The sequence below is a fragment of the Protopterus annectens genome, chromosome 1.part1 (assembly GCF_019279795.1).
Source record: "Protopterus annectens isolate FY-2018-M chromosome 1.part1, PAN1.0, whole genome shotgun sequence".
NCBI classification, from domain to species: domain Eukaryota; kingdom Metazoa; phylum Chordata; order Ceratodontiformes; family Protopteridae; genus Protopterus; species Protopterus annectens.
The window spans coordinates 93,537,783-93,609,871 of record NC_056726.1 but is presented as its reverse complement, the minus strand read 5'-3'; positions in this window follow the sequence as shown (position 1 = coordinate 93,609,871).

Sequence of the window (72,089 nt, the reverse complement as noted above, 5' to 3'; positions counted from 1 at the left end):
TATGTTTAGATGTACTGTTACAGGATAGCTCCTTCTCTGAAACAGTCATCATACCAGTCCCAGCTTCAGGTATGAGATCTATCTGGGTCTCCCCCAGGCTACAGGACCTGAATGCCTGTCTCCAAGCCTGACTGCATGTCACTGTATGCATACAAGGTACTGCACAATCAAAGTTATTCCCTATCAGGACATCTGCAGGAATATCTTCAAACACACTTAAATGCTTCCCAGTCAAGATGAACCCTAGCCAAAGGTATTTGGAATGGGGTCCCTCTCAAAGCTCTGACTGGAGTGGACTATCCAAGCAAGTACTGCTCTTCTCTAAACACTGCAGGCCTCATAATGGTTATACCAGAAGCTGTGTCTCTCTTAGCAGTAACCTGTTTATCATCTACTAAGATAGGATATAAATTCTGGTGATAATCTGGCACCCCTATTGTTTCCAAACAACTTACCACTGACAGTTTCTCATCACCACTTGCTGGCTCCCTCTCCTTTTGTTTCTCACCTTGCCTTCATGGATATTTGACTGCTATGTGCCCCCTATGGTTACATTTGAAACATCTAATCCCTAACCATGTACTTGGACTAGTAGTTTTCCCTATTACTAGTGTAATCTGTTGGAATGGTTTAGACTGGCCCCCCATGGGTTCCCTTATGTCCATGTGCAGCACTGGGTATCTCTTTCTTATGCATTGGTGCTCTGCTTGCTAGGTAGAGATCCCCTTTTCTCCCCAACTCCTTCACAGAGTTACACTCTCTGTCTGGTAACCAGATTCTCATGTCATCAGGCAAAGTACTGAGGGCTTGTTCCCTCACCAAACATTCTGCCAGTCCCTCAAAAGTGGTGACCTAACACCCACTCATCTATCTGCGAAAATAAGTACTTAAATCAGCAATATAATCATGTATACTTTCATCTGCCTTGTCTCTATGCTCATGAAGTTTTATTATAAGCTTCAGGAGTCAGTTTAAAATCAAAAAGACAGGTCTTAACTTTATCATAATTCAAACAATCTACATCAAACAATTTTGACATGGCCTGAGCAGCTTTACCATGGAGTCAAGAGCTGAATCCAGAGCTCATGGTCAATGCGAAGGCTGCCAGCCCAGCTAGATAGAATTTTGTAAATAATCTAATGTCATTTGTAAATATTAATATGATCTATATGCTTGTTTTACGAATGTAAGAAAACTGTGTTATGTGCTGAGCTTCAAAAATGTAACCACAGTGCACCCTGGTGGAAAACAGCAGAAATGTGTATAAACTATATGCCAATGCAAATGTATGTTTTCTTGGTAGAAATTGGGACATATGGAGTTAACTTGCAAACTCCGAGAAATAAGGAAATAATTTTATGACTGCGTGTTATCTCAGCTAGAAGACAGAATGTCTGCAGCTGGAAATTCTTTCTATTGTTTGAAACAGAGGTAATTACAGGTTTCCAAGGTAATTGTTTTATAACTTCCAGTTTCTGGCATGCTTCTAAGAGAAAATTGTCAGCTTTAATGACATAAGTATTTTTTCATAGAGACATGTTAAATTCTGTTGGTATCTGTTTAGCCCGGGAACTAGATGCAAGTGTCAAACAGTGATGTCATCTAGCTAACCCAGCAGTAATGTGCATTATCAATTTAAGAACTATCTCAGAGAGAAATAGAGTGTATTTTGTATTTATTTCTGAACCTGAACACATCATCTCACCAGCACTTTGCCTTGCTCTCTAAGTAAGACATTTAGGGCATAGTGTCTCTTAGAGATAAATAGGAATATAGCAAGATTAGTATAGATGTTTTCTATATTTATGTGAGACTGTTCTACTATGTTATTTTAAAGTATTTCCTGTGATTTCTGAACTCTCCTGCCACTGTGTTGAGTTAATAAGTATTGTCTTGTGCTTTTATTATTTATTATTAAATATTTAAACCTATTAATGGTGTCTGGTTTTGTTTAAGAGATATTTAAGCTCTTAGAGTACTTGCATGTATTTGGTGATACTGTACAGGCCACTCTAGAATAGCCTTAAAAGTTCTGGTCACACTTATCAATTGGATAACAGTAAAATTACACAGTAGAATTGGGCACCCTTTGGTAAGGGCCTTTATAGTAGCAGATAAGGGTGGTTGGTGGCAGTTGGTACTACCTTATAGTCTGGGGAGAAAGGGGGCATAACTAGTGAACCTATGCCAGCCTTCCACAGGAGTGTCTTTGTGTTTGTATATAAATCAAAAAAACAAAAACAATCCAGCACAAAGGAGAAAAGTGCCTAAATCAATTTATTTGTGGCAAATATAGAAACATAATACTGCAATAATGCTGCAAACCGGTTTTGGCTTCGGTATATAAATCAAATCTCACAGTGTGTGTATGTCAGCTACTTGGGCATGAACAAGAAGCACTGATTGGACAGAGAGGGTGCGGGAGGTTTTGGCTTGACCACTCAGCTGAGATATTAATCCTATAGCTGTGCCAGTGAGGAGTCTTATTGGGGATCTGTAGAGAAAGGGAGAAACCAGCCCCAGACTGACTGTGATCTCTGTGTACCCTTAAGGGAAATTGTACTTTACTGTGTGTACTGTTCATCCTCCCAATGTACACATCTCTCACTGGAGTTAGTGGTGAGGAATAAGGCTCCTTGATTAATGGGCTAGTGCATGGGCATCACATTCAGAATCATACTGTCTACATGCTGTCTCAAATAGATGAATAAAACTATCAAAGTAATCCCCATCCCTGTATTGAGGAAAAAGTTTACTGACTTTTACAGCTTCTGTGGTCCAGTCATTCCGTTCCCCATTAACTCCATGACCCTGTCAAAGGGTAAGAAGCTCCACTTCATGCTAGTGCTGTCTCTCATTTTCCTTGGCTTCTAAACATTTGACCTCTAGTTCATATTAATGCTGCTTCTCCCTTTCCTCAGCCTCCTGTTGCTGGGCTTCCAGGTGCAGTCTCTCTTCAATATCCAGATGTTTGGCCTCCAGTTCATATTGATGCTGCTTCTCCCTTTCCTCAGCTTCCAGGCACAGTCATTCTAACTCAAGATAGATTCGCAGATCTTCCAAAGGAAACTTGGACTGTCCTGTCTTGGCAGGCTGTACATCCCCGATACCAAACTGGATATCTTCCAAATGGCTGGTTTGAGCTGAAGCTGCAACTACAGCTGAAATCAATGCTTCCTTAGTCAGGTTGCCATGCACCAGTCATTTGGCTTCACACTACTTGGACAACTGGTTCTTTGTCAGCTTTCTATAGTCTTATGCTAACATCTTTGCCTGCTGTCCCTGACTAACTAGCTAAAAATAAATAAAACTGTGGTGAAGTGAGATTCTGCATGTTTACTTTGTGGCTGTCAAGAGTGCACACCTTAATGACAACTACCCACGGGCTACTGAAGTCCAATTAAAAATCCCACCACTGCTACCAAATAATGTGACATCACAACAATGCCCCACTGGACTGACAACAATAATGTGACATCCCTTACTTTCTTGGGTCAGTAACTAAGGAGCTTCAGTCCCCACTACTGACTCCTATATGAGACCATCACTTAAATAGGGGTAATAGGTCACAATTTTCTCCTAAGAGCACAACAGGAACACACTCTATAACCTGGGACTGGACTATAAACTTCTGTCCATCCCAAATATAACTCCTTATTACACACATCAGAGTAATACGTCTCAGTTTAAGACCTCTGATACACTCACACTTAAATAAATTAAATCTCACACATCCAAACACTTTTGGGAAAGTCTGACTCAAATTTCCAGCTGTGCCCCATTCACCAAAATAATACTGTAACACACTGCCACCAATCAGAGAGCCTACATGCCCTTTTAAAGGGATGTCCAATTAAGACAATTAGATATTAAAACAAATAGTAGTAAATGACCTAAAGCAGACAGGCTTTTGGAGTGGCCTGGGAAGTTATCAAAGCAGGTATAAGCACTTTCAAATCACTAAAGCCAACACTTGACCAGCCACAATGTAAGTTAATAAAAATACTTAATAATGAGCAAAATTATTAAAATTATAAAACAGTAATTTTCAAAAAACAAACAAAACAGTCACCAGGAAAATTAAATCAAAACTGAAGGATAGAAATGTGACATTTAGAAAACTCTGATTATTTATAATTTTCCCATCTGACTAAAGAACATTGCCCTATCTAAACTAAATTATTACAACAGAGCAAATGCAGGCTTACAATTCTTGGTGAGTTCTTTTGGGTATCAACTGCACAGTACAACTGTGAAAAACTCACAGCTGCAACTTGCAACTGTAACTGACTGTTAACTAACAACTGACTTCAGCAGGCTCTTTTATCAACTAGCTTAACTGTCACAGCTGTTGCATATTTTGAAAATCAACCGACAGCAGTTTACTAAAGTTCCTTCTTGTCTTTCAGCTTCTGACAGTAACACATAGCGACTGTCAACATTCCAGTGACATCATCTGAAAATCAGCTGATTCTGAGACAGTCTACATTTAGAATCATCTTCACAAATATGCACAGTTAGAAATGCAAAGAAACACTGTTTGCATCTCTAAAATATTCTGTACAAACAGACCATAAATGAACATGTAAGAACTTATTTACAATATCATAGCTAGTCATGCTGGCATACAATACACAAGTTAATCCAAAATCATGCACAACACTTCAGCTAGACATGATAACACTGATGACAGTGTCCAATCTTTTTGCAATGGGGTATGTTCTTGAAGACTGTGGGGTGCATGGGCTGTCAGAACAAAAGTTCTCATGAGGATTTCTAAGCCAAAGAAGCATATTAGCTAAGCCTGTACTGGTCCCATGTTTGCCATGTATGCTTGTGACTGAGTCAGCTTTAATTATTGATGAACAGAAGATTGTAGTAAAAATGTTAAAGATACAAGCAGAAAGACAGAAATCCGAAAAGTTAACTAAATTGTAGTCTATTATAAAATGCATATGGTTTAAATATGTTGACTGTGAAGTATTTGAGGAATATACACTGGACGGTATTCATTTTAATATGCAGGTAAGGAATTAATGTGCATTTTACCAGTCTTAGGAATCTTTTTCTAGTATATAAAGTAGTTAAGGGGAAAATGTACACACAGCATTTAGAAATAGAAAATATGATTCATCAGCTTGAATACACATATACATTTTAGTGTTACATGTAAAAGGTGGAAGAAAAGTGTGGTCCATTTTGATATTTTTGTAAGGCTGTAGAAGAAGAAAATATCCTTAAGTTACTGAATCTCATAGTGTTTCTGCTTTTAAGGGAGGCCATTAATGCATCTGCAGACCTGGCAAGTTGATTTTCAGGGTCTATATTAGAACACCGAACTCTCAAAATTTCGAGTGTTCTAATATCGAACGCTATGAATCAAAAATTTAAAACATCGAACATACAGAACAGAGAATTTTTTCCTAGGGAAAAAATTTGCTGTTCCGAAACGCATACACGCAACACAAGCACACCAAACAAACAGCAATCCACAAACATACACCTAAACTCTTACACCTAACCCTACACTAAACTATACATACACCACTAACTATCCACTTATCTTAACCCAAACCCTAACCCTAAGGTCTGTCACTATCACACAGTCACCTCACCTGCACCCTAACCTTAACTCATCTACCCCGCCCTAACCCTCACGTCCACACAATTGCACACTTACCTGACCCCCGCCCTAACCCTAACTCACCTAACCCGCCCTAACCCTCACATCCACACAATTGCAGATTTACCTGAACCTGATCCGTAACTTTCCACCACAGCACTGAAAATACCGAAGCAACAGAAATGGACAACCAAATTCTTTCCCTAGGAAAAAATTTGGTTTTCAGTTTCTTCAATATTTTTAGCATTCACTAAAAATTGGTCAATATTAGAACACTCAAAATTTTGAATGTTCATTGTTCTAATATAGACCCGATTTTCATGACAAGACGTAAATTCTGAAAGTTACAACTCTGGTGATGTAGAAGAGTTCCAAGATTGCAGTTTGAGAGTTTAAGCCCAGATAAATCAAGGTTTGATGAATTAAAAAATAGCCTCACTAGATCCAAGCTACCCTCTCTGAATTTCACAAACTGGAAAAACAAAACAAAAAAAAATACAAAGAAAAAAACTAGCTCAAAAAACAGAAAGCCAAACAGGGCAGCTAAAATCCCCACTGAAGTTGCAGAATGCTTATTCAAGCCAAAAAATCAATCCAGGAGTAGTCCAAGTGCAAAACAGGGCAGCTAAAATCCTCACTGAAGTAGCAGAATGCTTATTCAAGCCAAAAAAATCAATCCAGAAATAGTCCAAGTGCAAAACACAGCTTTATTAAATCCACATAAAACAGATAAGCGCTTTCATCCCAGAACACTAGAACTTCATCAGATACAATAAAATTGTAAAGTCCCCCTTATAAAGACATGTGGAAGGCACCATAATCATAAAATGAAAGAAGAGACACCCCCTTAAAGAAATAACATGAAAATGCAGTAAAACAGTTGTATGAAATAAATATGCTATATAAAATAGTTTGTTCACTTGTTTGTGTCTTTCGGCTTTTCCCGGTTAGGGGTCGCCACAGCGGAACTCCGGTCCGCTAATGATTGGCAGTAGAGTTTTATGTGCTGGCTTGCCGGGCCTAATGCACAACCTTCAACGAAGGAATGCCCATTCACGCATGTCACAACACAGAAGACGCTCTAACTGAGAATCAAACGGGCAACGTCTAACTGTGAGGCGACAACGCTAAAATGAAATATAAATATGTAAAAATGTATAAATTGCAGTATTAAAACATGTTTATCAAAAAAATAATAATTTTTAAAATATATAATACCATGTAATTTATTTGTCTAATGCTTTGAGTTTTAAAAGGGAACTGATTGAAATATTTTCATTTAATCCTGGCCAGTTACTTGCACCAAAGTGTAACTGCCAGTAAAGCTCTCTCTTTTCTAAGAGTATGGACCAGGCACCACCTCTAATGTCTGTCCTTATATTGTCTATTACAAAAAAATTAAACATATGTTCTTCATTGTCCAATATGTGTTTGCTCAAAGTATTGGTTAACTTTTTTGTTTTGCTCTCATAGAGGTGCTCATAAATGCATTTTTTTAGTTTCCTGTCAGTTTTGCCAATATAAAAACAGCAACATTGGTTACAAACAGCACAATAAATCACTCTTTCAGAGTTACAGTTACATCTATGATGAATTTTAAAATTAATACTGATGATGTTAAAAGTGTCCAATTCCTTAATGTATTTACAAAAGTGGCACATACCACATTTGTTCATATATCCAAGTTTGTGCTTAAGTCCACTTTGTTTTGTTTCAAATACATTTTTTAGGTTCCTTCTCTTTTTATTAACTATGGTTGGAATCATATCAATGAAGGGTCTAATAGCTTTTTCTTGACTTAGGATGGACCAATTCTTATTAAGTATTTGTTTTATTACAATGCTGTCAGAAGAAAAGTTAGTTATTAAGGAAGTCCTGTAGTCACTAATCCCTGAAGTAGAGGCTTGAATGATAGTGTCATTATTGATGTTAGGGCTCTGGTGTCCTAAATCTTCTCCTAGCAAAGGTAAATAGAAAGCCCTTTCTCTTTTATTAACAACTTCAAGTAAAATCTCCATGACAAAACTAACAGGATATCCTCTTTTCAGAAATATATACTTGAGTGTATCACATTCAGACAAAAAAATCTTCCATAATAAACACCATCCATACAGCATGCACAAATTGTCCCTTCACTATAGCCTTCTTCTGTTTCAGTAGATGTGAGAGTGCAGGACAGCAGGATAGTCTATCACAGCAGACATGAACATACAATTCCCTCACCCATTACATGCATGCTTATGAACAATTTGGAAGATAAATACTTCACCTATTGGCACATTTTTGGGATGAGGAGGGATGCAAGGGTACCTGCAAAACTCCTTGTGAACACAAGCCCAAACTGAGACTGAAATGGGTACAGTGAGATTTCTGCTTTACCCCTTTTAACAAATAAACATCTAGACTCTATATGGAAGGCATCACAGGCAAGAATTAAATCCAAAAATCAAGAGTTGCCAAGCAGCAATACTAACTACTGAGTAACTTTATTGTTGACACTTTTGAAAATCCTTTTGTCTGTTTCAGGAAGAAGATTACCAGTTTCAGAAGAGCATATTATAATAATATTGTTGAAATAATATGCATCATAATATGTGTAATACTAGAACTCAGTTGTTATCAAGATTACTGTGTGTGGTAATATGTACTTTTAAAAGCCATATTCATGTATGCTCTACCTGGATTTCAGCTGCACTAAACATATTAAAGTACATAATATTGCTTCAATTTATCCATACCTCTTGGCTGTTCCTTTTTTTTTTTCTGGAACATCCCTGATTTTGACTTAAATTCTAGCTCTGTCCCACTTAATCCATCCTAAAATGGGTGACATTTCCAGAAAAGATGTTGAATTACATTTAACAAAAAAATGACAATTATTAGTTATAGACTTATTTTACTTTAGAAAATGTATGTTTTGGGGGGCGTGGCTAGGATGCTGAACTGATAGCTGCACTTCATTTCAGCTCTCTTACCTCAATACAATTCCTGACAGGAATTTTACAAAATAATATTTAATTTGAAGAATTATTTATTACTAACTTATTTCTAATAACTTTGAGCAAATATAAGAAAAATGTTATTGTCAGAACTTGAATAATTCCTGTCAAATTAATTACTGGAAAATCAGCACCAATGTCAGCTTTACAGCATGAGTCATCTAAGGAATACAGCACAAGGCTCTTCTCTCAAAAAGACCTGCAATCTCTCATTACAAATATACAGGAACTTACAATAAAAATCGACAAGATGGACAATAAAATAGATACTTTTAAAGAAAAGTGCTCACAACAACTGGAACAGCTTCAAGAAATGTTTACACAGCAGAAAAGACAGATAAAACTTATTAACAGTCATTAAGTGACATTGACACTAGAGTCCAAAGAGAAGAACAATAAACTGAATTCTTACTTCAACAGAACACATATTTACTAGAAAAGCTTGATGATATGGAAAATCGAACAAGAAGAAATAATATTAGAATATATGGTCTACCAGAAAAATCTGAAGGGGACAATATGATAAACTTTCTTACCACCTGGATACCAGATGTAACAAAAATACCTGAAGCTCTTTCATATGGTATAGAACATGCGCATAGATCACTAGCAGCTTCTGGAAATACTTCTTCTCCAAGTAAGAACAAGCCGAGATCTATAATTGCGAGACTTTTTTCTACACAAGGTAAAGATCTTATATTAAGAAATGCTTGGGCAAATTCTCCCATCAAATACAATGATTCATTAATAAGATTTGACAATGATTATTCTACAAAGGTGGCTTCAAAAAGAAAATAATTTCTGCTAATAATAAACACCTTGAAGAAAAAGCAATTGAAAGTCCATCTTTTATTCCCAGCAAGACTGAGAGTTTTTCTATCAAATGGAATAAAAATCTTTGAAACAGTAGATTCAGCAATAAAATACCTTACCAACAATAACAGCCTAACACATGAAGAATCTATGGACTGGACAATAAGTACACTGAAAAGAAATGCTGAAGTAAATAATTGGAAAACTGTTGAGCAAAAGAAAAAAAAAACTAAAGGACAAATAATCTTACATATGTTATATTCTGTAAAAATCTAAATAATAATACTAACAACAAAAGAAAAGTTCTTACTGTCTTCAAGTTACACCGAAACAGGTACTGTTTTCAATTATACTTTAAATGTCAAAATTAGCATAACTATAAATACATTTATCTCAAATCACATCAATATACTAAGCATCATTTAAACATTACTCTGTTTTTCATTATTATCCATCTATTATTTTCATATTCTTAATCAGAGTAATCAACGCATAATAATGTTCTCAAATATTTATTTATTTATTTGTATATTTATTTATTTATTTATTTATTTATTTATTTTCTCTCTTTGTGTTTTGTTGTTTTTATTTTTCTCTTCTTTTTATAAAGTCTTCATTAACTTATAATACTTTAATCAGTATATGGTAATATTGCTTAATAAGTATAGTAATGGCTGCTATATAACTTATTATCAGTTACATCCCTAATGGCATTACTTTTTATAAGTTAAAAGTGTCCCTGTCTGGGTAAACGCTAATGCTGGGCGGAATTGTGTTGCTTTTGAAATGAAGTATTTCAGTTTAGATGTATTATAAGACTACTTTAAATAATCTTAAAAGATGTTCTGCCTTTGACCCATATGCACATAGTGATATAGTACAGTGAAAAAATATGTTTTAAGTGATATTTTGAGGCTATAAGTCAGGTGTGTTGTGGCTCAGGACATCCGGAGTTGAGAGATGCTTGTGACTAGCTTAGATATCCTGTTGTCTTTTCTTTTGTAGAGAAATAAGGCATAGCATGTTTAAAATGCAAAGTTTGATAGTTGTGAACACTTCTTCACAAACTATTGTGCTTGCGTGCACACTACATGAGTTTGTCACGAAGTAAGAGAAGGGAAAAGAAAAAAGAAAAAACACATACCTTTTCCCGCTTGGTTCTCGAGACAGTTTAACAGCCACAAACATCACTAGAAACTCGAGTTACTTATTGCTTGTTGCATTTACTTGTGTACACCATCCCCTGACTCTTTCTAATTGACGTCTAGACAGGAAATAAGCTAGGTTCACATTTAAAGATACAGGAACCTAAATTCCTTCTAAGGAAACATAAATAACATATGAGGTTCATCTAAATATACACAGATATATTTTTTGAAGCACTTTCAGCTTATGGCTTCTGATGTCTTCTAGCACCTTGATAGATAAGGACATATATCTGCTTGTCTTTCTGTCAGTTTAGTTTTCCAGACATTTTAGCTATTCCTTACTATGTTTTGTACAGCAGAGTTTAAAGAGCAGAAATTAATCATCAGCAAGTAGAATCACTGCTGTTTTACAAATTCTCTAAAGAAACTAGTAAATGTCAAGCAACGGGCAGGTTTATTTTAAGGAAATTTGCCATTTGCCACACTGGTGCTCCTACAAAATACTACTAATGTCCTGCTACCAAAATATGCCCTCAAGTGGACAAATGGGATGCAACAAGAATGTTAAATGTACATTTAGCAAATCAAGCATTTAAATAACAGTATAATATACTAGATAGAGAAAGTAAAAGCAATAATCATATAAACAACTATAATAAGTAAAATAATGATAGAGGAGTTAACCCAATGTGTCAATTATACAATATTTATATCTCATATAGGTTTGAACTTTGTCGAAGCATCTGTGTTCTACACACACATATTGTATTAAATCCAATTTGAGTAGAAGAGGGAGAGGCTTAGCCCACACCCTAATTTATTGCTAAGTTACCATGCATTGTGAACATACATTGTGGCAGGTACTCAGTGAGCTATCCATCCTTAGATGGCTCATGCTGTTCCCATTTACTCATCTGAATAATGACTGCGGCTGTACTCTTCTTATTATATTACCTGGCTGTGGCTTCACCCTTCTTATAATATTACCTGTCTTTTTGCATTATCAAGAATGACACAATACTAGTGTATGTGGGTATATCATGTTACTGTTAGTGTAAACAAAAATGCTTGACAATGCAACCGTAATTCTCAAACCTTTCTGCAGACAAATGTATAGCATTGTCTAGCAGTTGAGAGCCTGATTGTTCCTGATCGGCAGACCTGTATTTTCATGTTCCAATATGACTACATGAAAAGACACCAATATTAGTCTGCAAGTTTAGTAAACAGTAAATTCAACAGGGATTATTTCAAGGGGACACTTATATTATAATTAAAGCACTTGACATTTGATAAGTATATCCTCTCAATGATGCGTTCTATCTAGTCATTAACTGTAAAACAACTTTTTCTGAGAAACATTGTTGTAATGCCAGTTAATTATTTGAATTAAATATTTCTATATACAGTCATAAAGCAATTACCCGGATAAATAATACTCTTGCAGTGCATGGATTACCATAGCTATCCTCTGATGTTAGAGGAAAAACAAGCTTCTTAATCACCTTTCTGATGTAATAAGGGTATTACCCCATAGTTTAAATACATTTTGTCTATTTACTGCAAAGTGGGTTAGGAATTTTAACCTGTAACATTTTCATACATAATAGTTTAAATCTTAGCAGCTTCCATTATTTTGATATGTTCTCCAGTATACTTTTTAAATACTATAATGAGAAGCTCCGGATGTTTAATTCTAAACTTTTATTCAATCATAAGATTAAATTATTAAATTAAATTATATCTCCAGCACTTATTGTCAGTAGATAAACTCACTGTTTAAGTGTCAGTCTAAGCTGTAAGAGTTAATATGTGATATACATAGTTGTTTGCTTTGAAAATGTGGTCAAGTGCACTGTAGTTTTACCTCTGTACTATGTCTTTTTGATTATACAAAGTCCCTCTGAAAGTTGATAAAAGTGTTAACAACAAAACAATCAATCAAGTAACAACATTATAAGTAATCTCTTGTATAAGGGAGATGTCTAAATTTTGATTTTATTGTCTCCAGCCATGGGGATTGTCTTTGAAAAGCTGAAAAATGCAATCAGAGGAACATATTTAATGTCTACTAAAGACATATTAATATACTTGTACATTGTATTGCATTTCAGTTTATGTTAAACATGAAATATGATGTGGTTTCAGAACTATTCATGTTTATATTCCAATATGACTTTGCAAATACGAATTTAAACACTGGTTTCAGACTTGAGTAGTCTAAAACATTTACACAACAATGGTATTGTTTTATACAGTAATGTCAGTAAATAGTTTTCAACAGATGTCTGCAACATACAGTTATAGATTTTAACATGATGTTTATTAATACCCTAAACTATTTTGAAATGATACTACCATAATCTAAATATTTGTACCTTTTTGAAACCTGATTAGAAATAAGTATTATTGAATTACAATAAGATAAGAGTAAAGAATATATATATATATATATTTTAGCTGATTAGATTATTTTAATATATTATTAAATTATCTTTATTTAAAAACTAAGAGGATAAGAGAAACGGATCCAAATATTATTTGTGAGGGTAGAAAGTTTGTTTGGTTAGATTCACTAACCAAACAAAGAGGTATATTACTTCATGGCAATAAGGAATGGTTTTTAAGGTTAAGAATTACAAGTTTGGAAGTTCTTTGTTTTTTTTTTATTCTATTACTTTTGTGTCACTCAGAAACATGCAAAAATCATACAAGAAAAACTTTTTGAATTCTGTATCCAGGATGGAACTAAGAATAAACAATATTTACATATATTCACACATAAAACAAACTCAAAACTAGGAAATGAAATGTTTATCCATAAATGTTAATGGTCTAAATAATAGTAATAAAAGGAGAAACCTATTCAAGTACATAAACTTACATAAACCTCAAATAGTCTTCTTACAAGAGACACACTTATTAGAGATATAAACAACTTAAATATTAATAATTACACAGTACTAATAAACTCTCAATACAAAAAAAAAAAGAGGAGTAGCTATACTACTTCGCAGCACATCTATAACACCTAAAATAATTACTACTCATCAAGATACATCAGGTATGTTTTTTCTAGCTTCCATAGAATTAAATAAGACTATCTATACATTAGTAAATCTATATTGGATCCCAGGACTAGGATAAAAAACAGTTAAACAGCACTTTGAAGAGATAATTCATTTAACTAAGGGTAGCCTGATATTGGCAGGAGACTTCAACTCTATAATGAATGAAAAAGATACATATTCAAAATCTAAAAGAAGAAAACAACCTATCTCTAAAGCAGTATCAAAATTTATAGATACATTGTATTTGAAAGATATTAATGAATTTGCAGAACGAGACTCACTAATCTTCACATTTTATTCTCATAGATATAAAACTAACTCTAGAATTGGTAGAATATATGTTGCCAATGACCTAATAACAAAAATTGACAAAGTCAGAATTATAAATTGTCCCTTATCTGATAATAATGCCATAGTCTTTGAGATAGAGCTTACACCATTTTATTCAAATCCAATTACTAGGATACCTTCCTATATCACAAAATTGACAGATTTCAAATAATTTTATGAAGAAACAATCAAAACTTTCTAGAAATAAATTACACAGAAGATATTTCAGAAATATATGTCTGGGATTCATTGAAAGCAGTTACATATGGGAAAATATTATCCTGGTACATAAATAAAAGAAAGCTATGGAATAAAGATATGCTGGACTTACAAAACAAAACAGATCAAATGAAACTGAAAATACAAAAAGGCAATACTACTCAAGTTCAAGAACTTACACAAATCAATAAGAAGTGTACAGAATTGTTACATCATAAGATTATGATTAACTTAGAAAAGATAAAAATAAACTCATACTCTACTAATTCAGCACACCCGAGACACTTAACTTATAGAACAAAAAAATAATTAAATCTAAGTGAATAAAAGAAATATTTATTCCTAATACTAACAAAAGAGTTACAGAACTAAATGATATTTTAGAAGCATTCAGACTCCAGTTTAACATTGAAAATTCCATAAACACTCAAGATACACCTACTAAGGATATAAAAAATACTTAGAAAATAATATTCATATTAAATTAACACAAGAACAAATAGACATTATAAGCAAACCAATCAATATGACAGAATTAAAATCACAAATTAAAAAGCTCAAGACAAATAAAGCACCTGGCCCAGACAATATACTACCAGAAATGTATAAATTAATACCCAATCAAGCCATATTCTTATTATTAAAAGTATATGATATAGCCAAGAAAGATTTGAATATACCACACACTTGGAAATATTCATTGATATCCCTAATTACAAACCAGATAAAGATGAGAAGCAGTGTTCCTCATATAGGCCAATATCATTACTCAATATAGACTATAAGATGTTTATGGCTATATACACAGATAGGATCAAACACTTTCTTCCTTTCTTAATTCACAAAGATCAAACAAGTTTTATTAAAGGAAGAAATACTTCAGATAATATTAAAAGAATACTAACATTAATATATTATAGCAAACATAAAGTCCTAGATTTAAATATAATCTCATTAGATATTAATAAAGCTTTTGATTCGGTTAACTGGAACTTTCTTTCACTAGTTTTAAAAGAATATAACTTTCCTTCTAATTTTAATAATCTTATCCAAATACTATATGAAAAATATACTGCATATGTTAAACTAGGATCGCATAGATCAGGCCCTATAACAATCAAAAAGGGAACTAAACAAGGTTGCCCTTTATCACCATTGTTATTTGCATTACTCATAGAACCCTTTGCAAATTAAATCAGATCAAACAATATCATAAAGGGCATTTGCATTAATAAAATGTTAAACCTTAAAAACCAACTCTTTGCTGATGACATACTATTAACTCTCTTATATGCAAATGAGTCTTTGAATGCTCTATTTAACTCCATGAATAAATTTCAAAATATTTCAGGCTTAAAATTTAATGAAAACAAAACTAAAATTCTGCCCTGTAATTGTAAAAAAAAAAAATAATATAAACAAAAGATTTTCCAAATATATAGTAACAGAAAGTAAATTATTATATCTGGGAATAAATCTACTCAATGAAGTAACAGATTCCTAATATTTAACTATAATAAAATACTAGACAAAATAGAACAAACAATTGGTTACTGGAATAAATATATCTTTTCAACAGCAGACAGATTATATATTATTAAAATAATCATATTTCCAAAAATATTATACTTAATACAAAATTTTTCATTGCCACCTCCCAAATATATTATTCAAAGATACAATAAACTAATTTTAAATTTTCTATGGTTTCCAAATAAACCCTGTATAGTCTTAAATAAACATTTACCAGATTGGGAAGATGATGGAATTAATTTACTGGATATTGATTTATATATTACTACAGCTGTTATTAAAAACATAACACTATGGTTAAATAATTCATACACACCTATATGGAAACAAGCCCATGAGCAGATTTACATAGAAATCAATTATAATCGCATACAAGACAACTTAACAGTAATATCATCACCCCTTATATGGATGTTAAAAGATTATTTTTTAGGGAAAAGGAATAATATTAATAAATTGCCATCAAACTATATAAGCTATACACTTTCAGTGTTCAAAACATATATAAACAAAATACCAAATATTCATTCTTGGATTTTTCTTATTTTCCCTATAGCTTTTACACCAAATATTCTAGAAACATTCCAAATATCTAAAATAAGTAAACTTAAAGAAGAAACATTACTCTTTTGGCATCAACTTATAGAGAAAGGGAAAATTCTAAGAAATGAACAGATAATTTATAACTATAATATAAATAAAGACAATTGGTTGCTTTTACAAAATCTAAGGCATTTTCTTATAAATAAAATAGAACAAATGCAACCTTCAGTTAGACATGAAGCTCCAAAACTCATTGAATACCTTATTCTTATCACCAAACAGCCTTATCAGGGTACAGGTTATTTGTCTAATGTCTATAAAATTGTTAAAAAAACAAAAAACTATCATGAAAAATCATACTGGGATTATTATACTTTAATAAACAACCATCCTCCAATTGAAGAACAAAAAAGTAATATTCTAAAATCTTCCAAATTTTCTACATTATCAAAATACTGGCAATTATTCACTTGGAGATATCTACACAGAAGTTTCTATACACCACATAGGTTAGCCAAAATGTATTCTATTGAAGATCAATGTTGGAGATGCCATACCAAGATAAAAGCAGATTGGCAGCATGTTTTTTATGAATGTATATGTCTCAACATGTACTGGAAATCCATTAACTATTTTTTCAGAATGTTTATAATGATAATTTTCAATTAACGAAGTCTTTAATTTTATTCAACTCTCCTATTCCAAACTGTGTACCAAAAAAAGACACTAAAATCCTATGGTCACTATTGGCAATTTCACGTAAAATCATAACTATACACTGGAAAAATGAGGCTTCTTCTACGTTCAAGGAATTTGAGAATTTAACAACAACAGTTGCGCACATGGAAATATTAACAGTGAAGAACAGAACTAAAAGATCTACTTCTTACTATTACTCTTGCATGAAAGTACTGGAAATACTCGAAAAGATCGAAGAAGATATATCATCTTATATTTCTAACTTTATATAATATAGAATTTCAATGTTATTTGCATAGACACCAATATAAATAGTTATATAATGGTTTGAAGTTAGTAATGTTTTAGAATTGTAAATATGTTTTTTATCTTTATTTCATGTAATGTTTCTTAAGACATCTTATTTGAAATAATAAAAAAATTTAGTAAAAAAAAAAAAAAAGAAAATGTATGTTAATTTACATTCTCTTATTCTGTCAATATCTGAAGCTAATATTAATTTTTTAAAAGTGCTCCTGATTGTCCCAGATTATTTCTGAATTTTTGTCCCTGATTCTTTTGAGATTTCTCTCTGATTTATTGAGAGCTATGTATGAATCAGGGTTGGTTTTTATTGTTATGCTTTGCCATTTTCATGAGTATTGTTCACTGATATGTGCACTTCAGCAGTTTTTGCTGGTCTATATAACTGTAACACTTGCATAATATTGTTTGCATAACTCAGCAAATGCATTTAGTATAATTTTTTTAGTATATATATATATATATATATATATATATATATATATATATATACACACACACACACACACACACACACACACACACACACACACACACACACACACACACACACACATATATCTATCACTCTATGGGTCCACTATGTAATCTCAAAATACTGAGATGCCAAATTTCAGTATTTCGAAATTACATAGCCGAAAATACTACCAAAATACTAAACCCCGAAACCCCATAACAGCGAAATTGAAAATCCCGAATGTACACTGCACATACAGCCACACATGCATACAGCTTCCCTCACAATCAAATATATAATCCTACAGTACAGATAAGCAGGGGGAAAGCCTCCCTGCACCCCCCATGTGGAGGGCTGCACCCCCCACACCCTCCTACTTAATTATTCTAACTTTGAGATTGCACAGACACACAAAGGAAACTCACAGCAGAGCCTAGATGGCAAACAGATAAGCAGCATTTTTAGAGCTCCACAAACCAGTACTAGAAAACAGGAAAAAATTATTTTCATTAACCAGAAATAGAAAAAAAAAATATTAAGAAACTTAAGAACTACAACTCTACCAAATTTCAAGAAATATTATTGAGTTTTTCCTGTCAAAATATTCTGGAGAACAACACAGCTGTTTGGTAATGGCCAGTTTAAAGAATTCCCACTCAGAAACCACTCCGAAGAAGCAGATACAACTGATGTATTCCACATTACATGAACTGTCATTGAAAATGGATAGATTCACTGATAATTTAGAAAGTCTCAAGGAAAACTGCCAAAAGCAAACAGATGTACTAAAAAAAATACTGCAGCAACAACAAAGCAAATTACTTGATATGGAGACATCACTAAATGACATAGATGGAAGACTCAAAGAAGAGGAAAATCAGACAGAATTCTTACTTCACCAAAATAACTGGCTACTTAACAAAGTGGATGATTTAGAGAATAGGGAGAGGAGAACTAATATAAGAATATTTGGCCTTCCAGAAAAAACTGAGGGAGAAGACATCATCACCTTTTTGAATTCCTGGCTTCTTGAAGTGCTTGATTTAAAATAGGGATTATCAAATGGAATAGAAAGAGCTCACAAAGCCATAGGACAATCTATACCCTCTTCATCAAATGCACCACCAAGATCAATTGTGGTAAAGTTCCTGCCCTTCTTGGATAAAGAGCACATTTTAAAAACAGCCTGGAGAAAAAGTCCCATAACATATAAACAGAGTCAGATCAGATTTGACAATGATTATTCTGCAAAAGTGTTAGAAACAAGGAAAAAAAACTTGGCCATTAGTGAAATTTCTCAAACAAAATAAAATAAAAGTGTAGATGGTATATCCTGCTAGAATCAGGATTTTCTATTCAAATGACTTGAGAACCTTTAACAACATTGAAGATGCCTCTACCTTCATCAAGAATAATAATAATATTATCACAATTCCTGAAGAAATGGACTTGACTGTTTCCACCAACTTGAAAAGATCTCCAGAAAAATATTTGGTCTGATGTAAGGAAAAAGAAACAAAGAACTGATTCTAAAACTACACAGTATTCCAAATCTCTCAAACAATCAACAAAGATATAGACTTCTGGACTTTACCTCAAAATGTATGTATTTTATCTATTATATTGCTTATTATACTCTGAGACATTTATACTTTTTCTTAAACTTATACTTTATGCAACATACTCATCACAAGTCTAATGGTTGTGTCTGATAATGTTAAATGGTTTTATAACTTAAGAGTGACTTCTAAAAATATAGTTAGATCTCATTCATGGGCAGTGAGGAAAATCAGATTCAAATGTTATCTTTCATTTTAGTATAATTAGTTATATGTAAAGGAAGAACAGCGACAACATATACACAAATGTTTTTTCTCATTTCCCTTTTATTAATGGTATATTTAGTTCACCTCATTGTTGCATAATAGGAATTGAAAATTTTTAATCATAGTTTCTGTGGCTTACTGACTTCACTGCACTTCAAATTCCCATTTTAAAAGTAACATAGATATCCATATATTTAAATGTGGAAAAAAACAGTTAGAGTCACTATAAACAGAGTTTGTTACTGGGTTCTGACAATGCTGTTATTTGAAACATTCTTGTGCGCTAGTTAGAGCTTCCCTTTTCTGCTAGGAAAGATTTAAGGTGGAAATAGTCAGTTAAGGAATCCCCTGCTTGTCTGTTGTTAAGGTAGCGCTTCTAATGTGATATCAGTTGCACAAGCAGTATATTTTAAACTCATTTAACATGGTCTTTGGATTATTAAAATATACAAATCCTGACTTCTTTTAAATAAATAAAAAGAATAGGTGTGAAATCAGTGACAGAGTTGCTGTTTTTCATGTAGGTAACACAAAAAAGAAGAATTTACAGTAACATTGACTAACATCCAATTGTAAAAGAAGTAGAAGCATTACAGACTACATTGTTACACTTGAAGTAAACACAGTCCTTTCTTATTTCTGAATTATTCCTACCTGGGCTATAAGATACACTATGCTATGCTATGGTGATCCAGTAAAATGACATGTCTGATAGTTTTGTAAGCATCTGTTACAGCGTTGCAAGTGTAAATAGGAAAATAAGTGTGTGAAATGCACACATCAGGTCCAGTTGTGGCATACTTCTGTGCACATAATAAGTAAAATTAAGACAGGTTTAGACATATTATACTGAATACTTCATTATCCTGGTAACAGACATCATCTAATTTCAGAAGCCACAAAGGGACTTATTATCTTGTACTTATAACTCCTGCTTATTTGAATATAATGTGCACATTGCTTTATTAGATATAGTAAACCCTGTACTGTGCAGTGCTGTTATTTTCCTCTGCTCACACTGCCTAGATATGTTCAATTGGATTGATTAAGTAGTAACCAAATAAATAGTGAATACAGTAGATAGTAAATTACTGATTACTCTCCTCACCCTTTAGTGCTTTCTAATCTTTGGTAAGTGGGGTTCAACTTTCAGTAAAGTGGCAAAGATGCTGGTACTTAGCCAAAATTCATACACCAACATGCAAGTAGTTGATTAACTGCACTACTAAATTGTGTGGGCATGTGTACTTATTTTCTATGATGAACAGTTGATTTATTCCCAGCAAAACTTTAAGCCATGGTTCTATAACTCATAAAATTGGCATCTCAGACAGTCTTGCAAGTGCCTATTGATGTATTGTGGGAGTTGCCTTGATGACGGGGAAGTAATGGGAAACCTATATTAAAATTGCACATAAATTAGCATTCATTCTACCAAGAATTGTTTGAATTACACATTTACAGACAGAGGTTCCTAAGAAACGCAAATCCTAAATGATATTCTGTATGCTACACATCTGGTTAAGGCAGGGATTTATAACATAAACTACCATTGATCCTTCAGACATTAGTTGTATAGCTGACTATTATGCAGCTCATATTTTTACTGAATATTGACAACTGTTTAAATAATAAGGTTATCAGTTTCTTAGTGAGATGGTTGGTAAAATGAGTTCACCTTGGAATTTCATCTTTATTTCTTTAAAGTAAAGGGCCCATGAGAAAATGTCTTCATGGTCTCCTTTTGCTACTGCTTCAAGTAGTAAAATAAGGCAGATTTTTAAACTGTAATTCTTGATGAGAAATTCAAGTAGAACACTAATTAAATAGATATGAGATAGAGAGATTTTTTAAGGCACTGTCCAGCTTAATAGGTTTTGTAATTTTAAGAGTGACATTACTTTTAACAATTTAATAACAAAGAAGGGAGTCTGCCTACTCTTGTATCTTGCTGCATGACACAGTCTTTGATAAACACTCCATTATAAAGGTTCTAAGGAACTGTGGCTGTGCAGAACAGCTTCAGTAATGATCTGTCTTGACTAGCATTTTGTTCAATATTCTGTGATGATATTCTCATAATATGAATTGATATTATAACTATGCATTAATATTAAGAAGTTTATAAATTGCTCACCCACATGGCCACTTATCAGGGCAAATTGCTTCTGTTTCATCATCAGTGAGTGATCACTATGGTCTAATGTTGTCTTTCTTCATTTTTTAATCTGTCACAACTACATTCATGGGTAGACATAAAACAAACTGAATCTGCTTATGCTTTCATTTGTCTCTAATTAAAAGCATGTGAGGGGATACATAGAGATTTATGACATGCATTGTTCACTCAAACATATTTCCATTATCATCTCCAGTGAACACAACTCTAAGGGTTCATTCTATGGACTACATAGTTTTTGTAGTATGATTCAAGTGTTCTGAATAGACTTGTCCGTATTTATCTTTACTTATTGATACATTTCTAAATCTACTTCACTCAGTTATAATATATTTTTAGTATGTAGGAGAGTATTTATCTGACATAATTATTAGTATATTGGTCATATCAGAATATTGGAGACTATTAATATGTATATATACTACTGTCAGGCTAAAGATAACTAATGTTAAGCAACATTTACTGTGTTATAAATAAGATTTTACTTTATGAATGTTTAAGTAGTGCATGATAGGATGATTATATTCTGAAAAAGAAGTCTAATCTAATATAAAATTAAATTATATTACCAAATCAGTACTCATTTCCATACATTATGTTAATTCATTATTAATAGTTATATAGGGAAAATAATAACTAATATTGTTAAATCTCCAAGATAAGAGAAAAGGTGTACTGGAACTTGAAAGGGGTTAGTTTTTTTTTTTTTCATGAGGGAAGTTATGGGAGGCAATCTGTTAGATTTCTTCTCATCTAGCAGATTGGAAGTTTATTTCACTTCATGTACATTAGAGGGTTTACAAAAATATTTATATACTTGTTGTTACACAAGTAATTTTGGCATTTTTCTTTTTTCTTTTTTTATTGGCCTGAACTAAACTCTATTTTAAGTTATTTGACCAAAATTAAAATATTGACTACAATGAGAATTATTAACACAGTAGTTACACATTTTACATTTGGTATGGTATTACAAAATATAATGCAAAACAAATATGATATAAAGCTAAATACTAAGAATGGACTTGACTATTTTATCCTTAAACACTAACGGTTTAAACAATCCAAGGAAATTATTTAATTTATTAAGATATATGTAATTAAATAAAGTACAAGTAGTATTTCTTCAAGAGACTCACTTCAAAACAAATGATACCTTTAGCTGGAATCCTAATGAATATATGATCTTATCTCACTCTTCATATAAGAAAAAGACTAGGAGAACTTTAATTTTGTAGAAAAAAATGTTACTATGCCTCAAATCATTTACAAACATGTAGATAAAGAAGGACTCCTAGCCATAGTAATAGTAAAATATAACAATAGACTCTGGACATTAGTAAATATATATTGGTTTCCAGGCATTGGGGTTGGGACAATAAGAAAACACATGGATCTAATAACTAGAGTATATAATGAAAATTTGATTTTGGGAGGTGACTTTAATTGTATATTGGATACATCAGAGACCACAAGCAAAATAAATGTATGTGTAACTTCTATAGAGAAGCTACTTAAGAAATGGGAAGAAAGTTTAAATCTAATTGATGCATTTAGTTATAAGGAGAACAATTCATTGTTATTTTTACACCAAGACCACAGATTTGGGGCACATACAAGAATTGATAAAATATTCATATCTCATGAGCTAAATTCAAAAATAATAAAATTTTCCATAATCCCTTGTCCCTTTTCAGACCCTAATTAATTAATTCTCAAATATATACAGATTATAAGAAATTCATTTTTATGTCAAGAATTCCAGCTTACATTACAAAATTAAAACAATGTAAACCTTGGTTATATTCAGAAGTACAATTCTTTTTAGATAAAAACTACACTACTGAAATAAATGTAATTAATCTTTGGGATACCTTTAAAGCCTATCTAAATGGAAAAATTCTTTCATGGTATAAAAATAAGCTAAAAGAGTGGGAATCAGAATTATGTAACATCCAAAAACACATTACAGATCTCACTATTAATTCATCTACGTACCCACAAAATAATCATAAAAAAGCATTGGAAGACTTAAACAAAAGATATAATTGAATCCTAACTCACAAAACTAATATAGCTGTAGAAAGGTTAAAACTTAGTTCTTATGCAGTATCACCCAAACATATGCATAATTTAGCAATACGATTAAAAAAAATCAATTTAATAATATTACAAGTATTATACATGAAGCAAGAAAAAAAAAAGGTTTCAGATATAAATGATATACTAGATGCATTTAAACATTATTTCTTTGACCATTATAATGATACTTCACATATAACTAATACATCAAACTTAGACCTGAAATTTGTAAAGGTAAAGGCGATACCAGAAAAGTTAAAGTTAGACATTCAAAAACAAATATCTCTAAAAGAAATTACTCAAAAAATCAATGAAAGTAAAAGTAATAAAACATCGGGAATTGATGAAATAATTAATGAATTGTATAAGATATTTCCATCTTCAGTAATATCGTTTCACAAAACTTTGAATGAAATTCTAGCACAAAACACAACTCCAATTTCATGGAGATACTCCTTAATTATACCCATTATAAAAGAAAACAAAGACCCTTTACAGTGTAAATCTTATAGGCCAATATCTTTACTTAGCAATGATTATAAAATCTTCATGTCAATATTAGTTAGTAGAACTAAGGAATCATTGACACACATAATAAATGAGGATCAAACAGGATTAATTTATAAAAGACACGCACATGACAATATACAAAGAATTCTAACACTCATAGATTTTCTAAACAGAAACAACCAAGAAGCTCTAATAATAGCTTTGGATATAGAAAAAGCCTTTGATTTGTTGAGCTGGGATTTTCTTTTTAAGGCTTTAGAATTGTTTTAATTTTCTACTAATTTTATTACGTTAATAAAGAATATTTATAAAAACAACTTGGCTTATGTAAAACTTGGGACATTTATCTCGAAGGGTATTGAAATAACCAAAGATACAAAGCAAAGATGTCTGATGTCTCCCATCCTTTTTGCCTTAGGAAATTAATTATTTGCCTCATTAGTACACCACAACTCTAATATATCAAGCATAGATGCATATGGTCAACTCAATTCAAATATTATGTTATTTGCTGATGATGTTTTACTCACGTTATCTGTCTTGGAGAAATCAGTACAAAAACTAGATGAAATAGTGGAAAGTTTTTATCATATTGCCGGCCTTAGATTTAACAAGGGAAAATCTAATTATATACATTTGAATAAAAAGAGAGAATTTACCTTAACTACAAATTGTGTGATAAGAAAATAAGTTCCCATAATAAAATATTTAGGAATGACACTATGTGATAATTTGGAATCTATGTTAGCCACAACTTATAGCAACATAATTAATAAAATAAAAATGTTAATAGTAAGATGGAATACAATGTTCTTGAGATTTTAAGACAGATTACAAATAATAAAAATGACAATACTTCCAAAAATGAATTACATTGCACAAGCTATTCCTATAGTATCTAACAACAAAATCTTGAAATAAATAAATAAAATTCTATTAAACTTTCTTTGGTATCCAAAAAGAAATAGAATAGCCTATACACATCATATTAGATCTTGGGAAATGGGTGGAATTAAACTTCCATATCTAGAATCATACATAAAAGCTTCCATATTAAGAACTACCATTAATTGGCTAGATCCTAATTATTTTTCAACATGGAAAACATTGCACACTATTATTTTTCTAAATGAAAAAAAAAATTAAAAAATGTATATTAAGTGAACAAAATAATAGGATGTGGCACATATTGGCTGTTAATATTCAATATAATATAACAAAACCAACCAATTTAAATTATATAATTAATATTTATAATTTATTCAGAAGATTTATATATACTAACACGGATATTAAGATTTGGCTAGACTTGATAAAACCCTTTAGCTCTACAAAGAATTTCTTCAATAAAATTTATAATGCTATTTTAACTAGATGAGAGGGGGAAAACTTCACTTGGCAACATTGTATAGAGAATCAAGTAGTATTAGACATTCAACAAATTCAGAATAAATTTGACATTCCATCAGCAGATTGGTTGATACTACAAAGCATGTTATTATATGTTAAGGATCTTAATAGTAAAATTATTAATTCTCCTTATAAAACTAGTCCAAATATAAGTCTAATATCTAAAGTTATTTACAATTATAATTGGACGAATCTAATTTAAAATTATACAAAATATTGATAACATATAAAACTAACTCTAATGCAAGATATTGGAATTTCATAGCAAAAGGATGTCACACTAATCTATCAATTGAGAGTAAAACAAATATTTTATGTTCTGTTAACATTTAATTTACAAGTATGGAAAATATTTACATGAAAATATATTCACAGGGCATTTATTACACCTGATAAACTAGCCAAATTCAATTCACTTGATAAATCTATTTGTTGGAGATGTTCTTTAAATTGTAAAGCTGATTGGTCTCATATATTTCTGATTGTATTAATATAAAAAAAATCTGGAAAGAAATTACTATTTTTCTCCAAGTTATATTCACAGATACCTTTATTTTAACCAAATTGTTAGTCCTCTTAAATGTTAATGATACTATTGGAATGAATAAAAAAGATCTATACCTACTTTGGTCCATACTAGCTGTGGCAAGGAAATGTATAACTAGAAAGTGGAAGTCTTCACAAGATCCTACTCTGGAAGAATTCTTGAGATTGATGGAAGAAACAGAGACATTAGAAATCAAGGTGAAGGAATCGAGAATTTTACCTAAAACATGGACAAACAATCCTTGGGAAAAAAATTTAACTCTTATTGAGACATTAAAATGAACCCAAAATAATGAATGTGCAACTTTATACTTTATTAATTGAATATTATACATTTTTGTTACTAATTTCATATATTTTATGAATTTTTCCCTCCTTTGTTCAGGTCAATTGTACATAGTGTATATAAAGGTTTATAGTACTTGTTATTGATGATTGTATTGTTAAACATTATATTATTTGGAAAATAAAAAAAATATTTGAAAAAAAAAAAACAAAAGGAAACTCCCACCCACACATTTTACAGTCCTTCACATACACACATCACAGTTGCAAGACACACTGACACACACTAAAGCCCCTAACCAACACACTTACACATACATATTTACCTAAACTTCCACCCATCCATTCACACACCGCACCACCAGAAGAGCTAATTCAACATATCCAAGCTTTGGGATTTTGAATTTTGCGCTTCTGCAAGTTTTGGCATTTAGTGTTTTCATCTATGTAATTTCGAAATACTGAAATGTGGGATTTCAGTATTTCGGGATTACATAGTGGACCCCTCTATATATATATATATATATATATATATATATATATATATATATATATGTATGTATGTGTGTGTGTGTGTGTGTGTGTGTGTGTGTGTGTGTGTGTGTGTGTGTATAAGTATATACAGGGATTTTAGCTGGGCTAAATGTTATATATGTATTATTATGTATTATTATGTTATTCTGTCTCAATGACTGTTCTATTATGCATACTAAGGTGGAAATTAAGCAGCTGCCTGTGTAAACACATTAATCACTATTTTATTTTTATGTCTCAGTAAGAGTGTTTCTTAAAACATGCTAAGGTAGGCATTATACAAAAATGTATTGTTTGTGAATATAAATAACTAAGTGTAGTGACTATGTTACATTATATATGTCATGAGTATGGCTGTAAGGGAATCCATGCAAACAGCATGTAAGCAGCCATATAAATATACTTCAAAAAAGAGAAGCCAAAGGATCGACGCACCTTGAATCAAGTAACTGAATAAAACCAAAATGGAGCAAATACAATGAAAACACGTCGGTTTATTTAAGCCACACAGATACAGCTTTTCATCAGCGACTCCTCACCAACTTCTTCAGAAAATTTAAAATACCTCACCACTGACGTGGTGTGTTTAAATACTACACATAAAATCACATGATGTCAACACTGTCTCCTACAAATAAGAAGTGGGATTCGAATTAAGCTAATGAAACAAGAAATCAGCCTCGTTCCACTAATACAAGAAATTCGCAATGAAAACAAAACTACCAAACAAGCAATCACTGCCTTATGTGTTATAAAGGCTTAAACGACTTTATATAACTCCCTACCAGTTTAGCTCCATATTTCCAAAGCATAATAATAACAAAATATTCTACTATAGAATAAAAATACAATGAAATAAAAACAAAAACAAAGCTACATTTCTAAAGTAACTTTGGTTGAATACAAAGGCAAAGACCAACTACCATACCAAATGTAATAAATGCATAGCTTCCTTTAACCAATTACTAAAATGAGGTGTACTGAACAGCATAATAAAAGTTCCAATGAAAGGTTCTACCTATCGAGGCTTTTCAATTTCAAGACACTGGTAATGGACAACATACTGTTTAAACATGGGTAATGGTAAGCTTCCACTTTCAGCTGCCACAACAATTCCTTAAGTCCCAACATTAATGAATCGGGCCCCCCCCCCATTATCTAATACTACCTGATTGATTGCTGTAAAGTTAAATTCATGATCAGGACACTCCTTAACATGCCTAGCCAGAGCATTGTCCATTTTCTCCTTCATATAGGCGCTCTTGTAACCTCCGGTCAATATATTTTGATTGATACCATAATTACTTGATTCAAGGTGCATCAATCCTTTGGCTTCTCTTTTTTGAAGTTTGTTTGCTTTTCAACGAGTTGCAGAGCCATATAAATATTACATGTGCAGCATTAGCAATTGTAATAATTGAGTGTCAATAGTTGTATTACCTTTTTACATCTAATTTCATAGATTCATAGGTTCATAGGTTGGTACTAGGCTATCCGCCTTAGGGCCTATACAAGCTTAGCCATAATTCCCTGGATATTTCTTCCCACACTGTTTACTTCCCTGGACCCCTGTCTAGCAGGGCAACTGACGTGATCCCCGGGGTAAATTTTTTTCTCCCATCCAATCATCAAGGTTCCTTTTGAAGAGGGCCAAAGAGGCATTCTGCTTGACAAGTATGGGCAGCCTATTTCAGAGTCTGGGGAGTCTCTGGGTCAGGATCCTATCCCTCCAGCATGTTTTTTTTTTCTTGTGATGACAAGATTTAGATCCCTGGAGTGTGTGGCTCTGAGGGATTGGGATTTCTTTAAGTGTAGCATGTCCAACAGCTCTGGGTTTGACATGGCCTTGTATGTTAAGCAGAGATCGCCTTGGAGTTGACAATATGCGACAGAGTATAGATGGAGTTTTTTAAGGCAGTCAGCATAGGGCATCTGCTTTAAGCCTGTGATTCTTTTAGTGAGGTATTTCTGTGGCCTTTCCAGTTGTTGCAGATGTCTTGAGAGGTACATACCAAGTGGGGCATTGAATTCTATAATGGGTCTAATAAGGGATGAGTACAGTGGGACAATGACCTCCTTTTTTCTGGATGAAAAGCCCTTAGTGATGAGGTGTGCCACATAGAAGGATTTCCTGACTGTTGTGGCGATGTGGTTATTGAAGGTGAGACCACTGTCCACCTGTGTCCCTAAGTCTCTTCTCACACTTTCAGTGTTTAGTGTACTGCCACCTATGTGGTAATTCACGGGTATATGTTTTTTTGCAAAGGGGATAACTATGCATTTCTTGGCATTGAGCTTGAGCCCATGGCTCTGGCACCAAGCATCTGTTGCTGTAAGACCCTTTTGTAGAGTAGCTACATCATTTGGGGATTCAATAATGGCTCCCAGTTTGCAGTAATCTGTGACCTTTGTTAGCCAGAGTCCCTTAGTGTTTGCCTTTACTTCAGAGAAGTAGATGCCAAACAAGAGAGGTCCCAGGACTGAACCCTGAGGTACTCCACTTGTCTGGAGCTGGATTTGGAGTCAGCTACTTTTACAGTGTGGGTTCTGTCAGTAAGCCAGTTGGCAACCCTTCAAGTGACGTAGGGATTAATGCCCAGCTTAGTAAGTTTATCTATGATTCTAGAGTGGGGTATGGTGTCAAAGGCCTTGGTGAGGTCCAGATAGGCTGTGTGGACTGCCTTACCCTCGTCCACGTCTCTAGAGACTGATTTGAAGAAGTCAGTAAGGTTCAGGATACAAGATTGGCCCTTCATGAACCCAAACTGGGTGGGGTCCAGTGTTTTAAGGTTGTCAATGTCTTTGTTTATAAGTTCCATGATAATACGTTCCATGGCCTTGCAGATCAGGCTGATGGGGTGGTAGTTCCCAGGATCCAAGGTGGATCCCCTCTTGTGGTGTGGGATAACTGTAGTGGTGCACCACTCAGTGGGCACAAAGCCTGAGGTGAGAGTATGATTAAACATGACACTTAGGTGAGGTGCCAGTTCATTTTGTAGTTCATGTAGTACACAGCCCGGGAGGTCATCTGGTCCCATGGATGCTGTATTCTTAGCTTTGGAGAGTGCGTTTTTTATTTGTGTGGCCTTTATTACTGGAATTTGGCAATCTTCCAGTATTGAGATGGGCCATTTAAGGGGTGAGAGGGGGTGAAGTTGGCACTGAATTGATCTGCCAGGATATTGGCAATATCCTTGGGATCAGTATATTTAATGCCATTCTGTTGTAGCTCAGAGCAGATCTGAGCATTGCCATTTATATTCTTGACATAGTTATAGAATGCCTTATGGTTGTCTTTGGAATCTTTGGCAATTTTATTTTAGTAACTAGCTTTGGAGGATTTTATGAGGGATCTCAGCTTCTTACTGAGGCTGGTAAGGGAGTTTTTTGCATCCTGGGATTTTCCTCTTTTCTGCAACAGTTTTTTTCCTTTTGTTGTAAAGTTTGTTTATGGCAGGGGACCACAAGATTGGCTTCCTTTTTTTCGAGGAGTGCATCTTGGTTCTATTTGGGATGGCACGATTCATTCATGAGTGGATGCGCTCATACAGTGCCTTAGTGTAAGACTCAGCAGTTGAACTTTCAGTTCCTGTCTGCATGGGTCTCATGAAGTTTGTAACTTCTGACTTGAGTAGCATGAAGTTGGCCTTGAAGAAGTTTTTTATGGAGGTTTCCTTACTGGGGGCTGGGGTGGGATGTGGATGTTAAGGGTGATTAGCTTATGGTCTGACCTGACCAATGAGGGGATGACCATAGGTGTGGAGCATCGATTTCCATGTTGGTAATGACCAGGTCTAGGATATTGGATCCCCTGGTGGACTATGGGTTAGTTGATCCAGGGCATTGGAATTTATGAATTCCAAGAACCGTTGGGGGAAGGTGTTGATGCATGAGTAGTTTTCCCAGTTAATGGCAGGGTAGTTGAAATCACCCAGTATTAGGGTGTTTGGTTGTGTATTAATATTTTCCAGTAGGTTTAGAAAGGTGTAGTGAGAATCTTGGGGCATGGTGGGGATCTGTAGCAAGCTACAATTTGGATTGCAGTCTTACCTAGTGTTAGTTGCACCTGGAGAATTTCAGATGAATTGTGTTGGGCAACTAACCTGGTGGTGTGAATATCCTTGGTGAATATGGACACTCCTCCACTTTTAGTGTTTCGATCCTGGTTTGGTAGCCGTAAAAGTGTGGTAAGAGTTGTAGCCTGGTACTGCAGGGATGCTCTCTGGAGCCTTGAACCAGGTCTCAGTTACTGCACAGATATCAATGTTCTCCATTTTTAGGAGTGCCTCGAGAGAGTGCATTTTGAGGTTTAGACTTCTAGCATTGAGTAGCATTACCTTCAGATTTTGCGTGCTTGTATCCGTTACGGTGATGGTTTTGTCCTTTGAACTTTGCCTAAAAAAGGCACTATAGGGGTGGCAAGAGCCTTAGCCAGTAACCTGAATCCCAGGGGCAAAAGGTGCAGACCATCTCTGGCAAAGCATTGTGGTCTGTCAATCATGTCATCCCAGGCAGACAGATACTGGATCCCCTTTGAATGACACCAGAAGCTTAGCCAATCGTTGAAGTCAATCATTTTGTCCTTATATTGTGGTATCATTCTGGGTGAAGGCAGGATGCTACTCAGGGCTAAGGTCATACCTGCCTGAGCCACATGATCTGAGAGCTCTTCCATGTCTCTTTTCATGTAGTCCAGGGAGGTACGTCTCAATTCATTCATTCCAACATAGACAATGGCAGAGTTGTATTTATACTTGTTGTGGAGTGACTTGAGTGCATGAGTTATGTGACAGATCCTGGAACCCGACAGGCAGCTCACTTCTACTTTCTCCTTGTTCAGCCTGGTGAGTGGGACATCAGCCTGCCTGACTATAGAGTCACTTATGACTAAAGTGTTAGATACGTTGTCTTGCCTTAGGGGTTGATGATGGGTGGCACATTGGTGTTGTGAGCTATGTGACACTTTGGTTGTGATTTGTGTTTGTTTGCGTTTCAGCTTCGGAGGTCCTTGTTGCTTGGGCAGGTTACAGTTAAGGGCCTCCGCATATGTGGATTTATTGTTGCTATGTGTGGGTGTTGGTGGTGTGAGTTTAGAAGGGCTATGTGTTTCTTGCGGTGTAGTGTGGGTGTTAACCTTCACCTCTTGACTTTTTAGCATTGCTTCCAGTTTGACTATGTAGGTGCATCTCTCACAGGTTGTAGTGTTGGGTGGTAGGAGGAGAGGGCTGTCTGTGTACATGAGGCAATTGCTGCATTGCCCCAGTATGCCCAGATTCACCAGGTGGACAGGAGAAATCAATGGAAGCTGACCCTTGGACATGCCTGGTTTGATGCTTTTTTTTTTTTTTTTAAGTACTGTGATTTGATGCATATTAAGTACTGTTTGTTTAGGTATTTGATATACAGTTGTAGTCAACTATAGAGATGATTCATATATGTATTGCAAAAGGAATTGTGCATTTGTGACATACACATGATGATGACTACTCACCTGTTTGTCCTGTCTTGGACTAAAGTAATGAACACTGAAAACCTTTTTCAGTTTTATTAATCTGTTAACTCAGGAAGCCTGTGTGACACAAGCTTGTCTTAACTTTAGACCTGGAGCTCTGTCTGGTTAATAGACTTGTGCAGTCACACAGCAGGCATATGGAGAAGGGTTTCATGATGCATCTATGTATCCATACATGCATGCACACACACACACACACACACACACACACACACACACACACACACACACACACACACACACACACACACACACACGCATACATACATGCACACAGGCACACATACACAAACACACAGACACACACACATGCATACAGACACACACACGTGCATACACACACACACATACATGCATACAGACACACACACACGTACACATGCATACGTACACACACACACACATACGTACACATGCATACATACACTCACACAGGCACACACATGTACATATGCATACATACACATGCACACACACACACGCTCGCTCACACACACACACACACACACACACACACACACACACACACACACACACACACACACATGCATACATACATGCACACACACACACACACACACACACACACACACACACACACACACACACACACACACACACACACACACACAAACATGCATGCATGCACATATGACCAATTCTTAAGGCACTGTTGTGGTCATACAACTCCAAAGGTAGACCTCTACATAACTCTACTAAAGGCAAAAGATAGCAGATGTATATTCAACAGCACAAATAATATAGTACTGGAATGAGAATAGATTCAATTAAAAAATCCAAAATAATGGTTTGGTGGTATGGTGGCATTTATACTCCCTAAAACTCTAATTTCAAAATCAATACAAGCATTGCAAAAGTTTTAAATAAAGGATGTAGTTGCATTTCTGTAAAAAAAAAAATTGGGTTGCGTGATATTGCTACCATATGTTATTAATCATTATTTATAAGTGAGCAACTCACACATCTCTGGTGCCTGACCCATGTTGTTACAGTTTGTAAGTGAATGTAACAGAAAATATTGCTGGACTAAATTCATTTATCAAGGCATATAACACAAACGATCTACAAAATGAAGTTGATCAAAACAAGCAGCAGACCAAGAAGATGCAAATACCTCAGGGTATGGTGGTTACAAGGATATAGTGGCACCTGCAACATGGAATGTTAAGGGATCTACAAAATGAAGTTGATCAAAACAAGCAGCAGACCAAGAAGATGCAAATATCTCAGGGTATGGTGGTTACAAGGATATAGTGGCACCTGCAACATGGAATGTTAAGGAATTAAGTAACAAACACAAAACAAGGTAATTGTAGAAGTGTCTATATCACCAAATTGAAAATTCATGTAATCGAACGGCATTTCACATTGAACTTCCATTCATCAAGGTGTTTACAGTGAGATCACGGTACAGTGAAGATCAGAAAATTTTCCCTTTCCTCACTGTATTGCGATCTCGGAGTTGGTATATATAAATAGCAGGGGGTGTGGGGGGCACAGGCTTCCACAAGAGTGACTTTGATAAATGGCATTTTTGATGTAAATGTCATTTGATTACCAGTCTTTTCAATTTCATAATATAGACCCATTGTGGAAGACCTTAAGGATCAGGTGTTCAAAACTGACTTTCTACAAGAGAGAAAAGTAAAGTTGACATTACGAACTTGGCTAGGCAGTGGATGTTGGAGTATTATTTTGGTAAGCTCTGCTATTTTTACAAAGAGGGAGACTGACATTTTAATTCATAATACTTTAAAACTTGTGGTGCTGCAAATTGCAAAGGATAAGATAGGTACAGAGGTCTTTGCTAGGGTTAGGCCACCAACCACCACAGTTACTCTAGCCAATCTCTGTGGCTCCAGTAATAACGATGTAACAATGGAAGGAATTCAGTGTTGATACTGGCTTGGTTTGGAGGCAGTGGGACCTTATTGACATAAGGCGATTACATTACTGCTATGGATATATATATATATCAAGCTAGGAATCCAGTAGAATGCAATAGATAAGCAAGATGACTAAGGACATTTTTGTGACTTTGACTGGGATTTGATAACTTGCTGGAATGAATTTCACTCAGATACGCAAGACTAGACTTTTGTGGTGCCAGAAAAGGCATAGCCTTTAGAGTTTTTTTTTTTGTATACAGTGATAGCTTCTGCAATTATACATATAGATATGTGAGATCATGCTATGCTATAACTGGTATGAGGTAGAACACAAATAGGACACCATCCCCATCCATGTTGGAGTTTGGGACAGTTATGGCTCAAAACAGGGATGTCAGATATAATAAGATAGTGAGTTAGCAAATACTAGTAATAAAGGGTGTATGTGATAGGTGAGCACAGTTCAGGTTGGGCCTGAAGAACTGGTGTGCCTCTCTTTCTTAGGGCTGGTTGGTTATTCTTACACTGAACTACTTTTGTCGTATTGTAGGTAGGTAAATTCTCTGTTAGAGACAGAAACATTGAAGAAAAAAATGCTCATAACCTTATATATTATGAACCAAAAAAGTCTCTTAAATACAGACATATACAAGACAAGAGCACTAGGTACAGAAAGAGCTAATGTAGTAAAAGTATTACATCTTCTAAACTGTTATCAAGACTTTGCAGGAGAGAGACCAAGAAGTAACTATTATGGATTTAAAGGACTTGCAAGGCCATATAGTTATGGATCACAGAAGAATTAACAAATTAAAGAATATCAAATGTAATTTGCACAAGGGGAGAAAGATAGGAAAGTAAATTACAGTACCTGGCTATTGGTAGTCTAATATTGAACAAAGTACAACGATTAGATAGGCTGGCAGCAGATTTTTTACAAGAGACATAAGAAGGCACTAACAGACCATGTGTACCAGCTGTTTGGGTACTGAGAGAGCATGCCATACTTCCAATATTAGTCCACTGTGGCTAAGCAGTTATACTTATGAAACCAGGTAAAATTTCAACTTACAAGGACAGCCATAGACCTATTTTTTTTCAGAGAGATTAAAAAAAAGTTTTTGCTGAATTTCTGGCCTGTAGATCAGATAAATAGAGACAAAGGTTATACCAATTAATCATCAAGGAATTAGAAAAAACAGAACTAGAGCTGTGCATCTGATACAAGTATGACTTAGTATCCAAAGCAACGAACATCAAGGGAGTAGTTGCTTACAGGCATTATTATCAGATTTCAGAAAGCTTTAGATTCTTTTGAATTGTAGTACCTCTGGTGTTTGTTGAACAAGATCGGATTAGAGTTCAGGTTTATTACTAAAAACAAGATTTTGTATAATAATCCAAGAGCTGGCTTGTATAACTACCAATGGAAAAATGTCAAAGGAATTTCCTCTTACCAAAGGTACTAAGGAAGGTTTTTTTTATAAACTTCTATGGGATGGACATTTGCAATACAGAATATTAGTATCCAATATCCAAAGGGAAAACAAATTCTTCTATTGGTTTGCTGAGCATTGATTTTGGCATGTTTCAGCCAACCACTATGGAATCTGGAATCAGTTTTAAAAACCTGCTTCTACCTTTTCTCCAAGAGTAGGACTATACTTAAATTATTCTAAAATGACTTTCCTTCCAATGACACAGAGACCATTACTGATGCTAAAAAATGGATTAGACACATTGAAGGGTATGGTTAAGAGGTGTACTTATATGGGTATTGGTATATACTTAGATATGTAGGAGATTCTAAAGCTTAATATTAAGCTGGTTAAAGAAAAATATATTAATGGAGTTTTTTTTCCTTCTGTTAATTAATAAGCTTAAAGTGTTAATGCTTCCCAAGGTCTTATTTATAATGAGACATCTTCTACATATTGTTTATATAATTACAGTAAAAAACTTCAAGCATTCATCTCAGATTTCCTATGGCAAGGGGAATCATCTTAAGATGAATAGGAAAAAGCTACTTATTCCAGTGTCCAAAGGGAGACTGAGGCTACCAAACTTCTTTCATTGCAATGTGTCCTACATAGCTTGACAATGCACTAGAGCCCATCAACAAGTCACACCTAGTTGGTTTTCAACAGAGATGTCAATAAATACTGCAATTAATACTTGTACTTTGAGATCTTTTTCACTATGGCAGGGGATCTTTAGAATTATGTCTAGAATGATTTTCCTTGAAGATGACACATAGTCAACTTGGGAAGCAAGCTTTTGTTACTACTGCAAGATTATGAGTGAGTCTAAACCTAACTATAGAGGCAAATGGCATAGTCTGGCATAAATGGATTTTAAAGTGTATATGTTTCATCAAGGGCATTTGGGATGAATATAGTTCCAGATTGTCTTCTTTAAGAACTGCAAAACAGGCAGTAAAACTTAGTGGATGTAAGAGGGTGTCAATATTTTCATTTGCAGCCATGCCTATCTTACCACAGTGTAATGAGTATGATAGGGAGGTTACATTATATTTGGGGCATGGTAGTTGCAAAAATGGATATGATCTACTCACAAGTAATGGCTCAAGTGCCAGATCAGACTGACAATATTAACAATTTATGAAGCAAATAGTTACTGGGGATTTTGGTGGAGAAAGAGTTGAAACTGATTAAGCAGATGCAGTGTCACATAAACACTTACAACAGTTTACTTATTTAATGGTTATACATGTGTGGCATTTGGACCCCAATAAATTACATGCTATGAAGAACAAGGCTGGGAGTTCATACTGGTGATGTGGACTGGGATTGCAAACTTCTTGGATGTCATTTGGTTCTATACCTAAACAAGGCAAATTTGAGGAGAGATCAGTGATAATACTGAATAGACCACAAACAGTCCCCTTTTAAATGATTTGTATGTTCTTTTCTGGAAACTAGAAGCTCAGCAAGCTCCTGCCTGGTGCCCTGCAGAGTTCTACAGCAGCAGAGAGACAAAAGAGAGACTTTGGAGTGATTAAGTGTAATTTTTCTGCATTTTCTTGCTGCCTTTAGCTAATTCTGCCTAAAACACTGTTTTTCTAGAGTTTCTGTTATTTAAAAAGCTTGTTTCAGCTACATATTGTACTTATTTTACTGCCTGCACTTTATCAAAGTCGTTTTTGTGTTTAAATTACCTGTTTAACTGTTGTAGGCAACACATTCATGTGATAGCCATTTATGTGCATTTAAAGTGCTTTTTTATTGTATCTCCTTTATTTTCTGAAAAAAAACAAACAAAAAAATATATACTTGTTTTCCCACCTTTCTAAGCTAGTATAGTCCAGTTTTCAGGTTAGTGCTGAATTCAGGGCTGTGTTACAAGTTTCTGTGTTTGCCCATACCTTACTTGGATAGAAGGAAGTTTCTCTGTTCACTGTGAGAGAGGGGAGCTTTGAGCAGCCTATCTGTCCCTGGAGGAGTGGTTTCACCCCAGAAATTAGTAGTTTATTGGCCATTTTGGGCTAATTTCTATATCTTTCATTTTCCTGCTATAAAACACGCATTTGCAAGATTTTGCACGCCGGTCAGCGCTGGTTAGCTAGGGTATAACTATTCCCGGCTCCACAAAGTCTACTCTTCAATTTTTCCCTTGGAATTACACAAGCTTTCAACTTAAGCACTCAAACCATTCACTTCTCATCCCAAAACTTGCTGAAAACACATAGCAAGCACTAATAAACCTTAGCACTAGATCCTGCTATACTGTAGAGAAGGACAAGGCTTTATATTTGACCTTACCAGCCAATCAGTAAAACAGTTCACTGTACCTATCCAGGCATGTCCAAAGGGCAGTTTCAGGTGTACTCTCCAGTCCAACTTTGAGGCAATGTTACAACTGCTTCATGTATACAAACAACCCCCTCCTCCTACCATCAAACACTAATACATGCGAGAGATGTAGTTATACAGCCAAACTAGAGGCTAAGCTCTCTTAACCCAAGACTGGACCAGGAAGTCAAGAGGAGAAGGGAATTACTTGCAACACACCACCAGTCTCACATAGACTTATGAAACCAGCACCGGCAAAATACACACATAAATACATGGAAACATACTTGGAGGCTCTAAATAAAAATCTGCAAAAGCAACAGAGACCTCCAAAGCAGACATCCAAGCAACCTCCACCCCCCAACACAAAGCATGAAACACATACTTCACAAAACCAGTGTGCCACACAATCACAGCCCTTAAGGCAAAATAACATACCCAACACACTAGTAATAGGTGAATCTATAGTCAGGCACACTGACGTCCCACTCACTAGGCTGAACAAGGAGAAGGTTACTGTCAGCTGCCTGTTGGGTGCTAGGATCCGCCACATAACACAAGCATTCAGGTCACTCCGGAGCAAGTACAAATATGACTCTGTCATGGTCCATGTTGGTGTGAATGACCTGAGCCATACCTCCCTGGACTACATGAAAAGAGACATGCAGGAGCTCTATGATCACATAGCCCAGGCCGGTATGACCCTGACCCTGAGTAGCATCCTGCCCTCACCAAGAATGATACCATGGTATAGAGAACAAATGATCAGTTTCAACAATTGGCTAAGCTTCTGGTGTCATTCAAAGGGGATCCAGTGTCTGTCAGCCTGGGATGACATGCACGACAAGCCACTCTGCTTTGCTAGAGATGGCTTGCACCTGTCACCCTTAGGCTTTTGAATACTGGCCAGGGCTCTTGCCATCCAATAGTACCTTTTTTAGGCAAGGCTTAAAAGACAAACCCACCACCATAAATAGCACAAGTAACAAAAAACTGAGGGTAATGCTACTCAATGCCAGAAGTCTAAACCTCAAAATACATGCACTCGAAGCACTCCTCAGTATGGAGAAAATCAATATATGTGCAGTAACAGAAACCTGGTTTAAGGCTCCAGAGAGGACACCAGCACTACCAGGCTACAACTCATACCATACATTTCGGCCATAAAACTTTGACCAAAATACAAAAGGTGGGGGAATATCCATATTCATCAAGGATACCCACACCTCCAGGTTAGTGCACAGCACGATGCTTCAGAGATCATCCACGTGCAACTAACAACAGACAAAACTGCTATTCAAATTATAGCTTGCTAAAGATCACCCACCATGTCCCAGGACCCCCACTCCACATTCCTGGAAACACTGGGAAACATAAAGGTCCTACCAAACACCCTGATATTGGGTGATTTCAATTACCCAAACATTAACTGGGAGAACTACTCAAGAACAAACTCCCTTGCCCAGAATTTCCTAGAATTTATAAACTCAAATGCCCTGGATCAACTAGTCAACACCATCACCAGAGGTGACAACATATTGGACCTGGTCATCACCAACATGGGCAACCGGTGTTCCACACCGGAGGTCAACCCCTCACTGGTTAGATCTTACCATAAACTAATCACTCTGGATATCCACATTCCGCCACCACCCCCGGTCAAAGAATGCACTGTGAAAAACTTTTCAAAAGCAAACTTCACATTACTTAAGACCGAGGTGCGACGTTTCAAAGCCCCCATGCTAAAGGATAACGCTGTCCAAGCTGCAAAATCATTTACTAATGCACTGTATGGGCACCTACAAGAATGCATGGATCTTGCTATCCCAAACAAAACCAAGACTCACTCCTCCAAGAAAAGGAAACCAGTCTGGTGGACCCCTGCCATAAACAAGCTATACAATAGAAGGAGGAAACTAGTACAGGAAAGAGTAAAATCCCAAGAAGGAAAGACATCCCTGATCAGTATCAGCAAGAAACTACGTTCCCTCATAAAATCATCCAAGGCTAGCTTCAAAAGAAAAATTGCCATGGACTCCAAAGATAACCACAAGGCATTCTTTAGCTATGTCAAGAATCTAAGTGGCAATTCTCAGATCTGCTCAGAGTTAGTGCAGAATGGCACAAAATATACTGAACCGACTGATATAGCCAACATCCTGGCAGACAGGTTCAGTGCAGACTTCACCCTCCCTCTCACCCCCAAAAGGGCCTATAACTATACCAGAAGAATGTAGTGCCCCTGAAATCACAGACACTTAGGTTAAAACAGCCCCCTCCAAAGCCAAAAACAAAGCATCAATGGGACCGGATGGTGCCCCAGGCTGCATCCTATATGAGATCAAAGATGAACTAACCCCTCACCTAAACACACTGTTTAAACTCAGTTTCTCCACAGGCTATGCACCCACAGAGTGGTGCACAGCAATGGTTATTCCACTCCACAAAGGTGGAGCCACAACGGACCCCAGGAACTATAGCCCTATAAGCCTGGCTAGCTTGGTCTGTGAAGCTATGGAGTGCATCATCATGGATCTCATTAACAGAGACATAAGAAACCTCCAAACACTGGACCCTACCCAGTCCAGCTTTGTTAAGGGCAGATCATGCCTCCTAAACATGGTGGACTTCTTTCAGACAGTCACCAAGGCTATACACGAGGGAAAGGTGGTCCATACAGCCTACCTAGACCTCGCAAAGGTCTTCAACACCATTCCCCACTCAAGTATTATAGACAAGTTCACCAGCCTGAACATAAACCCCTACATAACGAGATGGGCTGCCAACTGGCTAACTGACAGAACCCACATGGTAAGAGTAGCAAGAGCTAGGTCTGACTCTAAACTGGTTACAAGTGGCATTCCCCAGGGCCCCTCCTGTTTGGCATATACTTCTCAGGTTTCCTTAATGTGGTGGGGTTGGGATGTGGATATCTAGGGTGATTAGCTTATGGTCAGATCTGACCAACAAGGAGTTGACTTCAGGTGTGGAACACCGTCACTCATGTTGGTAACGACTAGGTCTAGGATATTGTTGCCCCTAGTGGGGGATGTGGATAAGTTGATCCAGGGCATTGAAATTTATGAATTCCTGAAAGTGTTGCACGAAAGAGTTGGTACATGAGTAGTTTTCTAGTTAATGGTGGGGTAGTAGAAATCACCCATTATTAGGGTATTTTGTTGAACCCAAATATTTTCCAGTATATCAAGAAAAGAGGAGTGGGAATCCTGGCGCATGGCGGGGGATCTGTAGCAAGCTACAGTTTGGATTGCGGTTTTGCCCAGAGTTAGTTGCATTTGGATAACCTGGGATGCATTATGCTGAGCAACTAGCCTGGAGGTGTGGATATCCTTAATGAATATGGACACAACTCCACCTTTGGTGTTCTGGTCCAGGTTAGGTGGCCAAAAAGTGTGGTATGAGTTATAGCCTGGTAATGCAGGGGTGCTCTCTGGAGCCTTTAACCAGGTCTCAGTCACTGCACAGATATTGATGTTCTCCATTTTAAGAAGTGCCTTGAGGGAGTGTATTTTGAGATTTAGACTTCTAGCATTGAGTAGCATTACCCTCAGTTTTTGCTTGCCTGTTCCTGTTACGTTGGTGAATTTGTCATTTGAACCTTGCCTAATAAAGGCACTATAGGGGTAACTGGAGCCTTAGCCAGTATCTGGAATCCCAGGGGTGAGAGGTGCAGGCAATCTCTGGCAAAGCATTGTGGTCTGCGATCATGTCGTCCCACGCAGACAGACACTGGATCCCCTTAGAATGACACTATAAGCTTAGCCAATTGTTGAAGTCAATCATTTTGTCCTTGTACTGCGGTATCATTCTGGGTGATGGCAGGATGCTACTCAAGGCTAGAGTCATACCTGCCTGGGCTACAAGATCAGAGAGCTCTTCCATGTCTCTTTTCATGTAGTCCAGGTAGGTACATCTCAGGTCATTCACACCAACATAGACAATGACAGAGTCATATTTGTACTTGTGGAGTGACCTGAGTGTGTGGGTTATGTGGCAGATCTGGGCACCTGACAGGCAGCTGACAGTAACCTTCTCCTTGTTTAGCCTGGTGAGTGGGACATCATTGTGCCTGACTATAGAGTCACCTTTGACTAGTGTGTTAGGTATGTTGTTTTGCCTTATGGGTTGTGGTTGAGTGGCACACTGAGTCTGTGGGCTATGTGTCATTTGGGTTGTGTTGGGGGGGGGTAGAGGTTGCTTGTGTTTCTGCTTTGCAGGTCTCTGTTGCTTGAGAAGATTATTATTGAGAGCCTCCGCAAATGTTTTTGTGTTTCTATGTGTGGATTTTGGTGGTGTAGGTTTAGTGGGACTATGTGATAAGTGTGGTGTGGTGTAAGTGTTTACCTTCTCCTCTTGACTGTCAAGTTCAGTCTTGGTTGGCGAGAGCTTTATCTCCAGTTTGTTGCATTTATACATGATGATGCAGTGTTAGTAATAGTCATGTTTAAAAAATAATTAAGCAAGTAAGGGAAGGACAGAAAGATATTTAAATTCATATCCAAATCCATACAGAAACCATGACAAAACAGCAAAGCTGCAGAATGTGCATATGATATATAAAAACATAGTAATAGTAATAAAAAAAGAGGTAGCCAGAGATGGAGTAGCATGTCCAGCAGGGCAGTTACCTTCTTATAGGAAAGCTCTGCAGTAGTATAACTGGCAAATGAAGAACAAAAGTCACAAATATAAAACTAAAACCATGGTAGTGTCCATGCAACTCCTAATAATATTAAAAGATTTAAGCAAGGGTGCAGTCTAAAAATAAAAAATGCATGTTGTAGCCATACGATGTCCAAAGGTGAAATCAATAGACACATGTTAAGCAATGACGGCATAAAGACTTTTACCAAAAAGATATAAGTAGAAATACTAAAGCTCACAATGTATTGTGGCAAGATGTCTAAAGAAATGTAGTCATAGAAACCTAGGCACCAGTAGTATATAGATTCTACAACACAGCCATTGAAACAGATAAACCATCATTACAGTGATAATTTGCATGACTCTATCTGCAACCCTGTCTACACCAGTAATCAACTTCACTCTGGTCAGATCTGATCACAAGCTAATCACTATGGATATCCATATTGGACCCTCACCCCCCCCCAAAGGAAACCACTGTAAAAAACTTCTCCAAAGCCAATTTTGGGCTTCTAAAAACAGAGGTGGCTAACTTCACGACACCCATGCAAATGGAAAATAGGTGCATGACTGCTGAATAATACACCAATGCACTGTACGCTGTCCTCCAAAAACAGGAAGCCAGTTTGGTGGTCCCCCGCCATTAACAAACTTTACAACAGAATGAAAAACTGTTGCAGAAAAGGGTGAAGTCCCTCCTTTGTTAGCCTCAGCAAAAAAACTGAGATCCATCATCAAATCTTCTAAAAATAGCTATGAAAACAAAATTGCTGCAGATTCTAAAGACAACCACAGGGCATTCTATAGCTATGTCAAGAATCTACATGGCAATACTCAGATCTGGTCTGAGTTACAGCACAATGGCAATACATATACAGAACCAACTGATATTGCCAGCATACTGGCTGACAGGTTCAGTGCCAACTTTGCCCTCTTTTCACCCCTAAAGGGCCTATCACAATACCTGAGAAATGCCAAGTCCCTATTATCATGACTACACAGGTAAAAAACGCACTGTCCAAAGCAGGGTTGCCAGATTTCCGACTGGCCAGGTAGGGACAAAGTGAAGACTAAAAAAAAAAAAAAGTCTTTCACAGCAAGTGAAGGCTAAAAAAGAAAAGGTCTTCCATGATAGGTCTTTAATGCGGAACATCAGAGTTCCGCATTAAACAAAAGTAGCTTTTTTTTTTTTAATAAACACTGAGCTACTTCTATTTAATGCGGAACATTGCAGTTCTACATTAAACAGAAGTAGCTCTGTTTTGCAATTTTTTTGATTGGCCCGTATACCGATATACGGGCCAATCAAAAATCGCTAAACACGGAGCTACTTCTGTTTAATGTGGAACATCGCAGTTCCGCATTAAACACAAGAAGTTCTGTGTTTAGCAATTTTTGATTGGCCCGTATGCCGGTATATGGGCCAGTGAAAAAAAAAAACAAAGCAAGAGGCTGCCCGGGATTTAAACCGCATTGTGGGACTCGGGATCAGGCTGCTGATCTCGGGACAGTCCCACCCAAATAGGGATGTCTGGCAACCCTGGTCCAAAGCCAAGAATACAGCTTCCATGGGACCTGATAATATCCCTGACTGTGTTCTACATGAATTACAAAGTGAATTTGCACCACACCTGAGTACCCTGTTCAATCACAGCCTCATTTCAGGCTTTGCTCCTACTGAATGGCGCACTGTTACGGTCATCCCACTACACATAGGGGGAGCAACTACAGACCCTGGGAAGTACCGCCCCATTACCCTGACAAGTTTGATATGTAAGGCTATGGAGCGCATCATTATGGACCTTATAAATAAGGACATAGGGAATATCCAAACTCTGGACCTCATGCAATATGGGTTTGTGAAAGGTAGATCATGCCTGCTCAGCCTGATAGACTTGTTTGAGTCTGTCACCAGAGCTGTGGATGAAAGAAAGGTAGTTCACACAGCCTACTTAGATCTTGCCAAGGCCTTTGACACCATCCCTTACTCAGGAATCATAGATAGACTCACTAAACTAGGCATAAACCCATATGTAATAAGATGGGTTGCCAACTGGCTCACTGATAGAATCCACATTGTGAAAATAGCAGACTTCAAGTCTGATTACCAACCAGTTACAAGTGGTGTCCCACAGGAATTAGTCCTAGATCCTCTCCTGTTTGGCATCTGCTTCTCTGAAGTTCAAACCAACACAAAGGGACTCCGGCTGACCAAGTTCACAGATGATTGCAAACTGGGAGCCATTATTGATTCCCCAGCTGATGCAGACATTCTACAAAAAGGCCTCACTGACACCAATGACTGGTACCAGAACCATGGTTAAGTTCAATGCCAAAAAGTGCATTGTCATTCCCTTTGGGAAAAATTTGGTACCCATGAACTACCACATAGGCAGTAGTCCACTAAACATTAAAGGTGTGATAAGAGACCTGGGAACACAGGTTGACATCAACCTCTCCTTTGATAACCACATTGCCACTGTGATCAGAAAGTCATTCTATGTGGCACATCTCATTACAAAAGGTTTATCATCCAGGAGGAAAGAGGTCATAATGCCTCTCTACTCATCCCTCATTAGACCTATTATAGAATACAATGCCCCATTTGGTATGTTCCTGACTAGACACCTACAACAACTGGAAAGGCCACAAAAATACCTCACTAAGAGGATCTTGGGCCTGAGACACATGCCCTATATGGACAGACTCAAAAAACTCCAGCTATACTCTATCTCTTGTCGCCTACTTAGAGGCAATCTCTGCTTGACCTTCAAAGCCATGTCTGATGCAGAGGTGCTAGATATGCTACACCTAAAGAAATCCTAATCCCTCCATGCCACCCACTCCAGGGACCTTAACCTCATTACCACAATAAACAGAACATGCTAGAAGGACAGGTTCCTAACCCAGAGACTTCCCATACTCTGGAACAAACTTCCCATTCACATCAAGCAGAGCACTTCACTGGCCCTTTTTAAGAGAAATCTTGACGAGTGGGTGGGCAAAAGGAAGTTCACCCCAGAGATCACTTCAGTGGGCTTGCTTGACAGGGGCACTGGGAACTAACTTTGGGCGGCGTGATGCCAGGGAATCTTCTTGGTCTAGGCTTATATAAGCTCTAGGGCCATTAGCCTAGTACACACCTATGAACCTATGACACAACCAGCATGTGGCAATAAGAACCCAGGTGCATACACTATTCTGTTCAAATATATGAACACATATAACAGCTGGAAACAGTACACATAGAACCCACCACCACCGTCTACACAATAGAGTTACACAAATACTTATCTATAAAGACTATAATGCCAACAACAGATGGCTACAGAATTGCATATGATGCCTGCATAAAGTCCAGTGGCCATATATGTGTTTCTCATAACTGTGCAACTACAACTTAAAATGAAGGAGATATGCATTACTTTGAGGATCTGGTATCTTTATGTATTCTCTATATTATAAAATACAGTGATCTTGGATTAGTATATATACGCAGCAGTTATGTGGGGCAGCACAGCCCCATTTTAGAGATGCACAAACATTTGAAAAGTGTTATCAGTGATTTTGTCTTTCTCTGTTTACTGTTTGACCCTTTGACATAGAGGTAGGTTTTCATAGTGTCATAACCCCCACCATGAGCAGGCCTTGCATTTCTTAAAGAGAAGCAATTAAAATAAAGGCTGGCCCTTGATTAATATAAGCTTGCCACACTGTGGCTACAGTTACTATGTGGGCACCAAAATATATGGACAACAATGCCGACATCCTGTAAAAATGATGGTCACTGACAAGAGTTGTCTACAGTCCAGTGTCTGATTATCTAAACCAAGGATGAAAGAGTGAGCAGATGGCATGCCATATGTTAACATGGCCAAAGTTCTCAGTAATACCATACTGCTGTGTGCATGCAAAACACAGCAATCAGAAAACTGTAAGTACACCAATACAGGTAAGGCACTGGGATGCAGCATCCATCCAGTGAATACCTACAATGTAAAGTTATACACAAACCCAGTGCATATTAATAAGTGTATTATCTATATACATTTTACCCCAGTCATCAAAACCAAATGATGCTTGACATAAAGTGACATAATGCAAACAGGGTAGAGAGAAAATGGAAGTAAGATAGTATGAACAGAGATGTGGTAATCAGTCAGAGGAACACACACATATTCATACAGAAGGAATGCACATAGTACAGGGCAGTATAGGGTAACAGACAAGGTGGAGAGTTCTTAACAATTAGAAAGTAGTTTATGAGAGGAAAGGCAAGTGATATGAGAGGATACTGGCAATTTCCATCATATGAGTCAGTGTGTATGTATGTCTGTGTGTGTGTGTGTGTGTGTGTGTGTGTGTGTGTGTGTGTGTGTGTGTGTGTGTGTGTGTGTGTGTGTGTGTGTGTGTGTCTTGGTGTTGCCAGCATGATCTTATAGTCACCAGATGTCTTCAATAAACAAACCAGCTACTGGTGCATGTAAAACTGCCTCATAGATATGCTGTTGGGGATAAAGCATGCCCTCAGGCTTGGGGCACTTCCTAAGACACAGTCACCTCAACCATTTATTTTCACTGCGTATAGGTTTGGAGACTCACATTTCACTGAAAGGACACCCGATACTCCTGCTCCTGCAAACCTGTCCACAAGACCTGGTTGAGTAATACAGAACTAATTTATTTATTTATTTGCCATTTGTTAACTGGGTTAGTCTGGCTGGACAGGTGCCCATTCCCAGCAGAGACCGAGGAGAAAAGCTACAGAATACAATGTTTACAGAAGATACAGAACAAGTTTACAGTTGCAATAGTGTTCACAGTTAGATACCAGAATTATTTACAGTTGCATATAAAAACTAAAAAACAGATATAAAATTATGTATAGTTGCATATAAAAAAATGGAAAGAATACAGACTGGAAAAGTTTGAAGATAGGTTTATATGATATGATAATGGCTAATTAATTCATTACATGAGGTCTCCTCACAAGTGGTTTATCTGTGATGCAAAAGACTTGTCTAAAATGCTGCATCATTTGTCTTGACTCTGAAAACAGCAATCACAATTACTTTGCATGAAGTTAGCATGAAACAGCTTCAGACTTGTCATTCAGAGGTACTGAATACTAAATCTCCTGTCTGTTCATCAAAGAATTCTCCATCCACATCTCTAAATCTATAAATGAAAGATGTGGCCATGAGATTGAGCCATGAGTAAGAACTATTTATATGCACACCCAGAGCAGACGCCAACCTGGCTAAAAACAGGAAAAATGCTCCTACTTAAAGGTGAACATACAAGGTACCCTAAAATTGTAAACCAATAACTTGCCTTCGGACGACGTATAAAATATACACAAGAGTTGATGCCGACAGAGTTTATAGTCATTTAGAAGGAAACTCAATTATGGCAGTAGAACAAAAGGGCAATAAAAGAAAGTCATATGGAACAAAGGATCATTTGTTGTTAAATAAAGTCATAGTGGAAAACTGTAAAAAGGGGAAGAATCTAAGTATAACATGGATTGACAACAAAAAAGCATTTGATAGTATTCCCCGTTCATGGATTAAAGAGTGCTTAAAAATGTATAAAATGCATCCCATACTGATTGACTACATTACAGTGACCATGAAACAGTGGTAGACCACTTTGCAATTAAGCCATAAAAAAGGGAAAATTGTTATCTCAAGGATAAAAATTCAAATGGGATATTCCAGGGTGACTGTCTGTCACTGTTACTATTCTGTCTTGCGGCTTGCCCTTAATCCATTAAGCTGTTTACTCAACAGCTTAGGCCATGGTTATAACCTGGCTCCTAGAAAACAACAAAGTGTAAAGACTTCTCATCTTCTCTTTGTCGATAATTTAAAATTGTATAGCTCATCAGATGAGGAACTGAAAACTGTCCAAATTTTTTCAGATGATATAAGAATGTCATTTGGTCTTATTAAATGTGCAAAAGCAACCTTTAAAGCAGGAAAACTGGAACGCCACGAAAACATCAGTTTGGGACAATAATGTGATGTAAAAGAACTTGAGCAGGAAAGAGTGTATAAATATTTGGGAACTGATGAAGGATCAACCATAAAACATGAACAAATGCAAATAAAACTTAGTAAGGAATACTTCAGAAGACTTAAATTAATCCTCAAAACAGCACTGACATCTAGGAACAAAATCCAAGCTATAAACCAGTTTGCTCTTCCTGTCCTAACTTACAGTTTTGGAGTGACTGACTGGCCCAAAAAAGTGTTGGATAGATTAGATAGGAAAACAAGAAGGATGCTTCATGCTCACCAAATGATTTATAAAAATCAGTGCATACCAAGATTATATATTCCTCATTCGAAGGAGGGATGGGCCTCCTTGAAGCTGATTATACGTATAGATCTGCAATCATGGGACTCCACACATATCTGCTGACCTCACAAGACCCAAATGTAGTGAAAGTTTTGAAACATGAGGAGAATAAATCTAAGATGACTTCTCTGCTTAATCTAGCAGAAGCTTATCGGCATCAAGCAGGAATGAAAATCAGAACAGAAGTAGATAAAAATCAGGCAGCAACTGAATGTGCCAAAAAACAAAAGAAAGAATATAAGGTGAAGGATCAGATGAAAAGGCAAGAAATGTGGAAAAAGCATAAATACAGTTCCAAGTATAGAAAACTTCTGGAAGAACCTCATGTTGATCATGAATGAACACAGGAATGGTTAAGGAGAGGCAGAGTCAAACCAAGAGATGAAATGTTAATATTGGTGGCCCAAGATAGTGGGCTGCGTACACATTGGTTTATAAAGTCTATTGAACATGTGGGAGAAACAGACAAATGTAGGTTTTGTAAAACCAAATTGAAAATAGTTGCACACTTCATTGCTGGTTGCGACATACTAATGGCAGAACGACTGTATACTGAAAGGCATAATAATGTAGCAAGAGTGTTGCACTGGGGATTGTGCAAACATTATGGCACTGAAGTGGCTGAAAAATACTGGAAACACGAGCCGCAAAGCATCATAGGAAATGAAAAAGTCTACATTACATGGGATCATGCATTACCAACAGTTCAAAAGATAGATGCTAGAAAACCAGATAGAATGGTCCAAGAAAAGAAGACAAGAGTAGCATTGATCATTGAAATTGCCACACCCAGTGACTACGTGTCTTGTGTACAGAAAGACACAAAGACATAAAATATCAGGATCTGTAGGCAGAAACGAGAGCAATGTGGAAGAAAGATACCCAGACAGTTGCAATAGTAGTAGGAGCAATGGGTCTTAAAAAAAAGAATTTGCAATCATATTTAGATATGTTACCAATACATGTAACTCCATACGAACTGCAGAATGAGTCATTATTGGGCACATTGCAGGTGCTGTGAAGAGCACTACTGGCTGACATCAAAGATTGAAACAATACTAATTTCAGGAACTTTAATCATACTTTAATTTAGGAATGGAGTCCATTCCCGTCATGGTATTAGAAACCCAAAAGACTTGGAGAAATTAAGAATGATGTGGTAATGTTTATTACATGCTGTCACACAACATGTAATTGACGTATTGTGCTCATATTGCTAATGTAAAAGTACTGCTCAATCCTAATAAATAAACAACACATTGAAAGTGAATGTTTAATTTACCTGTGTGACATTTTTATATGCCAAAATCAAGCATCTTATAATTGCTCATTTTAGGACCACAAGATCAAAAAATTATTGATCTTTCTGTTTAGATCAATATGATACTGCCACTCAGTGGTCCATATTACAAAACATCTCAGGACCGTCTTGTCTAAAACATTCACAGGTATGGTTATATGTAGTGCAATAGGAGAAATAAATTACATGACATTTCCCATCTGCTTTTAACCTTATTTAAGTAGAGCTATGATAAAATAAACTCATCTTAACCAAACTGTTTATTTACTACAAATAGATTTTTAGGCTTTAACACCCTCTTTCTATTTAAATTCATGTCACTGGTGTTAATATAAGTCATTGTAATGGAGAGACAGAATGCTGCCATTTCTGAGGACCCCTGTCTGCCCCCAGAGATTAATGGTCAAGCCTTTTCTGTGTCCCTGAGATGGAAAATGTCCCGTTGTCCATGGAATAATCTGTCTTCATACTTGTGCAAGATGAAAAACGTTATAATATTTTTTCTGTTGTTCTCAAATAGGAATAATATCCAAAGAGCAGAAGTCTAGCAATGGAAGACTGAAAGGTCATTACTAGCAACATCAATGGATATAATCAAAATGGGAGAGCTGAGACATGTGAAACCTGTGAATACACAAAAAAGATATATTGCACTCTGATTAATCATGGCAAAATGGCCCATTGGTTAAGATTGTTACATTACAATACTGGGGTCTTGGGTAGAATCCTTACTTCCAGTCACTGTTTCCATGATTTCTTCATGTCTGCATGGAATTTCTCCCACTGCTCCAAAACATACTGGATGCTCTAACCCTTAGGGCCTTTGCCCTTATGACATGTGCTGTGGCTGAAAAGGGTTTGAATACCAGTTCATATTATTAGATAGCAAATAAAAAGCAGATTAATAAAATGTTAATCATGGCTGAGTCAAATTAATATGCAGAGACTCCCAGCAGGTAGACATTGATACTACTGTGGACTATCCCTTATGTATTACACACTATCACTCTAAATTCCATAACATTCCACCATTTTAAAATAAGGAGATTTAAAAACAATGTATACATATTAGGTCTATTTACTCTCCATTGCATTATATGATGCAAACAGGTGTCATAAGGGTAACATTTGCATCCTATGTAGAATGATAAAAATCTGTCACTGAGTGAGGGGTTATGCATAGTACCCTTATAGTGTTTAGAAAAAGATATAACCACATATGTAGTTAATATTTTTATTTATTTATTTATTTATTTTACATTTGTTGAGCAGGCTAGTCTAACTGGATACATATCCATTTTCAGTAGAGGCCCGGGCAGAAAAGCTCCACAAAACTTATAAGATATATGAAGAAACATATTAAGAAACATACGAGAATACATACATAGATACAAATACATACATGCATACAAGCATATAAAATAATAAAAAAACAGATCAAATCCGAGATACAAATAAAGAAAACTGACATTAACAGAATGTTACATCCTTTAGGTAACAAATTAAAAAAAAAACAGTTTTCAAAGTTAGTCATGGCTAATAGTAGTCATGACTAGCATGATAAGTCAATTAGTAATAAAGGTTAGTATTTAGTAAAAATGTAAGATAGTATTCGATACTATGAGGTCAGAGAGTTAATCAGGATTGGTACAAGAACATAACCAGTGGTTAGTGAAGAAAAGTCTTAAGTTAGTTTTAAATAGTTGAAGAGAGGTCTGAGCAGTTTGCCCAGTTTGTTTGGTAATGTACTATACTATATGGAGCCAACATATGGCCATTAATACATACATTTTCTATACATATATATATATATATATATATATATATATATATATATATATATATATATATATATATACTGCATCACTTCTACCTGTTGTATGCTGTGGTCTTCACTGAATAATTTAAAAATTCAATGATATACTGGGCATTCTTGTTGCAGTTGAATGCATATGGAAGAAGTTTATTGAAATGTTACACCAGGGAGATACCACAGTGCTTTAGGAAGTTCGTATAGCTATCAAGCAACAGCAAGGAGTTTACCAGTCCCACAGCAGAGAAAACTAAATGTATACACTTCAGGAACAACAATGGGACCACCACAGCAAAGCACGTATATTTATTAAAATAATAAAAGATGAGCACTTTCGGGGATGTCTCCTTCTTCAGATCAATACACAAAAGTAAAACAGTAAGCACTTAAATGCATATACCTGACTAATCAAATTACATCACAATTCAAATAATTAATAAAACAATTATCTTCTCCTGGCTTTTAGAATAGGTTTTAAAGGTATAAAACCATTTAGACCTGGTGGAGTATCTGCCCTCAAATCAACTATCCAGCGTGTTTCTTTAACGTCAGTAGCATTCATTATATCACCACCTCTAAGGGTAGAAGTATAAACATCCAAGACCACAAACTTTAACCAGGTTGTGGATATGTATTAATATGTTGTGTTATTGCACTTATTTGTATGTTCTTACGTACATCACCTATATGTTGTAAAATACGTTCCTTTAACATCCTATTGGTTTTACCAATATAGAAACACATACATCATGTGCAAGTAGCTAAATAAATCACATTTTTAGTTAAACAACATGCATAATCTGTATGTTTATCTATTATATTGTTAAAAGACTCTTTTACTTCCAAATTATTTGAATATAAATCTTACCATATCTTATTCAGTAGTTGTCTGCATTTTATATTACTGTTGGGTGACTGAGTTCATTAAAAATTTTATAATGGGGTTTGGAGTTTGTTATTTGACATAAGAGGTGATATCTGTATATAACAACTGTTAGATTTTAGGAATGACGGCTGGTTGGTTGTTCCTCTGAATATAAAGAATGATTAATTAATTTGTATTGAAGCTAGAAGGAGTCTGTTTGATATGATGTGAAAAGGAATAAACTTTTTTATAAAAATTGCTCTTCGATCTGGCATGCGGTATGGTAGTATAACTTGATAATGTGGTCATGGTCTAATGATACAGGATTTTAATATATCTGTACCAAGGGAACTCATGATAATTAAGTGAAAATTGAGTCTATTTAACTGACTCAGTTTCCCAAGGATTGATAAAGAAATGCCTGCTTCTTTTTTTTCTGTCTCTTGAGGAGCATAATATGATTGGATGGTTTTAATGATGGAAAAGTCATTAGAGGGAAATGGTATCTCAAGTTGTTGAGTGAAAGAAGAATGTTGGAAATCTTTACTGAACAGTGAATGCAATTGATAATGTTTTAGTGACTGAAAGGGTCATTGGATTAGCTCACTCACCCAGTTAATAAACTCAAGTAAATGCTACCTGTGAGACTGTGAGACCTTCAGAGTAAGGAATTATTTGCCTGGACTGCATTTGGGGAACACAGACTGGATTCAAAATATTTATTATTGAAAAGACAATACTAAATTATAATTGGAGTGAGGAAAAGGAGGTTAGGGTTATCAATTATGATGATCATTAAATTAAAATACTTCTTTTTTTAGGCTAATGTGAGCTCCATTGGTAGTTGTGATTTTGCTGGGTTATTACACATAGGCCATTAATATGTTTGAAGTTTAGGAGAAATATTCTGCTGGGTGCAGTGTGACATAAGATGGATATGCAGCATTATATGAGATAAATAATTGTTTAACATCTGGTTATTAGGGTGAATGTCTAGCTAGGATCGTGAAAGAAAGGGCTGCATATGGAAATGTAAAATTGTGGCTCTAGAAGACAGCTCAACCAAATAAAAATATTATTCGCACAATTTTTTATGATTATTATAAATGCAACACATAACAAAAGCAATCCTTATTACACAATAAACAGATGAAATAAATGAGGCGTGAGTAACTGGTAGGTAAATGAAAGCCAAGCAGTGTGCAATGTGCCATGTATCATATGTCTGTTAATCTGGGATAAAATGAAAGGATTAAGGTAAAATGGAATGCAAATATTTAGATTTACTAAAAAAAGAATATTTGATAAATATATCGATGTAGTATTATTTGCATTGTTGGTATGAATATTGTGGGTTTGGCTAGACAGTACCATAGATATATGAATATGTTTGTTGTATGTGATACTCCAAGATAATTGTGTAAATAAAAAAGCCCAGTTTTTCTGTTAGATATGTGTTGCTGTACTTTCCTGCAATTTGAAAAACTTTGTTCTTAAAAGATTACTGAGACTATGTTAAATGTTCATGTTATTAATAGCAAGGACCATGTTTAAATAACTGCTACTTGCAACTTAGCTACTGTTGTTACTTGACTCCAGTTTTGGATGATATCTGATGGTAGGTCAAGTTATGACATGACAGTTTACAACAAGCAAAACAAAATCCAAGTCAAGGCTGTCTTGGAGCAAGGCCATGTTTTCCGAGTCATTGTGGTGTTATGGAGCAGTGAGACAGGCAATGGAACAAGTTTATTTGCCAGGAAAATGCCACTGGGGCACAGATGTACAGGTCAGATCTGCCATAACTTGTCATGGACTGTGTAGGTTGATATGCATGTTACATTCTGCTCTAGTGATTCAGAGGGATAAAGCCCTGACTACAGCCCAGGCAAAGTTTATTCAGTTAGTGGCCAGGGCATCTGATAGACTGGCAGGGATGGATGAGTGTTACCATCCTTGGTGGGTGGGTAGTTCTGTAGGTGTCTTTTGTGCTGATCCCTTGTGGAGACTGGGGATGTCATGCTAGGAGGTGTATGTCAAAAGAAGAACAGGATGGGTACAAGTCTGAACTGTTTTGGAGGTGGGGTAATACAGCGCACATCCCCATTGCACACCCACATCTCTGACATGCCACTTTAACCAAAGGGAATTCAGGAAATAAAAGGTTTAGTGCATAAAATGAAACTCTCTTCATATGAAAATAAGGAGACCTCTAGGATGCCATTGAATTTTGCTTTGGGTCCAGTCCTACAGAGTTATCACAGGAAGATAAGGAGGTAGCTGGTAGATCCAGTGATAGATGTTGGGCACTGGGTAGGGAGCCACAGCATGATCCTCAAAAACAAAACAATGCAAGTGGGACTGTGGCTACCAGGACTCAAATGGAGTAGTGGTTTCACTGTTTCTATAAAAGACTATTTCAGGTAATGCAACTTGAGGTGGAAATTCCCCCTACAGCCAGGTGTTTACTACTATGTACTGCATGCTAGTACTGTGTTTTTCATTTACATTTTATGAATCACTGACATATGCATTTACACACAGATCCTAACACAATGAAAAGTCAGGCCTAAATTGAGCACTTGACAGATTCTGAGGTTGCACGTTTGTGAATTTCATGTCTCATGTGAGTAAACTTGGGATTCATGGTGAATATCAGACTGATTCATAGGTTCATAGGTGTATACTAGGCTGACAATCACTGGGGCCTGTATAAGCCTAATCATGCAACCCAAATGTATCCCATGACTTATTGTGGCTTACTGGTTATTTTAAAGGGTGTATATTACTTACGGAATGATTTTACGGCTGGCTTTTTCCATCAGAGACATAGTTGTCAGACCAGAGTGAATTTCCTATCTCCCATCCAATGGCCCAGGTTGCACTTAAATAGGGTAAGGGAAGGGCTCTCCTTCACATGGATGGGAAACCTCTTCCAGAGAATGGGGATTCCCTGAGATGCATACCTGTCCTCGAGATATGTCCTATTTAAGTCACAAGCAAAATTTAAATCCTTAGCTGTAGTAGTTCTGGTGCTGTTTGTTTTGTGAATATGCAAAAGTTTCATCAGAGCAGGCTCCAAGGATGCCTTGTATGCCAGGCATAAACTGCCTGCCAGAAGTCTAGAGATATGACTTTAAGGTGATTTGCATAGGACATTGTGTTTATGCCCTGCATTCTTTTTGTGAGGAACTTCTGTGGATTTTCCAGTTGTTGCATGCATCTAGTCAGTACATACTGATGGGATCATTACACTCAAATATGGGTCTGATGATGGCTGAGTACAGTGATACAAAAAATTCCCTGGACCTAGATGCCATGCCCTTACTTATAGGTTGAGTGGCATAGAATGATTTTCTTTTAACCTTAGACTCATGTTGATCAAAAGCCAAGTTACTCTCTACGGGTCCCCAAATTCCTGATGATTATGTCTACTTTTGAGGCTGTTTTCTCAATGAGGTAGATTCACTAGATGGCTGACTTCCCAATAGGTACTATTACGCATTTCTTGGCATTGAGATTTAAGCAGTGGCTTTGGCACCAGTCATTTGTCTGTGTTAGACCTTCCTGTAAGATGTTAGTATCTTGGGGGGTTTCTATGATTGCAATTAGCTTGCAGTCATGTGCAAACTTGATAAATTAGAGGTCTTTGACATTGGCCTTCACTTCCAAAAAAATAGATGCCAAAGAGGAGCGGACTCAGCACAGAAACCTGGGGGACTGCACTGGTGACCAGCCTCTTCATAGAGGTAGTCTCTTAAATCCTAACTTCCTGGGTCCTGTCTGTGAGCCAGCTTGCTATCGAATGTGTTACAGAGGGGTCAATGCCTAATTCCATTAGTTTGTTTCTGGTGCTTGAGTGGGATATTGTATCAAATGCTTTAGTTAGGTCAAGGTAAGCAGAATGTACCATGATGCCCACCTCCATTGCCTTGGTGACTTCTTAATGATGTCTACCAGGTTCAGTAGGCATGACTTGCCTTTGATGAAATCAAACTGAGTTGTGTCCAATATCTGAAGGTTTCCTTTGTCATTGTTAACCATTTCCATGTTAATTGTTTCTGTGGCTTTACATTTGAGACTGGTCAGACTAATGGGTCTGTTGTTCCTGAGATCCATTGATGATCCACTCTTGTGCAGAGAGATGACCATTGCAGTCTACCATTTGTATGGCATGAAGCCTGTGCATGGCCTATGGTTGAATAGTGAAGCCAGTGGCCCTGGTAGGTCATATTTCAGGCTATTTTGGAAGCATGATGGGCTATTATCCAGACCTATCAAAATCATATTCTTGGCCTTAGACAATGCATCTAAGACCTGCTCCCTATTGATAGTTGGAGGGATTATGTTAAATGGCATTTTCTGGGGGGGAGGGGCAGCTGGGTTGAGTACAGGAAAAGTTGGAGCTGAATTTGTTAGCCAGAAGATTTTATATAGCTTCTGGTTCTGTGAATGTGGTTCTATTTTCCAACTGTCTGGCACATAGTTGTGTGCTGGCTTTCAGGGTTCAGACTTAGCTAAAGAAGGAGTTATGATTTTCTTTGGCTTGGGATACTATGTTTACCACAAAACTTTCTTTGGTGGACATAATTAGTCCCCTTAGTTGTCTAATGGGTTTAATGAGAGAGTTTTTATCTGTTTCTGGTGTTACACTTCCTAATGTTAGCTATGGCTTTTTTTCGTTTCTAGTACAACCTGTTTAATTTTGGATTCCACCAAGATAGTTTATTGTTTGACTTAGGTCCTTTACTGGTGAGTTACATGGATGTGGTGCATGATGGGTTAATAGTGGGTTGACTAAAGGTACCTTTGTGGTTAGAGACAAGACTAGGTCGTATAATACTACATTCATGGGGCAGTGCTCAATGTGTAAATCTGCTGCTGTATGCTACTCAATCTGTAAAGTTGCTCTACACTCACCAAGTTACTGGTGTGGTATCAGAGGTAATTGTACAGGGAAACTTGCATTTTAAGTGTCTATATCTCTACAGGTACTACTAACCACCACTGCATGATTGGCAGCGCCATTCAAATGTGCCACATTTATGCAAGTTTTCTGGCCAATAAGATATTTAAAATTATAGCTTTCTTATATGTTTCCTAAAGCAAGTTGATGAGATCACCATCTACTGCCACAAGATAAACTATCCCAGCCCTCTTAATATAAAAAGACAAAAAAGATTCTTGAAAGTGTAATGTTACTACAAAACAACTTAAACAAACTACCTGGACAGATAACTTTTTTGACTAGAACATGGAAAAAAGCTGAAAAGTACAAACAACTATCACTGCTCAGTGCAACTTAAAGTATTTAAGGAGAACTGAAACAAAAGTTTTTTTTTCTTTCCTTTCTGATGAAAAGCTAGTTTCTCACAGTTCAGGGCTTTTCACACCCTTCCAAGTCTTGTATAAAATAGCAATAACTTATTTTCTTTTTAAATCAAGTGACACATTTCTTATGTTTTTAATCATATGGCATGTTTATTTGAACAGTATCTGCTTACTTCACTGAGGTAGCTGAATAGTGTGGGAAAAAAGTCTATGAATATATATGAAAGTATATATATGTAAGTGTATTATTTAATACTTGGGAATAATTACACATTTTAAGGCATTGTGGTAATATATATTTTCTGAGTGAAATTTGTACATCTGCTACGATAAGTCAAAGTATCTTGGTCACTTTTGGAAGCATCTAGGTTATACAGTTTAACTTCTCATTACAATTTTCAAGTAAAATTTGCACATGATTTTGTAAACAAAGTATGTTTGATTTTAGTTGCATAGTTTATATATATATTTTTCTATATAACCTGCAAGATGATGTCATGTTAGGTAGTAGGAATGATTTACACAGCACTTCAAAATATTATGGACAAATAGAAACAACTTACCTTTTCAGAAGAGCAGCTTCTTATTTATGTTGTGGTTTCACTACCACAACTTAATATTATGTGTCAATTTTTGATTTGAGGAGCTCCACCCTGGAAGAAGTAGTTGACAATTAGCCTTTATGGAAAATAAGAAGCTTTCACTGATGCATTTAACATGGAAATGCAGTAGCCAATTTATTAGTTTAGATAGTGAGTGAGGCATTGTGGGTTCAGTCTTTCATGGTGATATATCATGAATTTCAGCTGTGAGAAAATAAAATAGTGTGGCATCCACTTCAACAAAAGAAAATGCAAAAACAATACATTATTTATAAAAAATAATATGACATTGTATTGTATATGGTAATGAGATTGTAGCCAACTCTGTAGGTATATGTTACTTATACTTGTTTCAGAACATAATTAATAAATAATGATAGGTCTGAAAAAGTGTATTCTACAAAACGTTTACAAAAACGCAGCTGTTCTGGTAGGTTGATATTTATTAGGTCCCTACAATATATCTGCAGTGCAGACTCAGAAATCTGTTTAATAATTACAAGTCAAACATCCTATTTTTGCTTGTAAAAGCAACCAGGATAATAATGAAAACAAACTAGTGCATACCTCTAGTCGCTTTACGTTATTTACTATTTTTTGATGTGATGGACTATTTGATAGTCCCTTGCTTTGGTGGCTGTCAGACTCTCATCTCCCTGCTCAATCTATTAGCTCATTTATTCTCTCAGGATGCAACTCTATGACCCCTTCATTGCAGCTAGAGGTGGGGGAAGAGTAGTGGAAAACAGAGCTAAGTTTTTTTTGTTTTGTTTTATTCGTCAAACCCCACTGCTCATTACCAGTACAACCCCATGGTTTTGTGTGCACTGGATAAAGGTGACAGCAAGTAACTTACTTCTGAAATGACACAACCCCACAAGATAGTCTTGCCCCCCTCAAAGACAACATCCCATGACATCTCTGCCAGAGATTCTACAAGGAGGTTGATCACTAGACAGCATACTATTCTAATCCTAGAAGAGAGGCAAACTGGCCAAGCCATTTCCCTCCTTTCTTCTGCCACGCGAGCTGCAGCAGGTGCTCAAACCATCATTTCAGCTCGGGACACCTGGGTCATTTAATATTGCAATGCAGCTGTCCTTGTCTGCTTCTCTTGAAACATTATGTATTTATTCATTCATTCATTCATTTATTCAGTGATGCACATTATTTTATTTGCATAGACAAGTTAATCCTTCACCCTCCCCTCTGCAATAAAACACCATATTTTTATGAATATTTATAAATAACCATGTAGAAAAAGCAGTAGGGGTGAGGCAAAGAAAACTAAATACACTAAGCACAATGCTACTGATGTGTTTAAATATCAGTTGTTGTCTATTGCTAATGAAAAACAAAACAAATGTAGGTAAGAAACAAAAATTACATAGCTGAGTATATGACAATGTAAGGATCAGAATGCAAATGTATTCTCCATACAGGTGCTGTATGCATAAGCATAAGGGATTTTGCAACCACCTTGACAATTATAATAAAATGAACATTATAAAAAACAATGTATGACTGATAACAGAAAACAATGCAGCAGTCCCAGTTTCAACAAAACAGCTGCTCTTTAAATGGAGACAGGTGCAGCTGTCAGCAAAGTATTGTAATAAATGGTGTCACATAAAGCATACAAGTATTCTGAAATGTATTGTTTGCTTTCTCAAAGCGTGGCTAAGGCAGATGTTATGGGAGTATTTCCTAGAATTTATCTGTTTTTTTCAGCTTGAATTCTAATGGAACAAATGAAATATAAAAGCTTGTACAATTCACTGTAGTAAACATGGCATAAACTCTGCAAGTACTGGATTTGTAAATAATGCAGTTCACTCTTTATATGTGAAACAAAGCAGAAATACATGTAGGCGTAAAAAGTTGTTTTGCAACTAAAAATATAAGTGCAGACAACAGAGTTGTCCAACTCACTCTTATATTAAACTATTCCAGTGCTGAGTTAGCTCTATGTCAGAGACTTAGAATGTTTGGTTTGGCAAAAATAATATTTTTTTTTTCATTTTTGAGGCTGTAATGAAACTGTAGAAAGGATTGTTGGATTCAGTCTCCGAATGTAGGATGCAGGAGGGCATTGCTTCCTGTAAAAATACCGTGCATGTTAGTTTTTGCTCTTCAGCTTTGTATGCATTTAGTAAAATATCTAATCAAGATTTTATTTTTCACAATTTGATGTGTTTTCAGACTTTAATGTTTTGCATTGTGCATTTCTATTGTTTGTAGCTGCAGTTCTAATTTTTGAAACACTTTTTGCTCCTCATTTATTTCTTCAAATCACAAAACTGTCTTCACAATTCTCCCGCATTTAACATTTTACACAAAGTTTCACTGAAATATTTTACTGTGGAATATGGTGAATTTAAAAACAAACAAGAAAACTGATATGAAACAGAGGGCAACCCCTAGCATTCTTGGAATACATTATACAGATTTTCGAGAGGAACAATATAACAAAAACATGGGTGATTGTATTGTTATCCTTGCACATTTAAGCTGTTCTTCATCTTACTAATGTATTATTGAGTCAATGTATGTCACCACCACCCTCTCAGTAGTAGAGTAAACTGCTTCCCAGGGAACAGTGATTTTATAGATTAACTAAAATTAAACACTTGCATTCTTGTCATATGTTTGACATACTTTGACTTATAACAACCATTTTACACTGTAACTTAATTTAGATCACACACTAGATTTATGTGCTGAAAATTCTTATCTAAATTAAGTCAGCTTCCAGTAGACTTAGAAGTCTTGATATTATTTCAATGAGTTTCTAAATGACAGTATCTGATAATTTGTGCAGACCAAAGCTCATGACAGTCAGTGATAATAAAGGGTCAACACCTGATGTTGGGTGCAGTGGACTGAGGTAGTGATAGAGAATTCAAGATGATATTTTATGTTATATTGATGATATAGTCCAAATTCTCACATCCGTTGACACTCATCTCTGCTGTGTAGAGTACAATTTTTTTTCCATTAAAGCATTAACTAGGCAAACCTTGAATTCCAGCTAACCAGAAACTCTTTCATTGTATTTTGCACGTATCCGACTGGTTAGTGTTGAAATGCTTATTATAGGTGTAGAAATGTCTGTTATTTATTTATTTTCTGTCTTTTCTTGTTTGTTAGTCAAGTAATTCCTCTGGGAAAAAATATATCTTTTCAGTTGCACCCCAATGAATGTCTTATTAAATGGAAGCAGAATGAATCTAACCTGATGTATCAGGCTAAGCTTGCTAGCAGCTTACAAAAATGCCATTTTTCTATGAAGCATCCTGGGATTCATATCCCTTAGCATGTTTTTACAGAATATGTAAATCTGGATCCTTTTTCACTGACTGATGAAACCCATGTATATTCAACTTTGATTGTCATCTTTGTGTGTGTGTGTGTGTGTGTGTGTGTGTGTGTGTGTGTGTGTGTGTGTGTATATATATATATATATATATATATATATATATATATATATATATATATATATATATATATATATTCCTTATAAAATGGCATATTTTTCCAAAGAATTTATATCCTTGAAAAACATAGCCTTACCTGTCACTGGTATGTATATTAGATGATGAGGCAACTTTTTGGTAATGAAAGAGCAGTCAGAGTATTACTAGTAGCACTTTATTCCATTAATAAATATGCTCATTTGGGAATCATAGTTTATCATCTACCTTCTTTAGATTCTACGCTATATGTCTTCTTTTTCTGGTTATGTTTAGGTTCAGTGAGTAACTATAACAGATCGGAACTATTGAAAGGGGAAGAGATTACTTCTTGATTCCTCCTTGATTAATTTAGACCTTTAAGTGCAACACATGGAACCTGACTTCATTACACTATTAATATTGTATGGTAACATTTGATTATGAATTACTTTACTTCTAGATTTCTTAATTGTTAAGTATAGGTACTTTGTTTCACTTTAGTTGTGTAGGGCTACTATCTTTTAGAGGAAGCAGAAACAGCCTAGTCTGAGATATTTTTGTAGCTTTAAGGGTTGCACTAGATTTCAAAAAGCAGTATTATCCATTGGGAGAAACACCTGCCTGATATATTCTTATTGAGTCTGGTGTGTAACCTAAATAGCTTTTAAGATAACAGCTGCTGTTAATGTAGTGGAAGGTCTTTGTCTTGAAGATTATTTCTGATTTTTTTTTAGTTCTGTACAGTGAATGGTCATTTACAAAAAAAAGTTGACTGTTGGTGGGGAAATGTGGCTGTTGCACCTAACTATTCATCTGTTAGAATTAGGACAGTCCATCATATACATTACAAAGCTTACCAGAAATGAAGAAATGATAAACTCAAATGGCTTTCTAAAATCATCACAAGAACAGTTTGGCAGTTTTGGCCTCATCTTCCTGTCTTTACTGAAGGTTTTGTGGGGCATGGTTTTAGATCAGCTGGGTGCATTGTTTAGGGATATAAGGTTGTCAATATCTCATTATTACCTTATACCTGTACCCAAAATCCTGACAAAGCCCATTGAACAGATCATGATACATGTCTTGACCAATTCAAAACTATATAATTGTACATGAGATTCTTTGAAGAATTTATCACAAGAAAAATGAGTCAAAACAATTTAGAAATTTGTTAATGGTAAAAACAAAACATACAGATGTCTGAGATCATGATGCAAATGGAAACTGTTGTAGATTTACTAGCTTCTTACAGATAATGCTATACAAAACAGTTTGTTATAATAAGCATAATGGGTATTGGTCCTGTCTTGCTTTGGCTAGTGTCTACCATGAATATATGAGTTATTTCATTTTATTCTGCATTGTTGTACGGTGCTGAATTGTCTTCAGCTGTACTGTTAAACTTTGTAGGAAATTATGGAATAGTCTTTTAATATACATATTAATGAACATATTGGATGCCTATGGTATTTAAAACATCTGTGTGTATCATGGCAAAAAATATAACTACATGAATAACAAGGTCACCTCAAGGCTGGTCAAATAAGATAACAACACTGAACTTCTCCAAGTCTAAATTACCATAGGCAAAGTCCCATACCATAGTCTTGTTAGCTATAGGTCCCCTCTATGACCCAGGAAACCCATAACGCATACTTCAACTTACACAAGACATTCACCATTTAACCCAACACCATATTAATGGGTGACTTAAACTACCCGGATATAAACTGAAAATCATACATGACCCTAAGCCTGCAGCTCAGACATTCCTGAGCTTTGTAAACACTAACATCTTGGATATAACAGTCCTTATGCTCACTAGGAGAACACACCTACTGGACCTGGTCCTCACTAGCATAGGAACATGCTGCAACCCTCCTTTTGTAATGTACTCTCTGCTAAAGTCAGACCATAAGTTATCTCCTTTGAAATAAAATTAAAAACCATGACTCCAGCAGACCCCATTGTATTTAAGAACTATTCTAAGTCAAACTCCCTATTATTAAGTGACAACCTGACAAAATTTCAAGCACCCACATTGTTGCCTATACAGAATTGTTCACAGATACACTATACAATCATGTTAATAAATACATAGAGGCAGCTGACTAGTCTCATATGCAAAGCCATGAGAAGAATTATCATGCAAAAGAGTAATAATCACATTGGAAACCTTAAGACACTAGAGCCAACACAGTCTGGTTTGGTTAAGGGAAAAATCATGCCTAGTCAATTTGACAGATTACTTTGAGAATGTCACCAAGGCAATGGACTTGGGTGAAACAGTGCATGCTGCTTATATTGTCCTGGCCAAGGCATTCAATATAATACCCAACTAGGGCATTTCAAACAAACTCCTGGAATTAGGCACTTACCCATATGTTACATGCTGGATTGCCAGCTCACAGATGAGACCCAAGAAGTTAGGATAGAGGCATCCACCTCCACATTGGTGAAGTCCTTCAAGGATCTGTGCAGGCTCCTCTCCTTTTGGGCATCTACTTCTCTGAAGTCAAGGTCAAAGTTAAGGGACTCTGGCTGACCAGGTTTGCAGATGACAGCAAACTGTAGGCAGTCATAGAATCCTCCCAAAACAGAAATGTCCCCCAGAAAGGGCTAATACAGGCAAATAACTGATTCCATAAACACAGTTTAAAACTCAGCACCTAGAAATGCATAATAGTACTCTTTTGGAAGTCAGCTACCTCAGGAAATTACTTAATTGATAACAAAGGCCTAAGAGTAGACCCAGTAGTCAGGGATTGGGGGATGTGCATAGACAGTAACCTGGCTTTCGACCAACATGTGTCTAAGGTAATAAATCCTTCTATGTTACTCAACTTATAAGGAAGGCATGGTATCTAGGTTCAAGGAAGCCATCATTCTACTGTACTCGGCCCTCATTAGACCCATCATTGAGTCCAATGTCCCATCCAGTATGTACCTGACCCAGCACATGCGATACGTGGAACATCCACAGAACTTCCTCACAAAAAGAATATATGCCTTTACCAACATGTGCTGCATGGATCAAAACCCTCTCGCTGTACTCTGTCACCTAAAGACTGTGGAAAGTGATCTACAGTATGTCTAGTATACAAGACATCCCAGGATTCCGGTCTGATGGATTTCTTGCATATCCACTAAATAAACAGTATCAGAACTACCCAATCTAGGGACAAATAGGACATGTTGAAGGGACAGGTATGTTTCTCTGAAAATTTCCCTTCTCTGGAACAAGCTTGCCATCCATGTAAAACAGAGTTCTTTGCGGACCCTATTTAAGCCTATCCTGGACCAGGGGATGAGAAATCAAACATTTATCCCTAGTCTGTCAGCTACGTTGTAATGGATAAAGACAACTTGCAAGTATTTGACCACTTGTTCCCGTTCTTTTGCCTCTAAGGTAATAAAGCTTTTGGATATATTTGAGATACATGGCTAGGCTTAAAAGACACTTGTCGTAATTAGTCTAGTATATACCTATGAACTTATGAAGTAACAATATAAAAGCTGATGAAGACTGAAATCCACTTGTTTTCTGCTATCAGCACACAGATGAGCATCATCAAACTCTCACTCATTATTTTCTTTGTTCAAGTCTTATAAGACAAGGACTTAAAATCTTCAAGGTAGGTAAAAGTAATAATGTGCTTAGTTGTTTCTTATGCTATTTTAGTAAATATTTAATAAATGAATTTATATATTTACCACATTTTATTAAATGGCTAACTGAACTAGCCAGGCCCAACAGTTAAAAAAACAAATGACAACTTGCAAACATCTAATAGAAAAAGGTACTATCATGCAGGATTGTGATTGAGAGATAGGTAGTAACTATGTAACATGTAGTTAAGAGGTAATGCTTCAGAAGTCCAATTTTGAAAAGTAGTTAAAAGCTGAAGACAGTAGGGCATGGCTACAAACCTAATTTTCCATTCCTGTAGAATACCATAATAACGTTGTCCAAACTTCATAGTTTGTGATTTTCTTTTTTAATTTTTCCAATGACTCTAGGCATAACTGGTCATTGTAATTCTATATCTTAATTTCACAGATATTGCATTCTTGCGAACACTGTCGTATTATTTGGTTACTGTGTGTCCAATAAGTGTCCAGACCCCTGTCTAATTCTCAAAATAGGATTAGTGGATTTAATAATGGGAGGATATCTACTGCATCTTTAAAACAAAAGAGTACATGCCTCTTCCTTCAGATAAATTATTAAACTGACCATAATTATGACTTAGAATGGTTAGCTGAGCTGTCCTATCAGCAGCAATCAAGATGACAGTGGCCACAGCCTTGTTCATGTGCTTTTCTCTGATGCTTTCTACAGATATAGGAATTATTTCACTTAATGCTTTGCTGTTATAGAATTAAGATGTACCAAATGTCATTCAGCTGTGTTCTTGAACTAGAATTAAGAGGCATCAAATGTCATTTAGCTGTGTTCTTGAACTAGAATTAATAGGTATCAAATATTACTCAGTTGTGTTCTTGAACTAGAATTAAAAGGTATGAAATGTTATTTAGCTGTGTTCTTGAGCTATGTGTGAAACTGATATCATTGTCATGCAATGCATACTACTAAAAATATAATGTACTTGCCATTTTTAACATCAGTGTACTTTGTAATGATTAATAATATACCTGTTATTAATACACAAAGTAGTTTCCAGTGCTTAATTACAAGCAAACATGAATAACAATAAATCAAGACCAGTAAAAAATCTACAAGACTTGCCACCATCCCCTCCAGCATAGAAATGTTTATGATTCAACTTTCACTCATGCATTAATTTCCTACCAACCAAAGGTGTATAAAATCAATCATGTGCAGACTCTTTTCTTGACATTTTTTATAATTGTATCATACTTCAAAGTTCAAAAGCACTCCAAACCTAGGTAAGTCCTGAAGCAAGAAGATCATTGATTTAGACATGTGAAAAAATATTTAATAAACAATGCCGCTAAGAAAGAAAGCTGTGGATGAGTATTAATTTGTGTAGTTTATGAAATGCAGTTATCCAGGTTTGTTTTGTGAGCTTACAGTATCACATGATGTGCTTAAAATCAGACATTTTGCAGTTTCATCCTCAACGCAAGGGAAATATTAGAGACACATTGATACTAATTTACTGGGAGTTAAGTATGAATTGTGATTTTTCACAAACTGCATATCAACAGTTTGGAAATCAGAAAAAAATATGTGAATATTTCCAAATTAATTTCCAGTTTTTTATATTTCTTGTGTTGATTGTTGATCTATGAATCTTCTCTATTATACTTGTGTCATAATAGTGGAGAAACTTGAGCAAGCACATTTCTAATTTTGATTGACATTTATTGATTCATCTTAAGGTTCCATTTTTCTAACCATATCTGCCATTATTTTAGTATGAGGATTGAAATTCATATTCTGCACACAAGAAATTCCTTATAAATATTTCATTTTTCAATTTGGATGTGAGAATATTTATTAAGATTGATCAAGATTTTTTGAAAATTGGTTACAGATTGACATAAAAAGAAAGCAAAGCAATAAACTGCAAAATGACAACTCTATTTTTGCCAGTAAGCATAAACACTTTCTGGCACACCAACTGGACTTCATCAGAGTGCCATAACAAATAACATCCTCAGCTTTTACAGAATATTTCAGTCCACCTGATAAAAGAAACATTTTGTGGTAAGTCTAGTCAAAACATTTCAATATAACATGGTTTAAAATATCCTAAAACTTCAATTACACTTCAATATAACATGGTTTTAACACAGACTGTTCTGTTTATATATTTATATCTCTTTTACTTAAAATCAATCTTAATTTTCTATTTCCTGCCTTAAGTTTAACTCTAACAATGTTTATTTAAGCCTGGTGAAATATTGGCCTCTAGGTGTGACTGCCATTGTATTCTGTTCTTCCAATATTTTGTATAAATTATATCTGCTTCTGTCCAACCATACCCTTTCTAATGTAAAAAAAACAACAACCTTTTAAAAAAGCTACTACCTTTTTCAACATACCTAAGAAGAACATTTTTATTTGTTTATTTTAGGTCTATATCACAATATCGCATTTTCAAAATATCGAACGGCTACAATGTCGAAAATGCCATTCAACTAAATGTTTTTTGTGAGATCGCGGTAGAGTGAGGATCGGAAGATTTGCCCTTTCCTCACTGTAGTGTGATCTTGGATTTGGTATATATAATTAGCGGGGGGTGTGGGGGGCACAGCTCCCCCACAAGAATGGTTTCGCTGAATGGCATTTTCGATATTGTAGCTGTTCGATATTGTTAAAATGCGATAATGTGATATAGATGCATTTATTTTTATATGATTATTATTGTTATTATTTGTTTTATTTTATTTTTTTTAATCTAGTTTTTATGGCATGTAAATGATCCTTTGCTGTACTTAAAGGGTTTATCAATTGCAAGTTAGAAAGAGTAACTTTATTTATTAGTTGGGAGGTTGGGAGGGTGGCCTAATGGTTAAGGTGTTTGCCTTACAAACACAAGCTGCAGGGTTTGAGTCTCATAAGGGATAATTGGCTAGGCTTGCAATGGCTCACAAGGGCAGTTAGCCTAGTACTAACCTATGCACCTATGAACCTATGAACAAGTAAAAGACAATCCTGGAAATTTAATAAAATCTGTGTAGGCATAGTGTAAGGCCTACACAGACGGTACCATGGCCATGTATGTGGAACCCCCTTGGCAGCGTGCCTTGCATAATAATGAAGGCATGTTACTGAGGGAGAGCCATGTAACACTGTTATTGAAATAGTGTAGGGAGTGTGTTACTGCATCTGGAGATGAGTAACAAACTCCCTGCACTGTCAAAGCACTGGCTATCACTGTAGGCAGCTGAAAAAAGTGAACTTAGATATTTTTTTAATTGTATTTTTTATTTTTTTTTGCGCAGCATGGTGCACAGCAATGGAGACATGCAAGACATCTAAAACTAGAAACTGGATACATTTAATTATAAATGGAAAGGTTAAGTTTATGCATAGCTGAGTGTGTTTGCACGGTGCATGGTGGTGCTCAACGGTGCTTAAAAATAGTGGAGAGTTATATATAAAAGTATAGCAGCATTCCTCATGTTCACATAGGCAAATGGTTAGAGTGACATCCTTATGTGCAGTAGGTACAGGGTTTGAATACACAGACATGTTATTTTGCAAATACACATATATGATAATTATTCCAAATTCCGCTTAAATATTTTGCTTGATTACACAGACAGGCTATTAAATTTATTTTGCAAATAAACATTTATGAAAAGCACTATTAAAACCCTGATTGAATTTTGTTGTATGACTACACAAGACAGATTATAAGAAATATTCTCAAACCCTTGACTGAATATTTTATGTATGGACAGACATGTTATTAGGCATTTATGTTGCCAATACACAATATGAAAATTATATGTAAATCCCGGTTTGGTGCATTTAGCTAAGCTCTGCTAAGCACAGTTAAGCCTTGCCAAGCACTGCTTAAACCAGAAATGTTTTAGCAGTGCTTGGCTGATTTGTATTGCTAAGTGGTGAGAAGCACTGTTCATCAATGCCCATTTCAGCACTGCTTAGCCCAGCTAAGCTGGTTTGTGCACCACTAAGCACTGCTCAGCATTGCCAGTTTAAGCACTGCTCAGCTGAGCTCAGCATGTTTGTGAGGTGCTATGTGAAGCACTGCATTGTTAAAAATAGCCCAGTGGTGGTAAAGTGTGGGAAAACAGCCTTATTTAAGTGTAATAGCTGGGAATACTGCCATAACCTGTTGGAGGTTGAACTTCGGAGGAACTATGGCAGGGGTTGGACAGAGTGCACACTTTGTGGTGCAGCATTGGGGGAGTCCAGCATCATGGTTGGACTCTTTGTTAAATACCATGACATCCAGCTGCTGCAGGGCCAGAACCAGGGATTGGAGTACAAGTCGGTGTCCTGGGATCAGCTGGCACATGATCTCCCCAGTGCAACTGGTATCCCCCACAGAGGTTATCAGGTGCATCATCATTATGATGACCTGAGGGATTGGAAGGGGGCTCTCTTGGCCAACTGGGTCCAAGATGCTCAAGATGGGAATGCCCCACAAGTTTGTAAGTATTGTTATCATTGTTTTACCAAAATGTATGCTGAATGTGTGATAGACAGGTACACATAATGGAGTGTTTCTCTCCCCACAGTTGCAAAGGAGAGACCTCACAACTTAGAGACCCATGCAGCACATCTGGCCAGGTTGCATCATGCGTGTGGTGAGTACAGATGTAACTGTAACAATCTATAGTCATATAAACAAGAAAGAGTAAATTAGTAACTGCCACTAGGTATATTAATTTTGATTGTACTGCAATGAATGTGGTCATAGATCTGGACTAAAATAAGTGAGTTATGCCAGGTACAATTCAATAAAGATGAAAGCATGAAACCTGATAATGTTAAGGAAATAAAGTTTCTATGTGCAGTAATAATGTTAAGGAAATAAAGTTTTTGCTGCATTAGTAATGTGAAGGAAATGAAGGTTTCTACTGCATTAATAATGTTAAGAGAATAAAGTTTCTACTGCATTAAGTGTGGAATTACAGCTGTATTGCAACACCTGGATTATATTAACTGTTTTTCAATAAAGACTGGAAATATATAGCAATCGCTGCATGAAGTCACCCCTATGAACGCTGTGTTGTGCAATATGTGTGTAGTTTTTGCTGTTGGTCATGAAATCGAGTATTACATCTGCTGTGATGTAAAAATACAAAGAATACCAGTAAGTGACTGAAGTTTAGCTAATTTATTTATTTATTTATTTACATTTATTTACCAGGAAAGTCCAAATGGGCCATAAGCTCATTTTCAGTGGAGGCCCAGGGAGAAAAGCTCCACAGAAATATAAGCAGTATACAATAATTAGATATTACAATACTATACATACAGTAAGATGCAGAATACACATCTTCTAGTTAGTCTATACAAAGAAGTATTCAATGCAGTTTTCTAGTAGATACAGGCTCAAAAAGAAAAACACAAGCATTTCAGTGAAGATCACTGTGAGAAAAAATAAAGTTAGTAGTGTGTACATATTAAATAATAGTTATGACCAAATGAGATGTCCTTTATATATATTTATTTTTGGGTAGTAACAAACACTGAGGAGAGGGAGAAAATGAGGTAAGGAGTGGACAGTGTGTTGACAGAGCTATAGATATCTTGTCAGTCAGGTTTGGCACAGGAGCAATGCCAGTTCTTGGATAGATTTTCATATAGTAGCAGTTGTTTCAAACTGGTAGATTCTAGTGTGTTTTGGAGGGTGTGGGGTAGAGAGTTCCATACTTTGGCTA